This window comes from Alosa pseudoharengus, unplaced genomic scaffold (genome assembly GCF_046254945.1).
Source record: "Alosa pseudoharengus isolate Yale_2024_CS ecotype anadromous, Long Island Sound unplaced genomic scaffold, YU_APseudo_1.1 YU_APseudo_1.1_scf_4, whole genome shotgun sequence".
NCBI classification, from domain to species: Eukaryota; Metazoa; Chordata; class Actinopteri; order Clupeiformes; family Clupeidae; genus Alosa; species Alosa pseudoharengus.
In genome coordinates, this window is record NW_027468774.1 from 41,179,077 (window position 1) to 41,250,675 (window position 71,599).

The window sequence follows — 71,599 nt, forward strand, 5'->3', positions numbered from 1 at the left end:
AAAGTGCTGATGTGAGCTTACAGGCAGTGACAGCACTGCTTCTTCGCGCCCTTGCAGTAATGCACCACACAAAACAAAACGAAACAACAATCACAAACCAATTGGCATTGTATGGGAACGCCCTTCTGGGTCATGTCCTGACCAACAGCGGGGTCATCGGCGGGTCATATTGGAGGGGGGTCATCCAGCGGTCATCCCACGGGTCGTCCTCAGGTCAACTACAGGGTGTCCAGTCGGATGGCGGCTCAACCTCGGCTGGCCGTCGTGCGTCTGGACGCAGCAGCTTGCGTCCATGACGAATGCGGATGGCGGCAAACACTCTTTTTTTATCGTTTGATTGCTCGCAGGTTGCCATGGCGGCCCAATCCATTTGGAAGCCTAATCATTACAGATTGGTATGTGTGTGTGGTGTGTGTGGTGTGTGTGTGTGTGTGTGTGTGTGTGTGTGTGTGTGTGCGTGTGTGGGGGGGTGCAGGGGAAGGGGGTGGGGGGTAAACAGCCATCATTACAGTGGCTTTCTAGTGCACTCACATCCACTTTAAATGGCCATTACCACTGAGGGGCCATCAGTAACCCCTCTCAAGAGGAAGAGGCAAGACAGCAAGAGGGAGAGAGCGAGAGAGAGAGAGAGAGAGAGAGAGAGAGAGAGAGAGAGAGAGAGAGAGAGAGGTTTGAGTCATTTATTCTCACACTTCATGACTTTCATGCAAGCATCATTTTAAGCCATTTTATTAGGCAACGCTATCGCACATTGTCTTGGGGGGTAAGTCTTGATCAAGTTCAGACGAAATGTTTTTAGTTATAGTTCACTGAGAGAGAGGGGGGTTGGGGCGGGGGGGGGTATCGGGAGAGGAATTTTAAAAATGACATGCACTTAATCTGCTTATTATTATGAATGTAATGCAGTAAATCCAGGGTCACATGTACCCTATATGCAAACAGACGTTCTGATCAGATTAACCCATGTTAATGTTTGTGGTTAGAGCTGGTCAGAAATCTATGCTGAAAGCACGCTCAACCAGAGAGGGCTTGACCCCCAGCAAGGTCAAAAGGTTCAAAGAGAGGGTGTGTCCCACTGAGGCTTCTGTCCAGGTTGTAGCTGACCAGGTATTTCCACTTGAAGTCAGTGGTCCAAAGATGTGTATTTGTGTGTGTGTCGCGCCAGGGGGTTATGTGTAGATGGCGAATGCTGAGTTCAACCGCAGGGCAATGACAGACTTCCTATTCTCCATCACATGGCAGCCCCAGGGTAGAACACCACAGGAGAGTTCCATCTCCTAGTGTATATGTCTGTGTGTGTGTGTGTGTGTGTGTGTGCATGTGTGTGTGCGTGCGTGTGTGTGTATGTATACAGCACATGTGCATTTGGGTGTGTCTAAATGGAGATTACAACAAATAGAGACCAAGCAGGAGTATAAGAGAGAGACACACGTACACACACACACACACACACACACACTCTCACACACACACACACACACACACACACACTCACACACACACAACATTCTCTCCACCTTTGCATTGCCCATTGTACCCTTCGTTGGTAAACATGACATCACAGGCACCCTTGTGTGGTGTTGTCATGGTGACTTCTCCCCCTCACCTCCTATCCCAGTAGCCTCCCACACAGCATGCAAGATATCATCTCTATTTCTCTTTTATCCTATCTTTCTTTCTGTCCCTCTCTCTCTCCTCTGCCGTCTGCTCTTCACCTCTCTCTCTCTCTCTCTCTCTCTCTCGTTCCCTCGCCATCTCTTTTTTTTCTGTATTGCTCTCTCCACCTGCTCCTCACTCTCTCAGTAGTGGGGTCATTGAGAGGTCGCGAGGAAAAATGAGACGCCCTCGCAACGCTTAGCCGTGTATAGCACTTTCTTTCTCTCTTTCTCTCTCTCTCTCTCCCTTTCTGTCTCTCCTGCCTTTCACGCTCACTCCATTTGTTCTCCTTCCGTGCTCTTATCTCCTCAGTACATTCTTCCCCCTGGCTCATCGCTCATCCCCCCTTCCTAAAATGGAGCAAAGGGAGAGAGAGAGAGAGAGAGAGAGAGAGAGAGAGAGAGAGATGAGGAGCGGGGAAGAAAGGATGAGCGGAGACGTTCCACATCAGACGGCTGCCGTGTGGTGCCTCCGTGATGGACAGTGATGCGAGGTGATCGGTTTGCAATCTGCCATGATGGATTGAGTCTTATGCACAACTTTAAAGCAATATGTCTCCAGCCGGTGTGGAAAAATATATCCCTTTCACACTATTCCTGCTGTGTGTGTGTGTGTGTGTGTGTGTGTGTGTGTGTGTGTGTGTGTGTGTGTGTGTGTGTGTGTGTGTGTGTGTGTGTGAGAGAGAGAGAATAAGGGAGAGGGAGAGACTCTGAACATCAAATACACTCTTAACATGCAGTATGTTTAGAGTTAAGTACAGTGCGCTGATGTAAGCTTACATTTCAGCTAAACCATTGTTACAAATGAGTGTGTTTGACTATGTGTGCCTTCACGTGTGAGCAGGTCTGTCCGCTATATATTCATGTTTCAAATGTGCGTCACACAGGTAATGGAGTCTGAGGTAGCCAGGATATGTGTTATTCTGCCTCTTCCTCTCCAACCATGCCTTAACCCTGCAGGGAGATTCAAGGGGTCTAACAGAGGTCAAAGGTCAAGCCCAATGGAAAAAAGGAGGCTGAGGGAGGACACACTCCCCTGTAATCAAACAGCCATTTATCTCCCAATCCCTCTGTCCACCCTGCCTCTGTGGTGTGCTAGGACACAGAGTGGCCATGTCTGGGTCAGAGAGACCACATCTATCTATCTATCTATCTATCTATCTATCTATCTATCTATCTGTCTACCTGTCTGTCTTTCTGTCTGTCTGTTTGTCTGTCTATCTATCTATCTAGTATCTATCCATCCATACCCTTCCACACATCCACTCTCCCACCCTTGTGTTTTTTTTGCGTTCTACTGTGGTCTTCCTCTCAACATGTCCTTCTATCCTTCTCTGCCTCCTTTTGTCTGTTTCGCTGTCTCTCTTCATGTCTGTCCATCTCCCGGTCATGTGGAGGGGACCCTCTCCGGCCACTGTGTCATTCTGTGTTCTTTAGAGTCAAGGTAATCAGGCCTATCGATCCTGGACTCCAGAGTCAAAATAAGTTCAATTGAGCGAAGAAGATCAGTGACCAGGCAGGCGGGAGGAAGAGAGGAGTGGGTGGGGGGGGGAGGATTATGGGAGAGGAGAGAGAGAGAGAGAGAGAGAGAGAGAGAGAGAGAGAGAGAGAGAGAGGGGTGTAGAGGGTGAAAGTGAGAGAGGGAGAAAAAAAGAGGAGAGAGGTATAAAGAAGCGAGGGGGTAGGTCGGTTGTCGTTCTCGAACTCTGAGTGAACTCTCTCCTTCCCTCTCCTTCTCCCTCTCCCTTTCGCTCTCACTCCCTCCTCGACGGAAATCCGACGGGGAGAGGAGCGAAGAGGAGAGAAGGAGCATGCATCAGCGTCTCTCTCTGCATGCTATGATGAAGTATTACACTGTGTGTCTGTGTGTGTGTTTGTGTGTATGTGTGCATCCTAAAATATGTGGACCGTTTGTGTGTATGCCTTGCCTATGTGTGTTTGTGTTTGTGTGTGTGTGCGTATGAGAGAGAGGAGGGAGAGTGTGTGTGTGTGTGTGTGTGTGTGTGTGTGTGTGTGTGTGTGTGTGTGTGTGTGTGTGTGTGCGTGTGTACAGGCAGACATAAAGTGCCTCTCCAGCAGGGGAATGTTAAAAAGGCGATGCACAGATGGAGCAGAGAGATATTAAAACCTCCTGTCACAGCAGGGAGAGATGGAGGCATGGCAGAACGAGGGAGGGGGAGAGAACGACGCGTCAGACCGAGAACAAAAAAGAATAGACGCATAAGTGATACAGGATGGACTCTATGAGGGAAAGAAAAACAGTGCCATGTACTGTATAGAGAAGGAACTGTGTAAACTATGCATACATACATACACAAGGACCATAAACACAGGGTCTAGTGTGCTGCTGTAGAGTGCTGCTGTAGGCAGTGTACGTGTGTGCGTGTGTGCGTGTGTGTGTGTGTGTGTGTGTGTGAAAGAGAGAGTTTGAATAAGGGCATTTATAGGCTGCATGAGGATTTTCACCCATGGACCAACAAGATCTCTCATTATGTTTGTCTCCTCTCCCTTATTGCTCTGGCTGAGTCCACTGAGCAAGAGAGAAAAAGAGAGACTAGGCTTTATGTCAAGTTGTGGAAAAGTGCGCCCTCTGCTGTTAACCATCAGTACAGCTGACTTTGCTTGTCAATGGTTTCTTGTAGGTCTTAATTCTCATACAACTTGGTTGTTGCCACAAGTCCAATACAACACGAAGTCTGGTGTGATGGCAAAAAAGCTAGTCTCATCTGAAGAAAGTGTTACCCATTTTGAAAGAAAGCTATGTAAAATTGATGTTTTAATGCACGTGATTCAATATTAAATGTTGCATATTTCAACAGCCCTCATTTATTTCAAGTCCATCAACTCTTTTCCTTCACAATGAAATGTTAAATGTAATTAGCTTTTTCAGAGGTTCAGAAAAATACTACATTACTCCTAAGCACCACCTGGCGGAAAAAGAGTGTCTCTTCAAAACTGGTGGCTGGTAAAGAATTCCTGCGCGCCTCATAAAACATGGCTCTCGAGACAGCAGGAGATAGATTCTGCTCCTTGGTATTAACGTATCGACTGATGGAGCCGTTCATGAGTACCGGCTTCACCCGGGATTAGATTCTGTGAATCCGTGCTGATGATGTATCGATTTTTCCCCTCCAACCAAGACCTCGGTGTCAGCAGGGATAGCCTATTGCCAGAGTACAAAGCGGAAAGTACCAAAAATAAGATGGAAATCACCAGAGGTCCCCAGGTCGCGGGGGTTGGGGATAGCAACTGCCTCCTCCACTGTTGCGCTTGTATCCGTTGTTATTTCAACCACATAGGCTAATCCTACCATTATTCATTTCTGGAACCTAGGGCACATAAAAATAACAACTCTGTGCTTAAAATTAACCAAGCATCAACAGAAAATTATTTATATTGGCTGCCTACCCCACAGAGGAAATTGTAGCCTATCTGACTTTTCCCACTGCTCCTCAGATAAATGTTATAGCCTATGTTTTAGTGCTTTTACTTTGTTAGTGATTTTCAGATATCCGTATTTTATGTGGCCAAAAAATTACAATAGGGATCTATCAACGTGAAGTTCTTTGGTGAATTTATAGGCCTAGTCTAGTTGAGTTGATTATGGTCATGAATCATGTAGGCCTAGGCCTATCTGCAATGTGCTTTTCACATTCAAAAGCTAAATAAGTATTGTATTAATAACAAAAGTAACACATACTAAATGTTAGTAACATCAAATTACAGAGGTTGTTATTTATATATACATATATAATATGTATTATATATTTTTAACCAACGAACTGAAGTAGACAATTCGAAGCAGGCTTACATCCATTTTGGTCGCTAGATGGCAGCCTTGACTAATTTTATCTTGATACTTCTCTTGTTGTGGCAATAACGAATATCTGCCAACAGGTGTCTCTTGAGTCAAGGTTTTATTGCCTTAAATGCATTACATGGAAATGCATTTTAGTGCATATAACAGCATTTCAGCTCAAATGCCTCTTCCACATATCCTCCCTGGGGACAATGAGTTCCACGATGAAGGAGTCGTCCGGATTTGGAGTACAGGACCAGATCTGGTCTCTATGTCAACTCTCATTTCTCCCTAGCTTCGTTCAGTGTGCACAAGTCAGAAGATGAGAGATTTTCTCTTTTTCCTGCATGAAAGATGTAAGCATTGGGACTTTTCCTGGGTCTTAAACGGCATGGCGTTGATGATTACCCTCTTGTTTGCTCCTCCTCAGTGGTGTAGTCTAGTTAGCTGTAGTGGGTATACTGTGATGTAGTCTAGTTAGCTGTAGTGGGTATACTGTAATGCAGTCTACTTAGCTGTAGTGGGTATAGTGTGATGTAGTCTAGTCAGCTGTTGTGGGTATGCTGTGATGTAGTCTTTTTAGCTGTAGTGGGTATACTGTGATGTAGTCTAGTTAGCTGTAGCGGGTATACTGTGATGTAGTCTTGTTAGCTGTAGTGGGTATACTGTGATCAAGCCCAAATGGTAATACGTATCCATGTCTATTTAAAGTGAGTATACTGAGATGGTGATGCTTTGTAAGTGGGCATACTGAGATGGTGATGCTTTTTAAGTGAGTATACTGAGATGGTGATGCTTTTTAAGTGGGTATACTGCGTAGTCCTGCGTATCACGTAGACTACACCACTGCTCTTCCTGAGCTCCCAGACACCTCACCACTCGGCCTCACTGAGCCTTATTTAGGTTAGTGGGAGAGGGCAGGCCGTCATAAGTGACTCTGGTGATCATGTCAGTCTATGCACTCCATTCCACATAGTTCATTCCATGTGGTACTCATTGTCTCGGTGGTGTCCTCCTGCCTTGTCCAGCAACTTGGGGGTAGCAACTTGAGCAACCGCACCGGGCCCGGTCTGGAGAGGGGCCCAGGAAAATAAATAAATAAATAAATGCTTTCTGCATTAAGTGCATTCATTGACTTCACTAATTGTGTCTCATGATGCTCCCCAGCCCAGAATAACATAGGACCGGCCCTTGTCCTTGTCGCCTGCTTCTTTCTGGCAGTGCATATCCTTCACCACTAGGTGCTGCCGTTCAGGTGGAGTCTTATCAATGCTGCAGCTGATGGGGTCCATTATTTCCCTGTGACTAGGGTTTAAGTCCCAAGAATCTATGAGGTGCCATCTCCTGCTTTGGTCTGGCACACTTTTCAACAACAATACTAGAGATGGGCATTATTGGGGCTCTATTCCCATACAGCCCTATGCTGCTGACATCTCAGGAGGCCAAGTCACCTCCTCACATGAACGTTCATTAGTCTCTCCAGTCTCTCTTGGCTTGAGAGAGACTCACTGGATGATCATTGACTACATGAGTTGGGGCAGTAGGCCAAACCTATAAGCGTCAGAGCTTGTCCTGGAGAGCTATGCTGTTGATAAGATTGAGCTTGCTGATTGTACCCTGCTGAGCTGTACCTGCTCGATGTCTTAGATCTCTATGGTGTCTGCTCGATGTCTTTGAGCTCTATGGTGTACCTGCTCGATGTCTTAGATCTCTATGTTGTACCTGCTCGATGTCTTTGAGCGCTACCTTGTACCTGCTCGATGTCTTAGATCTCTATGGTGTACCTGCTCAATGTCTTAGATCTCTATGGTGTACCTGCTCGATGTCTTTGAGCGCTACCTTGTACCTGCTCGATGTCTTCGATCTCTATGTTGTACCTGCTCGATGGCAGTTGGCCATGCTGGCACATTGGCTACCTCAGCTACCTCTGCCCACACTCTGAATTGGATAGCCAATTTGGTAACTCACCTTTCTTCCCCCTACCTCTATTGGTTGCTTATGCTTTCTCTCTCCAACTTCTTCTCTCACTCATTCGCTACATTTCTCTTTCTCTCCCTCTTCCTCTCTCATTCTCTCTCTCTCCCTCTACGCACACACACACACACACACACACACACACACACACACACACACACACACACACACACACACACACACACAGTGCTGGTGGTTGTGTATGAGTAATGAGGTAATTAGCTCAATCATGCTGCTGAGACAGAAGATACATTTTGTTAGCACACCTCCATTGTTCTCCTAGAGCTTTTCGATCATGCTTCTTTCCTCTACATTACCCCAGTTTCCTCCCTCTCTCTCCTCCGTATCTCTCTATCCCGTTCCGATAACCCCCTAACCTATTTTCAGTCTCTATTTATCATGTCTTTACATCTTCTTTCTTTTGATACACACTAACACAATGCTCTTGGCAATCTTTCTTTTCTTTTTGTCTGCATCTTTTTATTTTTCTCACTTTTTATTCCAGAAGCATCTATATTATCTTTTAGATAGGTTTGTGATAGATGGTTGATTAGCCTTAAATGGACAGTGAACAACAATCTGACCAGGAGACTTTTATTAGAACAAAAGTCCTGACTACTCTGAATAATAAATATTTTTTAAAAATCAAATAATTAAAAAACAAAAATCAAATAATTTGTCTCAATATGATTATTGTTATTGTCCAACTGAATGCTTTAACCTGCAGACTACTTTAGCATAATCCATTGATGAGTTCCCCTTCAAGCATCTTTCAAGAAAGTTCTTTCCAAAGTCACCACCCACCCACTTCTAATTGACTGGAGGTCTGTGGTGAAAAATGGCTTCGCTGTTAACGGGGGCAACAGGTCGCTAATGAAGCTGAACGTGTTGTTTGTGCCACAATGACCCCCTAACCGACCCCCCCCCCCCCCTCCCCACCCACCCACCCTACACACACACACACTACCCTTCATCTGCAACCTCAATGCAACTCACACAGAAACAATCTCTTGGTCATATCCATTCCACAGCCAACCGTCAGCAGCTATCTGTAGTCAACCCTGTGTATATGTGAGAGGGGGGGGGGGGGGTTGGGGGAGACTGACAGGGAACGCATGTATGGGAAAGGTCTGTAAAAACATAAAGCGTGATTTGCATGATAATTCTGAGCTGAAGAGCTTGCACATTCATACTAAAATTGCATAATCCCTTCATAATCCCTTGCAAGGTAGGTCATACATGTTTTCCATGTTACTTCCATAACTGGTACACAACATAAAAGTATTATATAGTCTGGACCTAGTCTTTACATTTTATGTTTATATTTTACCGTTCTTAGCAGCACTTACAATGGCATTAATAAACATTACATTACTATTATCTTTGAAGTAAAGCTATATAGGCTGAATTAAAACAAACGTAATAATATATTATTAATAGACTAAATACAATTTCACCAAATGATAACAATGACAATTAACATATACAAACTGTGACTGTAAGGAGAATTAGATAGATACATGAGTCTTTAAGCACTTTTTGAAGATTAAAAAAAAATCGCTAGAACGAAGAGCATTAGGTAAATCATTGCACCAACGAGGAATCACAGAAGAGCCTTGACTCTGGCCTCTTAGTGTTGATGGAAGACTGACATAGCAGATGCTCATCAGAGGACCGCAGTGGGTGAGAGGGGGCGTAGAGACAGATGTCCAATAGGCCAGAGTAAGGGATTTTACAGTAAGGGTACATGAATTACCATGAATTAATTAATTCATTTATATCTTATGAGTCATCAGGAATTCAGGAGTTCAAAGTTTCTCATTCATGACGTCATGCATGAACAACACATCAACTAAAGCATTGCGGTGGCACGGTACGGTGGGTACATCATTATGATTTATGATTTCTTAAGAATGATTATCATGATTACATGAATTTATGGTTAATACTCATGTGTTCATCATGTTTGTGGCCCTCAACTAAAGTCAGAAAAAGGGCATGTGTTTAGAGAACTGCACAAGTTGTGCTCAAATCAGAATTTGAGTAGTGCTGACCACATTTTTGGCAGAAAAAGAAATTATCATGATCATTCTTAAGAAATCATAAATCATAATGATGTACCCACCATACGTAATGATTAAGTTGATGTGTTGTTCATGCATGAGGTCACGAATGACTATGAGCTCATGTAAATTCCTGATGATTCATGAGATATTAAGTAATGAAGTAATACATAAATCATGAATTAATTCATGCACAAATTCATGCTAATTCATGTACCCTTACTGTAAAGTGTTACCGGGATTTGAATTTTTAATTCTGGTTGCTGTAGGAAGCCAATATTAAAAGACCAATTTACAAAGAAGTTACATGTGGCTTTGGTTGATTAGAGACAAGATGTGTCTGCTTCTTGAATCATCTGTAATAGCCTCACTTCACAGCAGAGGCCAGTTAACAATGCAATGCAACAGTCCAGTTTGGAAAGAACCATAGCCTGCATAAGAAGTTGTGTGGCATATTGTGTTAGATAACGTCTGATCTTCCGAATACTGTACAGGAAAATCCAACATGACTTTGTGAGTGAGGCTCATCAATTGTGACACCCAGTCAGTTACGTGCCGCTTTAGTTGGTGCCAGTGGAGATAAGCCAAGCTGGATGCTAATCTGTTGGGAAATGGCTACATAAAGCTTTTTTTAAAATTAGCAAAAGTTTGATCAACTAGCCAACTAGCCTCGCAGGTAGGAAAATGCATGGGACTCATGAGTTATCCTATCAGATTGAGCACTGAATGGTACAGTAAGTTCCCAGACCCTACATCTTGATGTTGGTCTGGCTCGTCAAGCTAGTGAAATAGTGCTATTTCGATATGTCTGAAAAAACCCCTCATGCGAGCGTAGATGCGAGCGTACCTGGTGTGGTGGTGCTGACACTACACACAAGAGTCTGCCCTGCCCATTTTTCTGCCATGCCCATTTTTTCAGACAAACATGGCCATCCAAAGGCCACCAGCCTTTGAGATGGTTTTCTGCCAGGATGATAGAGAGACCGTGAACAACATCAAAAACCTCCCACATGTAGTGGGTACAATTGGCCGATGCTGCCATTCAGTCATAGTCAAGCCCCAAGTGGACGGCCCTTGCATGGGCATGGGAGAGGCAGTCTGCAACAAGGTTGGTTTTGCCTGCAACATGCTGTATGTCTGTGTCTGTAAGCTGTCGCTGCTGGTGGGCAGAGCACAACACAGCCACCTTGGTCGTGGCAAATGTCAGCGGCGCCGACTTGTAATCGACAAATGCCGTAAACTGTCACCCTTCCGGCAGTGAACAGATGTGTTGAATGGCAAAGTAAAGGCAAACAGCTCCCAGTCCCAGTATTCACTGCAGGCTGAAGACGAGTGACTACCAGGCCCCGCCTACCCACTGCTCATGTAGCGCACCCAAGGCATAGTCTGTGGCATCTGTGGTGACGGCAATCGTAACCCGGGTGATAAGTGACAGAACCAGAGCAGTCTTAGCATCCACTAATGCTGTGTCTCTGTCCATGGACCAATGCACCTAGTGTTGTGTTTGGAGGTTTTGCCCTTCAGGGCCCTACAGGTGGCATGAGTTGAGCAGCTCTGGGAATAAAGTGGTGGTAAAAGTTCACTGTGCCAAGGAACTCCTGCAGGGACTTAACTGTGACCAGTTGTGGGAAGTTTAAGATGGCGTCCACCTTTGACAGGAGCAGCACAGTTGAAGGAATTCAATGTCCAAATGTCCAAGCCTCTCAGCAGAGCAGATCTTCTTCTGTCCCTGGCAGTGGCTGCAGCATACCAGATGAAGATGGAGGAGGAAAGAATGGATTAAATGATAGAGGACTAGAAGTGCACTATCACTGACTTTAGCAGGTTGCATTTCTTCAACTGCCACAAGAAGTACCTCCTCTGGTGCGCTTTTTTGATAAAGGAATTAATGTTATATTCCCACATAAGACATAGTTCCCAGGAAGCGGAGGGACTCCACGGTTTCCACTGGGGAGTCACAAGGTATGATAGGGGTTGGTGGTGCTGGGTTCCTCAACCACAACCCAGTCCACAACCATCTCCAATGTTTTGGCAGCATTAGGCTGTAGAATGTTGTCAATGTACCAGGTTGCCAGATTTTCAATTTCCCTCCTGTAGGCAGACTCATCTCCTCTAGAGATGAGTTCATTGAGGATGGTGTCGTCCACAAACCTGAGGAACTTGACAGACTGGTGACTGGAGGTGCAGTGGTAAGTGTACAGGAAAAAGAGCAGGGGAGAATGAACACAACCTTGCTGGACACCAGTGCTGATGATTTGATGGTCTGAGACATGCCTGCCGCATCCTCACAAGTTGCTTCCTGTCAGTGGCGAGGCGTAATAAAAAGATTTACAGAATGCTTGAAGTAATCTCTATCTCTCTTTCTCTCTCTCTCCCTCTCTCACACACACACTCAAACACATGCGCACACAAGGCCCCAAACTTTGCAATCGGCCTTAATGTAGCCTACAGTAGGCCCATGCTGATATCAATGATAAGAATAGGCTTTTTTTTATTTTTAGCACAATCACCCCATAAATTCGTCACCAGTCAAGTCGTAGCCTACATGGGTGCATTACCCTACCCTTCTCCTGTCTTTCATCCTTGCGAAGTGTTCAATAACAGCATCGTAGAATTTCCGTCTGGCCTGTTCAATGATCCACCTACAGGTGAAATCAGGCACATTCAGCTGTCCTGCAACCTATCATTGTTGTCACCGTTGAACTTTCGAGGGCTGACACCACATAATATCCGCCATGATCTCACAACGCAAACTGCGCCTCTGTCTGGACAAACCAAACAGATTACTCCCAGAACTCTGGCAGCTTCAAAGAAACATTATTTGTTTTGATCAGATTTGTCTTTGTCCAGCAGACAAACGTTGGGGTCACCAATGTGGAAACTGTGATAAGGATTCAAACGTCAATTTCTCACATTTACCACACAACAGCGTGCGTCATTTATTCTTTTAACAGAAAATGTGGTGCTGCCCATGACATAAACAAAGGCGAAGCTCCTTAATAAAAGGACTGCGTCATGCAACACTGACTAATAAATATGCAGCTGTGTGTGCAGAGTGCACATCAAACTCCAGATCATCTTATAACCTAAAGCACACAACACACCAAGGCATATAACTACATAAGAAACACACACTAAGAACATAATATAGTGAATTATGTCTATAGCGTCCACTACATGTATGAAATACAGTGGTGTTGCTGCTTAGCTGTTAAAATTCCCCACATGTCGGAAAAAAAGAGTCAGTCACCTACCTAGTCAACCAGACCCTCGTCCCTGTCATGCAATATTAACCAAAGTGAAACCAAATTCTAAAATCTGCATTTTGAGAGGTGACCCTCTACCTTGGATAAAAACTTGATCGGACCAGTAATTTTTAAGTTATGTGAGCAGACACTCACACTGAAGGACCTGATTTCAATTCCAATTGCAATTGTTGTTCACCGATAAACTACCTGCATTGTAACAGGTGTTACACATGTGCTATTCCTTGCTTGTGAGCTAACTGGAAACATTAATTGGGTCTTAGATTGTATTGGTAGGTATATTGTCCCTGTATAACATGTCAAATCTTTGCTGGCATTACAGTACAAGCAGGGTGAACACATTTGACCCCACTAGTCATATCACAGTATTAATATTGCACTTATTCTAAAAAGAAAATGTAGGCTGAAAAGACTAAGAAAACTAAATAGAATAAAGAGACAGACTTCAACAGCAACATTTTCATCACAAACACATAGCATCAGTCCACCCAAGTAAGACTCCCTCAGTGTATTGGGGAAATATAACTCATACAAATAAAACACCAACAACGACAGCAGAATTTGCTCTAAATCAATACATGATAGGGTAATTCAAGGATTAGTTTAGTGTACACAATATAGGGTCAATTTATGGATGATAACGAGTACAAACTTCCAATACAAACATGCATCACATTCTCATCACACATGCATCTCGCTTCCGGAATAGGAAGGTAGGTAATACACTGACTTAATAAACATCCTAATTATAACCTATCTGTACACTTTCAAAGTTTACTTTGATTTGTCTGTAGGGACCCTTTCTACACTACCAGCGAAGTGTAAGGCTAATGTGAGACTTGTCAGTGGTTTGAAAATAGCGACTGTTTTTTGACATGGCTTGCTGTTACAACCTATAAGCCATTTTGTTGCTAATGCAAGCAACAGTGTATGTCAAAACTCCTCTGATTACATACAGCGGGGGAAATAAATATTGAACGTATCAAAAACAATTTCAGGAAGTATACTTCTAATGACGCTATTCACATGAAATTTACATTAGTATTCGCTCAGGTAATCCACATATTAAAATAATCCAAACATTAAAGTCCATAAATAAAGTTATGTGTAATGAAGTGGAATGACGCAGGAAAAAAGTAGGTAGTAAGTATTGAATGCGCCTACTGAAAATGTTTAAATACTTTGTGGAAAAACCTTTGCTTGTAATGACAGCTTGAAGACATTTCCTGTATGACAAAACTAATCAGTCACAGTATTCAGGTGTGATTTTGACCCATTCTTCTAAACAGATAGTCTTAAATATTGAAGCTTCCAGGAGTCCCTGAATTTTTAGTTCCTTTTAGAAATCTTCAGTTGGATTTAAGTCAGGGCCTTGATTTCCTTTCTCTGAAACCAATTGAGTTTCCTTTTGCTGTATACTTTGGGTCGTTGTCCTGCTGGAAGGTCCACCAATATCTTATCCTCATCATGGCAAGATTCTCCCAGAAGAAAATGGCTCCATTCTTCCCCCTTTAACTGTCTGAAGTCTGCCACCATGGGATGAAAAACAGCCCCACACCATGATGCCTCCACCTCCCAACCTCACTGTTGGCATGGTATTTTTAGGGTGATGTACAGTGCAATTTATCCTCCATACATGATGCGTATTATGACATCCAAAAAGTTAAATTATGCTCTCGTCTGATCAGACTACATTCTCTCATATTACCTAATATTTAGGCTTGTCCAAATGTTGTGTGGCAAACTTAAAACGAGCTTTGACATGTTTTTCCTCAGTAATGAGTTGTGTGGTGTTAGTGTGCATAGAGGCCATGGAGATGGAATGCATTATGATTTTCTCTGTAACAATTCTACCTGCTGCCTCCAAGTCTTTCCGGAGCTTTCTCAGGCTACTCTTCTGACTATCATTCTGACTCCCTGGTCAGAAATCTTGTGAGGAGCTCTTGTGCATGCCAGTGGATGATGCAGTGATGTCCCTTCCACTTAGATAATGGCCCCAATGCTGCTTACAGGAAGTTCCATCAATATGTTTTGCAATAGTAAGGCTGTGAAGGTCTTGTGAGTGCTCTTTGCTTTTACCCATCATGAGATGTTTCTTGTGTGACACCTTGGTGACCAGTTTTGCACTGATGATGGTCTGAATGGGACCGAAAACGTTTTTCACTTTGGTAGCACTTTGCACTTTTCATCACTGGTTTGATTGCTTCAGCAACATTGGTGTGCGAGTTCTTTCTTGACTAAAGGACACAACGGTTGTTTAACACATCTCTGTGTCCACATAGGGACCACACAGTTTGTGTTAAGAGTGTATACCAGTTTATATTAATTTGCACAGATAGAGAAATTACTCTTACAGATTCCAGCTTGTTCCTTGCCTTTCTTTGGTGTACTGTTTTTTTTAGCGTGTTCAATACTTTTTCCCTCTGTCCTTTCACTTTATTAAACATAACTCTACTTATGGACATTTGGATTGTTTTTATATGTGTGGATTACCTGAGTTAATACTAATGTCTGGTGAAAATGTCATGTTAATAGCTTCACTGGAAGTATACTTAATGAAAAAAAATTTGAGGCGTTCAATACTTATTTCCCCCGCTGTAATTTTGCTCCCAATCAAGAGTTATCATGCATAAATAGACCCAGGTTGTGTTTACACCAAACCAATCCTTTAAGGGCCTACATTTCATTAGCCTGGCCCACCCAAAAAATGCAGTTGGAAAAATGCAGATATACAGAGGCAAAGGTAGACCCACATACATTGCTTCCTGACTGTTGATGCTGTTTATTGTCAGTTTATAAAGTTTAGGCGAAGTAGGAAGTAACAGGAATCTCTAATCAATGTGTTTGGTAAGGCTGGACCAATGATTTCAAAGTTAGTGCCCGTTGTGATGGAAGTGTTGGAAGTGTTGGAAACGAATCACAATTGAGTCACCAGCCTCTATTCACTTTGTAAATGAGTCTGGATTTTTCTAGGCCAACATTTCATTTAAAAATGACAAAATATTATAACATATTTGATGTGATCCAGAAGTATTTTTATGACCCAGTGTCCCACAATGGGTTGAGATCAGAATCTTTGGGGGAATCCTTGCATTGCTAGAACATTGATCTTCCTGAGGTTATCACCAGAAAATCTCACCACCATCATCAGGAGCATGGAAAGAACCTGCTAGCTGCAGTTTATGGATTGCAGCCAAACCTCCAACAGTGGCTCGGGAAATTTTTCACAGTTCCCTCGCCTTGTAGACTAGTCATTGGTACGGCCATATTGTGTTGTAAGTGAACAGTGGGCTGTGTGTTGCCAGGGTAGTCAGTGAAGGGCGCTATTTGGACACTAAGGATTGGCACATACACTATTCATAGCGAGCACTGTAAATGTTTGGTCAGATCAGATATTATATTACTGCTCCTTAATCGTGATGGGGGAGGGAGCATCTCTTGGAAAGAGGTATAATACCTGAATGTGAAAAGGAAAATGTTTTTTTTGTCTTTTGCATATTCATTCAGATTTTTTTTTTACAATCTACATACAGATGAATTCAGACTGATTAAAGTCAAATATGCCATTGACTTCAGACCATGACACTTCCATCCAATAAATAATGTGATTGCAACCCTCAGGACTACCAACTTTTCTAATTTTGTGATTAGCCAATATTTAGTCATTAATGCATTAGGCTACTTTATATTATTGACGGGGCTTTAAACCAAAATAAGTGTATTGTCCTTAACTAGACACACAGATGTGCTGAAAAATCCTTTTTGAGAGTGCAGTGCAGCCACTCGAAAGCAGTGGGCTATAAGGTGCCTGAGGTCTGGAAAGGTTTTTTTAGTAGCCTAATCATCATCATGTTTAGCAGGCAGTGAAAAGATAATCACGTTTTCAGTTTGTGTAGGCTACATTAATGTAAAAAGCATAAAGTGGTAGGCTTAGGCTATACTAACTAAAATACTTTTCCATTGTTGACACTCAATCTCCCATGATGCCATTGTCGCGATCGTAAATTGACGCATGCTCAAGCAGAGTTGGCGGGTGGCTGGCTGGGGTAGTCGAAGTCTTTTGTCTGCAAGCAGAAGGGACGGGGTTGTAAAGTAACACAACGTTCTACTGTATTTTCCCCACATAACAACTGTAAGCTTGTGCAAAATAAGTACCAGTCACGCTGTTTCCAAGTCAGAGCAAAAGGCTTTTCACTTCTGTGTGTCCGTTGTCATTTCTGTGCAAAGGTAAGTTCCATTTTAGTCCATCCCAGTAGCCTTGCAGAACGTTGAGGTTTGCTTGGCTTGCAGCTGTAGAATCATCGTGCAAAAAAGCGAACCACGTGATTTAAATGCTTGCTCATTCATTTTTGTTGTCTTAATTTCACTGTGATCAGTTGCTTGTATCAGCATGTTGACCAAACCTCCTCGTGCAGCATTTCCCAGCTCCATGAGACGCGTTTGTAGCGTTGATTCAGGTCAACATGGAGGAGGAGGAGGCGGGAAGCCATGACTGAGACGAGCAATGCTTGCAAATAGAGATGTACTGTTGGGCACCGTTTCCCACAGACATTGATTCAGCGTTACAGGTGCCGGAATTGCAGTAATTGGCTAATTGTTTTAAACGAAAACGTCTTGATAATGTTGACTAGATAGGCCTATGTATTATAGCACAGGTAGCCCGAAGCATTCGTTAGTTTTACAACAGATGCCTAGCTAAAAATAATGTGCAGTGTCTCCGCTGCTGTTTTGTAACGGGGGGTGGGCCTCATCGTTCTGCCTATGTAGCCACATTTGTGTGTATAACAGTTAGTAGGCCTACAATTTCCTGTGCCATTAGATTTAATGAAGCACTACATTAGTTAGCGGAGTCAACGTAGTTTTTGCGTTAAATTACCTTTGACGTTATCGAAGGGCAGGAAACGTGTAGTCGGCATTGGCCTCAGTTTCAGATAGAAAGCGACTTTAGTAGCTGCTATTTGTATGTTTAGTATTTTGTACAGACAGTGTTTATTGTATGCAAAGTTAATTTTAGTTTGGGAGATAATCTACCCGTGTTCTGAAATAGTTTGCACGTTAGTTGATCTGTAGACTGTAGACCTCATGAGGTTCAGAACCACGTGCACGGACTTGGCATGTAAATAAATGAATACATAATTTTGCGGCGGGGGGTTAACAATAACACAAGCAACATTTCGGCTTTTTGTATCCTAAAACGCCCATTTACAGTTTTTGCTTAACTGAGCTGTATTTCATTCAAAGGCAGGTCACGCCTTCGTCCCACAATGATTGTATATTTTTCTAATAATTTGACTAACTGACCTCAGACTTTGTGCAGGATGTGATGACTTGTTGATTTCGAATGGTGTGTGGTGAGGGAGGGCAAAAGTATGTGTGTATTATTCACCCAATGGTAAAGAATGGGAAGTTGGTGGTGGTGGAGGGTGTGTTTAAGTAAAAGCCCTGCCCCCCATACATGAACAGGAGGTTCACAGTTGAAGCACATAGGCCACAGACCCCCTCCCCATCACATTCCTTTAACTTTCACCTGGATGTGCTTCCTCTCTTCTTCTCTCCCTCTCTCGCTTGGTCTGGGCTTCTAAACCAATGCCTGTGTTCAAAGTTAGCAGCATGTAGCATCTTTTATGCTCCAGTAATCTATCTCACAGCAGCATTCTCTGACCCACTGCCTCACAACTCCCATCCTACCCTACTCCTGAGCTTTTCTCTGACAGAGGCTTGTGCTAGCAGACCTTGGGGGGTGGAGGGGTGGAGAGCAAGTCATTTCCAATGGATTGAATGGAAGAGAATATAAAGCTAGTTTTGTGTCCTGCCTGACCGTTAAATTTGAGGCCCCTGCGTTTGATTCTCATACCATAACAACTTAATTCTGAACTTCATTTGAGGCCACTTTGAATTTTTGTCAATTTAACTGACATTTAATTTTCCAGTCTGTTATTTTCAGGCAGTTTAGATCGCTAGTGTGGCTCAACCGTTTTACACCTGTGAAGATCTAAAAGGTTGTGAACCCCCCCCCCCCCTTCCCTATCCTATTCTATTGAACGCAAGGTCAGCCCCAAGGTCCTGCATATGAAAACACATTGTTTTTGTCTGAGCTGTAGAGACCTGATTACAGTAGCATCAATGTTGCTTTTGCTTCTGGCAATAGAGGAGAGGATTGTCAAAGGTGGTTGTGACCCAGGAAGTCATTCCTCTTTTTCTATCTTGGGGTATAATTGTGTATTGTTAAAGTTGAATCTTTGTTAATTAATAATATACATTCAAGTGTTTGTACAGGATTTATTAATGTGTGCCTGTGTTATTCCTCCATAGCACTGAATCATTCTGATTCAAAAGAAATGTAAGATGTTTATTTTTGTTAAAACCCTTGCGCTGCTTTCATTATACACTCTCTGATGTGAATACACAAATATTTTCCTGATTTATTTAAGCCCGTAATAATAGAAAAGTTTTTTGAAATGGCTGCATTAGTATCAGCCTGATGGAATCCTGCGTTATTTAGTCTGTAGAGTTTCCTGTGTTGGTGTTTCCTGTGACGAATCTGACCTTGCCGACTGTATTGGAGTATGTTGTTGTGTTTTATCAATGCCATTCTCTGCTGCCTTGTGTGAATTTTCCTTTTCCTTCCCCCAAATGCCACATGATTCATGAAACCCATCCCCTTATCCCCTCTCCCCTTCCAACCTCCCCCGCCGTCCTAATCCCCTTCTCGCTCTGTTGTATAGCTCTGTTGACGTTGAGAAGGAACCGGAAGGTTCCAGTGATCCTTCAAGCCGAGCATGAGCCAGACTGCAGACACATCTAATGATGCTCCCAGTGCAGGTGTCCCACAACTTTCTTCTATGCAAACTTTTGTTTATTTAATTTTTATTCCAATCCAATCTTTTTTTGTCTCTTAGTCTTTTCTGTGTTCAGTAGACAGGGCTGGACAATGGAGTGTACTCAATTGTTCCAGCTTCAGGGTTTGGGGTGGTTAGCTTACAAATGGTGCTTTGAACCGCCCATGGTGGGGAGGGACTAGGAAAAAATGTGCTATGTTTAACTATGTTTAACTGTCTGTTCTTGAATGGGTATTAGAGGAGTTGATTTTTTTTTTTCTTCACATTTTACATTCAGTTCGTTTACCATCTTCATTTCATTGCATCAGCACACAAGGGCTTCTGGATTGGCAAAAGTGATGTGGACTTTGGTTGACTGAGTTCTAGAATGTTGTCACACTTGGAGAGGAAGTACAAACCTTGCAACAAGAATGTGCCAAAGAAACTTTTTCACAATGCTTACAGCCCCTTTTGATTCTGTTTTCAAATTAATGTAGTTCTAGAATGTAGCCTAGCTGAAGTTAAAATTCACTGTTAAGATACCTGCTTCTTTATTCAAATTGGCGAGCAGCTGCTATGTGCTATATATTGCGAGTCAACTGTTAACATGTGTTGTCTCACTCTTTTGTGGGTAACTAGGCTGTATATGGGTAAGCAGGGCAGTGTTTTTGTTTACCAATCTTTTCATCTGCTAATCAGTGAAATAAACGTTCAGGCTCTAATCTAGCCTTTTCTTTTGTTTGTCAAGATACAAATTTCACACAATCCTATAACAACACAGCCGTGTCAGTTTTGACAGTAGAGTGAAACGTAATTTTTGTCGGAATTTTACTTCCCCAAAAAAAAAAGAAAGCGGCTTGTTCAGTTTAACGGTTGTTCATCTACCCACCTGTTCAAGGTCCCTGGAGTCCTTTGATAAAGATAATGCAAATGACGTCAGTTTTCTGAAAGGGTTTAGTTGCCATTCGCTATTGTGGTCTGACCACTTATCTAAACAAGATGGCTTTTGAGAGGACAAGAAGTCGTTAATGACCTCTGCCCAGGTGTCTGAGCATCCCCTGGCAGAGTAGCCTTTTCACCTGTGTCTTTCAGAGCTCCGCTTTCAGCAGTTCCCAAGGCTGCACCATTGTCACCCTCCCCCTTTAAAAAAAAAAAAAATCACAAATAGACTAGACACTTACCCCCCCCCCCCCCCACCGGAACTCTTTTGCCCTTCGCTTTTACAGAAGTGCCCGCACCAGCGGCCCCAGCAGCAGCAGCAAAGCTGGCGACCACCGCAGGAAAGAAGCAGAACAAGAAGAAGGTGGAGGAAGTGGTAGAGGAGGAGGAGGAGGAATATGTGGTGGAGAAGGTCCTGGACCGGCGTGTGGTGAAGGGACGCGTGGAGTACTTGCTCAAGTGGAAGGGCTTCTCGGAGTAAGTCTGTTGCATTCTTGGACGTTGTGCTTAAAGTATAGATGTACAGTAGAACCACCATGTTCATGTGTTATCAGATGGAAGAGCAAGGATGTTGTAGGCTAACAAAGAAGGATGGCAGACAGAAAAGAAGAGAAATTAATTGACTGACAAAGAAATTGACATTTCGCACTCTTTGTTTCTTTCAAAACACTGGACGACAGTGAAATGTAGAGGTCTTCCCGCTCATGCAATAATGTGTCCATTTTAGTTCCACTCCAGTCCCCATCTGTAACATTATGTCCTGCTCCCGCCTGCTAAAGCCTGCAGGATATGTAGGAGGCCTGTTCAGTTTTGCCTTTTGTCTCATGAATGGAGCACTTGACACTAGGCTTGCAAAGGGGCTGAACATTTCCGGAAACCTACCGGAAACTTTCCATGGGAAGTTAAGCTGGGGAATTTTGGAAATATTCCGAATTGGAAACTTTCATGGAATTATGGGAATTTATGGGAATTAACTGGGACTTTTTGGTAATTCCTACTGTTTCATATACAGACATTAACATTTTGTTTCGTAATAAGCAATATGATTTATTTCGTATTTTCGCTTAGCTTAGCATACAAAGCTAGCTACCATGCTAGCGGGAATCCCAATCTCCGCCTATGGTTTACTAGCGTGCTAAGATAGCAACACAGAAACCACTGAACTGCCCAAGATACACCATGCCACTCAACAACAAAATCCAATTGGTTGGAACATTGACTGAGTATCAGTTTGTTCAGTTAGAATCCCAGAAAATTGTAAAACAAATAAAAATACAATGACACAACACACCACCCCAACCAAACCTTATAGATTATGTAAGTTATATATAAGTTGTCAAACTTAATCAGACAGATTAATCGTTCCATTACAGTTTATGCAAAATGACGTACAACCATTTGAATGAGGACAAAAGTGACGACAAGCCCATAACTGGGCAACTCTGTTTGCAAACTTCCCCCAGTTTCACACCAATTTGTGGGAATACATGAGATGACATTTTCACTGGGGATTGATTTTCCCCATGCACATGAACGCACCGTAGATTTCCTTTATGTCTAGTAGCCTATGCTGATTGCTGTGTGCATGGCATTGACGTATGTGCAGGGTAGTAATTGCATTAAATCAGGTTGTTTTAACTAATATTATGCTGCAAGATGGGGTTTTGTCCGCTACATTTAAGTTCCCTGTTATAGACTAACTTGCCATATCAAAAATTCCCAGTTTATTCCCATTAATTCCCGTTTATTCCCGTTAATTTCCGTATATTCCCGTTAATTCCCATGGAAAGTTTCCAACTTTGAAAATTCATGGAATTTTGCAACCCTACTTGACACACACAACTGAAAAAGACTGCCAGATGTCTAGTCTTAAGTTTCTTGGTTCTGAATGTAGACTACCTTTAGAAAGGCACTAACATCTGAAGTAGCCTTGTGGTGTCCTCTTTCTTTGTCATGCTTTTGATTTCGAGTTTTGACAACAGTGCAGCAAGAAAGAATTGAACCAATGTAAACGACTATCAGTCAGTTAGGCTGCTTAAACATAGCCCAACATAACATCCAGCTCAACTATAATTATACACACTACTTTAATCATTTCTATATGTTATTTTGATGCACATATTTAATTTGCGGGAGTGCAGTATATCATCTGTTTCAACCGCACCCGCAGACACACCTCATCCTGCCGGCTCTCGCATTGAGCTTTCAAAACCCTGTCCCGTGCTGCACTCTTTAGCGTCGCAACCCGCCGCCCTCCCGTGGGAGTGCAGACCTCTAACTGAATTTACAGTGTGCTCGTTTCACACCTAAGTAAATCTACTGGTATTGTTGAATAACACTTAAATGAGTGCTGACCGCAAAATTAACTTGGTGGATGATTAACTTTGCCTGGACCTGCTCATTGAGGCACACTGGACCTAGGGCCTCATGTACAAAGACTTAAGTGGAATTCATACTAAAACCAGGGTTCTCACGGGTCATGGAATTTTGGGAATATCATGGAATTTTGATAGTCTATTCCAGACATGGAAAGTCAGGGTATTTTATCATATTTGGGTCCAAGTCATGGAATATCAGAGAATTTTGTTGTAGCAGTTTGCAGGTTTCTTGTCCTGAGTGTTTTTGAATGTCCCTTTAGTGAGGACAACACATGGGAGCCTGAGGACAACCTGGATTGCCCAGACCTCATCGCCGAGTTCCTGCAGTCCCAGAAGTCTGCGCACGAGGAGAAGAAGGAGGGTGGTAAGAGGAAAACGGGCGAGTCCGACAGCGACGTGGGTGGAGAGGAGAGCAGGCCCAAGAAGAGGAAAGATGAGGTGAGACCCCTTTCTGCACGCTAGGGGTTCGCTTCCTGTAAACCTGTTGCGCTGCAACCGCTGTGCCACTGCAGAGACAGCGTTTTCAGACATTGTCTCTAATCTCTGTAGCGCTGGCTCTTAGTAGCTCATATGCGGATGGCAATGGTGTAGTCTACGTGATACGCAGGACTGAGCAGTATACCCACTTAAAATCATCATATAATTCATCATACATATTAACATTTTGGGTTGTTCACAGTATACCCTCTACAGCAGTGGTCTCCAACACGGTGCCCGCGGGACGGCTATGAGGCGCCCCCAGCGCACCTTCTAAAAATAGCCAACAGGTCGCCTGCAGATCACGCTCTAAAAACACGCTCTATTGTGAAGTTTTCAATCGATATTTAAGTCTAGACCAGAACCATTTTAAGAATGTATGTAGCCATACATCTGTAACATTACATTGATATTGGAGATATCTTACAAATTGTAGCTGCGTTAAATTTTAGCCTTTGGCTCCAAATCCGTTTCCCATTCAGTCTTTAAACAACAACAGAAGCGGAGCGCATACACGCTGCTCGCACGCATAGACAGTAAAGGGGGAAAAACTAGCTTGTCTGGTGTAGCCAATGGAAGCATATCTTTGCAAAAGTTCTATGTTCTATTCCATGTTCGCCAAATACGGTTCTTGCATGATTGTTTAAGAACTGAAAAACAATTGCTTTAGCTCACAGGCCTTTTCTCCTCCGTAGGCTACTGCCATATAATAGCGCTGAAAATGTTGTGGCATGCATGACTGAGCAGGACTGTGCATTACCTTTTTTGTCAGATCATGGAGAGATTTCAGGTGTGCAATAACTTTAAAAGGAGTTTTCATATGTTAGGGTGGTGTTGGCGATTACTATTGAAATGTTAAAACTGAATTGTCCACTGAAATCAGAACTTAAACAACCCCTAAATTCACAATGGTGGGTGGGTATAAATTGGGTACAAATTTTAACCCAAATTATTAATTGCACAAAACGATTGTTTTTTTTTTGTTAAAAAAATAGATTAGATTCCCCATGCAAACTTTGAAATGAACAAACTGAACAAAACTGTTGGTAGTGTTGCATACAATATTGATAATTTAAAAGTACAAATCTCATAGGCCTATTATTTAGGAGGACTACCCTCGCAAAAAAGGGGTGACTGTATGTTTGTTTCAAATGAGTAGCCCTCCATATGATTTCGGGTATTCAGGTAGCCCTCATTCCCAAAAAGGTTGGAGACCCCTGCTCTACAGCTAACTAGACTACATCACAGTATACCCACTACAGCTAACTAGACTACATCACAGTATACCCACTACAGCTAACTAGACTACATCACAGTATACCCACTACAGCTGACTAGAATACACCACTGGCTGATGGGAAGCATATGCCAGTACATGAATTGATCCATTGATCCGTCTTTTAAGGCTTGCAGTTGACTTATGAAGGAACATTTTTCTCAACCACACATGACCTTTACATGTATGAAGGTCAATGCTGTCACAGATGAGACACCAAAGCTGTTAGTTTTCCAGATTGGTAGCTTTACCTGCTTACAGGCAGACAGACAAACAAATTGCACCAGAAATGCAATCTCTTTGGTGGAGGTAATGGTTATGCCAGCCAAATAATCATGATGAGGGGAGCAGATCAGGGCACCCCCAGCTGGAAAAAAAAAATTGACATGCATTCTGCACTGTAGGCCATCGGGAGCTGAAATTTGTTGTACTCAGTCGGGGAATGTGCGAAACTTTGGGTATCAAACTCCAATAAATCAAAGCAAACTGAGAGCATGTGTGTGGACCTTCTTTTTTACATTAAGTTGCACTGAAAAACTTTCAGGGTTGGCAGGTCTATAACCGAGTAATATTCTACTTCTTGGCAAGATGACACCATTTTTTTTAAATCATCTTATCTAAGTAGATTTGTGTGCATTTTTCAATAAGTCTGTCTGTGTGTTGTGCTATTTTAGGCAGAGAAGCCCAGAGGTTTTGCCAGAGGACTGGACCCTGAGCGCATCATTGGTGCCACAGACTCCAGTGGAGAGCTCATGTTCCTCATGAAATGGTTGGTACCCTGCTCACACTTGTCATATCCCTCCACACCTTTTTATTAAAAACAGTAGCCTTAAAACACTGTACTGTAGGTTGATTTGTAACTATGAAAAAAGGTTAACGTAGTCACTGTGTTCATCTATTGTTACAACTTGGAACATAAACACCAAGCACAATCTGTTGCTGTCATACCATTACCATAAGCAACAAATAAAAAATGCATCCCTTAGAAAGAACTACATGCTGGTATTATCTCCTGGACTTCAGCCTAGACTGTTACTGATGAAACAATAAATGAGGCATGGGAAGTGTACTTGCATATACTGTTCTAAATGTAATAGTCCTTCCTTTGGATGTTGTTTCCCCCTTAGGAAAAACTCAGACGAGGCAGACCTGGTACCAGCGAAGGAGGCGAATGTCAAGTGTCCGCAGGTGGTCATATCCTTTTACGAGGAGCGACTGACATGGCATTCCTACCCCACTGAAGAGGAGGAGAAGAAGGACGACAAAAACTGAAGGGTAGCGGAAGGGGTTTGGGGCGGCGGTGGGGGGTGTTGCTTGGTTCCGACAGGTGAGGCCTGAAGATTGGCCGTTTTTAGATTATTTTCTTCTAAGTTCTCCTTATTTTGCTGCTGAAAGATCCTGGACTTTTTGGAAGCTGGTGTGGTTGAGTGAGCAAACTGATCTGGGGTGAGCGGTTTTGAGAATGGATTCGTGACAGATGAGGAGGGATGTGACCAAGAGGCTTCTCAGCAGTTCCTTCATTTCTGCTTTGGATTATGGGAAATGTAGTTTTCACTCACAGGGGCTGCATTGTCTCTCTGAATGTCAGTGGATGGTGTAATCAACAGACTGGTTTATGGAGAAAAAAAATATTGTGTGAGTATACAACTTCATAAACTATTTCAGACAAATCCTCTATTTATTCAATAGAGGTTGGGACTGCAAGACTGTTAGTCATGTCCAGTAGTCTCAGTGTTGGTAAGTTGGTCATTTTAGTGCTTCAATTGATCTTGTCCTTGTTTCCCTTAATGTGGCTGTCTCTCCATATTATCATGTGATATGTAAATGCATGTGTTTTTACCAGGGCTAATGGAGCCTCTTGAGAGTTGTAAGCAAAATGAACAATATCTACCCCTCTTCTTTCCATTTTTAATATCCATTTTAATGCAGTGCATTGGTACACAATGAATACAAATTAAACCCAGTGATCTTTGAGTTATCTTGTAGCTACTGACTAAACTTTAAATGATCAGCCTTTGGAGGAGAGAACTACATTTCCCATAGTCCCCTAGAAACTCCTTAACAGTTAGTGTTTATTGTAACATATTCTTTTTGAAATGGTTAGGGGAGGGTCAAGAATGGTGAAGTAGGCCTACATGTTTGTAGCGATAATTGAAGAGATTCATTAGAGATCATTGGGTGGGTTTTGAGTGGGGGGGGGAGAAAGAAAGTATATATTCTAAATCGACAACAGAAGGACACTGCCATAGTTTAGTGTAACCTAATGCACATCCTTGTATCAGTGTCCGGCAGGTGTTCTTTGCTGTCAAGGCCAATCAGATTGAAGTGGCCTTTGCCTCTCATTCTGTTCATCATGTTTCAAGTTAGCCAATGTTACAACGTTGAATGTAGAGTGATGTGATGTGAACTGCAGGACACACAAATGCAAAAAAAAAAAAAAATGACCAGTGACCCTGGGTACCCACACTGTCCGGGTTGAGAGGTTCGGTCCAATCAGCGCTTAAAGCTTAAACGGTCGTCATCATGGTTTTATTGTACAGTTTAATGTGCCTCATGTTGAAACGATCAGTAAATGGCACAGACATTCGCTGTGGATGGTATTCAGTGACATTCCGAACTATGGCAAGTGCAAACCCTTTGGACATGTGAGTGGGGGAATTGACTTTGAGGAGATTGTAAACACCCATTCCAGCAAGCAGGCCACAGAGATGCTCTTGTGAAGTCTTTTCTGTTTTGCTACAAGCTTTCTTCCAGTGCTTTAGTACTGCTTTATTGTAAATCCTTTTGTTTTTCTGTTATAAAAAAAACATGCATGTTACTACTCTTCATTGTCACTTTGTAGGGGTTATTGTATTTTGTTTTGTGTTTTGCAAAATAAACCCTAATTTTTAAGAAACAAACTGTGATCCTCCTTTCTATACTGCTTTGTAGTGTAGGTCAATTTGGCCAGAAAGGCACTTCCTGAAGCAGGCCTTATTGCATGTCTTTAAGTAGTTGAACCCTTTGAACATGGGGCCTCATAAACATGACCTGTAGCTGCCTGGTGGCTCTAGCTGTTGGCTCTACCTAGGTAAAACAGATTGTTTTTTTTTTAGTTTTTGTACAGTACTAGGTGACGTCAAGAAATGGAGATCTAGGTGGAAAATCGCTGGAATTCTCCTTTAACCCGTTTAATTGACTCAATTTTATTTCCAATATTTCAAGATTTTATTCTATTCTAAAGTATACCTAGAACTTGGATCTGTGATTTCATTTTGGGATATAATGTACTTTCCCTTGCACTGGGCATAAACAAAAATTCTATAAATGCTTCTGATTGGCTGGAGCTCTGTTCTGCCGATTTAACAATATTTTTGATGAGAATCTCAAGTAAAGTTACACAAATACAAACAAATATAATTTATTAACCCAGAAAAAATACCAAAACATTTACAAAAAGTGTATGCAATTCACACATTAGAAAATGCTGATACTGCACAGAAAATATATACATAAAAAAACATGGCTGATGAAAGTAGTTTTTCCTGAGAGCTGCCATGTATACAGACAAAGCCAATGTAGGAGTAGAGAAATTGTAAAAGACATGTAGGCTATTGCAACACAATTGAACACTCTTGAACGACTCACAAATACTACACAATATTTGCCATGTCAGTGTTTTTGTTCTTTTGTTTTGACATTAAAGTCTAAATTAACTTTGAGCTGTTGGGCACTAGTATTACTCCTTGTAGAACTACTTATCTTGTATTTTAGCTTTTGAATTATAAGACAGCATACATGTATGTTCAGAACCATTACTTTTAGATAAGCACACAGGTCAGTTTTCCAGACAAAAAATGCTTTGCCTATGAAGAACATCCATCATTTGCCCCACCCTATAGGTCTATAGTTTCTGCTGTCCGACCTTATCCCATCATGATCCTGATAAAAGGTAGAGAGCACTAAAACATTGGTCAAATAATAATGAGATGTATGTGTATGTGTATATGTATGTATGTATGTATGTATGTATGTATGTATGTATGTATGTATGTATGTATGTATGTATGTATGTATGTATGTATGTATGTATGTATGTGTGTATGTGTGTATGTGTGTATATATATATATATACATACATGTATATATGTATGTGTGTATATATATATATACATACATGTATATATACATACATGTATATATATATATATAATATATATATATACATATATATACATATATATACACACGTATATATGTATATATGTATATATATATATATATATATATATATATATATATATATATATATATATATATATATATATATATATATATATATACATATACATATGTGTATATATGTGTATATATATGTGTATATGTGTAATACACACACATATACATATACACACACAGAGAAACTCAGGGCCATGTGTGGGCAAATGCAATGAAACGGTCTGCAAGAAAGATGTACTGAGGCACGCAATGCACATGGATACTTTGCAATATTGTCCTTTTTACCATACCTTTAGAACCGTGTAATTATTGTAGGTCTCAAAAGACTACACCCGCCCCCCCCCCCCTCTCTTTCTGATGGCAAAATCAAGCTGCTGCATTTAAAATTAAATATCCAATCAATAAATAAGAAGTGCTTGCTTACTCTCTTCAGCTTGGTGTTTTCAATCACGGACCACAGGGATTTCCCCCATGACATGATTTACCCAAACCATGAAGCCGAAGTGACTATTAATGTCTCAGTAGATACACAGGAGGAGGAGGGGAAGGGGGAGGTGGGCACACAAAATAAAGTTGAAGACATTGAGAAAAAGAAAATCTACGCTTGGTTGTCACACTCAGTGGAAATCAAGTCTTTCTGAATAAGGCACACTTATCACTAGACTGCAAGACAAGCTACTACTCATTGATACTGCATTTAAATGCTCATCTTAAAGGGTTTCAAACAGCCTCCTAACTTTCACCGTTGTGAGTTTGTTATAAAAGTAAAAACACACAAGCAACAAAACATGTCAAGTATTTCATTGGGTATCATGGAGATCATTTTGGTGGATTTCACCACTCCTGAATGCCCACTGCGGTGATCTCATTGCAAAGTATATTTTTTTTCTGATAGTTCTCAATTCAACTGTCTTTGGTGTCCGGTCAGCATAGACATAACAATGTTTTCTTTCACTCAGAGGTCTGTGTTGTTTGTTTGAAAGCACACCCATGTGCCACTGTCCTATTTCTGCAGTGTTTCAGGGTTTTTTTGTCAGCAGCTTTGCTCTAATGATGATGATTGACATCAGAGTTCTGCACTCTCTCATTTGTCCTATTGTTCCCATCCTGTTCAAATGAATGCAGTCTGTTACTTACAATGTAATTTTCTGACCTTCATCTCTAAGAACAGTTTTCAATGGGAAGAACCACCTCCACGGAGATGTAGGAGGAATTTCTCGCTCCAGTACCTGAGTCCTGAGAACAATCTTTTTACATCGATTTCACTTCAGCCACTCACTTCCTCTTGTCCTTCTGTTTCTTGCCGGGCTTGCATCTTGACTGTGATCTCGTGGTGTTGGGGGACAGAACGACACGGCCGTCTGTGTTGAACTGAAGCGAATATTCCTGTCTGGAGTAAGGCCGGTCTTCTTCATCCCTCAGTCTGGAGAAAACCTCCTGATAGAGACTGCTGAGGCGCTGCTTCATCTCCTGGACCGAACGGTTAATCTCAGCTTTTTCTCGGAGCAAACGGGCCCGATGCCGCCGAAGGCCCTCTACGCTGTGCTCCAGTCCAACGACGACGTCCAGCTTTCTCCTGCGGCAGTTCTGTGCCGCCATCTTGTTTTTGCCTCTCCGACGGATGTCTCGGACCAGTGTGAGCTGGGCCTCACTCAGCTTGTGCCTGGCGAGGAGCTGGTTGAACTCATCTACAGGGAGGTTGATAATATGATTGGTTGAGAAGGGGATCCTCATCGAACGGGCTCTGCGCTCGTCACGACTCGTAGACTTATCCTGGACCACAAATTCGTGCGGCTCCTCAAAACAGCCTTTTTGGGATTTTTCTGCATTTCGCCGCGAGGACAGCGGCTGGTTGTAAGTGTGATCATGGCTGACGTTGTCTAGCCACGGGAGGTGTTCAAAGCGGCTGGGCTCTATGTAGCTTGCCCGACACACTTTGCTGGTCTCTGTTGTGTGTCCTTCAAATGCGCCCTCCTCAGAGTCTTCCATGCCCTCATACCCGGGATCATACCCAACAGCCCCCTCTTCGGAAAAGGACCCTGCAGATGACAGCGAGGAGGAAGAAGAGGAGTCTGAAGACGAGGAAGAACAGGAAGCCTCGGATCCACTCGGGGAGGCAGGGCTGTGGCTGAAATTTAAGGAGAGCCCTGAGTCGGAGTCCTCGAGGTGCTCGGCCAGCTGGCTCATCTGAGAGGGATTGAAGCCTTCCTCCAGGGCCAGATCCATTAAACTAATCTCGTCCAACAGGGACTCCTCTAGCAGGGGTCTGAGAGGACTGGCCAAAGCTGGCTCCTCTAGAAGGTTCATCAGCAGAGCAGGATCGACCAAATCGGAATCGTTCCTGGCAGTGCCATTCAGCACAGGGGGCAACAAGAGATCTGCTATTTGAGGAGGCCCAAAACCAAAGGTGCTGTCGGAAGAGTTGCTCGAGTAGTGGTGTTGTGTTGAAGGTGTCTGGACAGCATCCAAATGGGACAATCCCGCCATGGCATCCTCGAGCACTCTGGGCACAGAGGCTTGGTGCAGGCTTACATCTTGATGAAGCAACGTATCCAATGACCCAGTGGCTGATGCATGAACGTCATTGCTGGCCGGAGAATTCAGCGGCGGCTCATCCAACTCCATATCCTACAAAAAACATGACATAATGGAAAATAGGTTTTCAAGGGTGAACTGGCATCTAAAACTCCTTTGCAACGACATACTACAGAAAGATTTCAAGTTATTTTACAAAACAGGAACCAGATTCCCTAACACCTGGGTGGTTCTCTGGGAGAATAACTGCAAATGTCCCCAAATGTTTCGTCAGTCACAATTATGGACTAGGATGTGGATTGGGCTAATGGTTTAGACAGACAGGTGTAGAGTGGGATTTACCTGGGGTTCCATGATGGCCAGAAGATCGTGCCACTGCTGCTCCAGTTCCATCGATGAGTCCCCTGGGATGAGGGGAGACAGGAGGGGCCTCTGGGCAGAGAATGAGACATTTTCATCCAGTCCCATCAGCTCTGGGTCAGGAAGCTGACAAGAAAAAAAACACACACATTGAAGTACACATAATTAACAACAAAAACAGCATGTTGCATTTATATAGCACTTTTCAAGGCACCCAAAGTGCTTCTCATTGAAGGGGGGGGGGGGGTCGTCACTAACCACCACCAATTTGTAGCACCCAATTAATAAATGAATAACCTAATCCCATGCATGCCTATGCACTGACAGTGATTGCTGAAGACAAAGGCATAAAGGACCTGTGGGCCATGTGGTATTTTCTTTTCATAGTATGGTAATTTACAATTTACAATGGAGATGGCAGTCAGCAATCAGAGGCTAGTGTTCACTGTTAACTGAACGGAGTCCACCAAAGAGCTGAATCTATGCTTTAACTAGGGCTTTCCACATGGTTGTGCAAGAGAACTACACTTAATGCGTCACAACCATAATTACATTTTATTACCTCTATCCAAAGTAATACCTACTGACAAACTGAACGTCAGAAGAGATTGTTTAAATAACAATCTTCCATCAACCATCCAAACCAACACACAAATTGCCCCATAAATGGATATTCTTTAGTAGTGAACATCATTGATGTTCCTCACATATTATCAAACTAGCCTGGGTTTTCCCATGCTGCCTTACGAGTGCAATTTTATTCACGCTGCTAGGCAGCCTGGATTCTATGGACTTCGTTTTCACCTCAACGAAGAAACCAATCACAGAACGGAGGGAGGGCAGCAAGACGATGACAACACACTGAAGCCGTTATGAGCTATGTACAGACGCATTTGATAGACATTCGGAGCGCCCAATAAACGGCTCTGGGCATTCGTAAACCACGTTTCAAATACGAGAAAATGAATGTCTAGTTCCCAGACCCCATCTCAATGAGATGTGGTCTGACATTAGCCAGGCTATTATCAAACACCCACACACAAAAAATTTAAACCAACCAAACACCAAATTGTTCCCTCAGACCATTTACCTCTGCCTCCTGCCCTAAAGTAGAGGTGTCCTCCAGTAGCTGTAAGCACTCCTGTAGGGACAGTGAAGTGTCCACTTCTGGGCCCATCAACTAAAGGAGGGGAGAAAAGAGGCCTTAAAAAAACCAACCTCTTTTCACCTTTTCCTACACGTGCAATGACACGACTTGCTCATCCCAAGGCAAGACTTAGTGGGACAATGTCAAGCTTTGGAGATGTCTATGTGTAGCGTATGTATATATGTGTATTGGGGCGGTGGTAGCGCAGTGGTTAAGGAGTGGGGCTAGCATGCAGTAGCTTGAAAAGTTGTCGATTCAAGTCCCGCCTACCACCATTGTGCCCTTGAGGAAAGCACTTTAACCCCTTGTATGACATATGCAAGTCACTTTGGATAAAAAGTGTCTGCTAAATGAATGAATGTAAATGTGTAGCACAGATATCAGCTTCGTCCCAAGGCAGCTATTGAGCTGGGGCTTAGAAGAGGTGGAATCCACCACAAAAATAACTGACATGCAAAAATGAAGATTTATGTTCAGCTGTTCCCAGAAATTGATGCCAAATATTTTAAAAATGAAAAATGGTGCATCCATATCAATTACTACTGAAACATGCCATGGCTTGTCAATAGAAACCAGTCTGGGCACCTGCACCGTACGCCGGTGACCCGGGTTCGATTCCCGCCCCGTGGTCCTTTCCGGATCCCACCCCGACTCTCTCCCACTCGCTTCCTGTCATTCTGAACTATCATATCACATTAAAAGGCATAACAAGCCTTTTAAATATACTTTTAAAAAAAGAAACCAGTCTGCACTTATCCACTTATCACTGTTTTTTAAAAATGGTCTATCCCAGACGTAGAGTCAGGAGGGTTTAGTAGTCATTTAGGCCAAGTCATAGAATCAGGGAATGTTGTTTGTAGCATGACTTAATTTGAGTCATTATTTATCAAAAGTAATATTTTCCATTCAGATTTTTTTCTTCCTTGGGTTACTTCATGTTTTCCATAATACAGTGTTTTTGTCTGTTCAGCACAAAGGCAGTCCGATTTTCTATTCATTATAGCTCATGGACATTCAGCTTTACTCCTATACAATCACTATCTGGTAAACTTTCAGAGAAGGAGCAGTGTACTTACAGGTAAGGCTATTTGCTACCCGTCACAGGCAGGGTATTTGCAAGGACTGTACTTCCCTGTCAGATAAAACCAACCAGACCGGGACAGCACAAAAGCTTGAAGAACTTTGAGTTGGTATTTAGGTCAGAGATCTGTCTGTCTGTGTGTGTGTGTGTGTGTGTGTGTGTGTGTCCTCCTTGAGACTGTTCTAGACAAAATCTCCAACAGAAACATGACTCATGCCTCGACATTGTGGTAACTAATGCAGCAAAAATAAATAAAAAAAAAAAAAAAAAAATTCACCACAGATTGGTACATTATGCCAAAATGTCTCTGAATACACTTACATAATTGGCTTTACCTATCAACCTTTCATGCTGGTACAAATACCAATCTTAACTGCCATAACGGTCATAAAACAAGCCATGAGTTGAAGAGAAACGGTCCTCATTTCATACAGGTAGACACCCTCTGGCTTTAAATACATGTAAATATAAAACTGGTTTAAATACATGTTATGTAATCTTACAGGCATGCTCAAGTCTACTGTAGGTTCAATAGTCCCAAGTATCTGTTGCACCATAATTCTGCTTCTTTTAAACGACTATGAATGATGCCTATATTTGTCACTTTTTATGACCTAGTAGATGCTGTGGCTAATACAGAGGTGTGAGATGGCAAACATCTTTTGTCTTTCTGTCATGGTATCCAGTGAATATTAAGATATGAGAGCACCATAAAATTATCCGCGCCAGTTGTTGGAAGATCTGGCTCACATTCTTCTTCATGTTGTTCATTTATGTGGATCACTTCATCATAAAGTACTGCAACTTTTTTGTGGATAAATATTTAATTGGCTTCTCTTTTTGATCACATCTTGTACATATTTTCTGAAAGTTCTCAGGTCTTTACAAACTTATTGTGTAAATAATACTGAGAAGTAGAGTTCTCAACGGGTCGGCCCGACAGAAAAATATAAGCAAATGACTCGGGTCATCGAGGGTATTGCAAAAAGTATCGATAAGATAACCACATCCAAAGTTGACATGGTTTTTCAGTCACGATACGCAGAAGAGGAGAAAATCACAGTTTTAAGTAAATTTTCACGCTAATGTGTTGAAACTTCACCTAAATAACGTCAGGGTTTAACAGTCAAAACGTATGTTTTACGTCGGGCCGCGGGCTGGGTTCGGGCAGATAATTCATGTTGATGTGTCTGGTTACATCGGGTCCGGGCTTTAAAAGCCATGGGCCGGGTCGGGTTGTAATTTTCAGGCCCGTTAAGAACTCTAGTGAGAAGGTGTTGGTTGCTTTGAACAGGATCCAGTATTGTTTGCGTTGTGGCTACAGAACTGTTTAAAAGGCTGTGATGTAGGTGAAATGCAAAGGTTAACAGGTAGGCAGCTTTCTGGGTGTGTTGAGTGGAAATCCTATAAAATGGCTGACATTTACTGGTTTTGTGCAGGCTCTTACCTCTTGTACATTTGCCCCAAACGGAAGGTCCCCATAAGTGTGATGCTGCCCTCCAGTTGTCCAAATGTCAGCACGGAACTCATCCTCGTCCTCATCAAAAGAACTCAGAAGAGGTTCTGACGGTGGCCGGTGGTGTCCGTAACCAGGGCTGTCAGATTGCTGACCTGGATCTGCTTCCTGAGGCCACAGGAAGTTCAAAAGATCACCCTCCTGCAAAAATAAAAAAGGAGTCAAAGTTAATAGGTAGTCTCTGACTGTACTTTGAATGTAGACCAAACAGACTTCACAATGTCATATGCAAACATAAATACAGTTAACATATCAAATGTCTCTGTTCAAGGGCTGGCTTTCTATTTAAAAAAAAAAAAGCTTGTTCATTTTCTGTGGTGTCCCATAAAGCCCTCCTGATGATATATTTATTTTGAACAAAGTGTCTGGTATGACCCCCCCCCCCCCCCCCAACAAATCAGTTTATGTATCTACTACAGACACCCAACACAAAGAGTAGAGACAGCTAGAAATAGATTTAACCTTTGCATGCTCCTAAACCAGAGCTCAGTTAATCCCACTGCTTCGGTTGGTCCTACGTCCCCGACTCCCAGTATGCACTAAATTTAGAGTGGCTTCCTAGCCCGGCGATTGATCCCAAATGTAATGAAGAAACACCTCAGCTGTTGAGGAACAATGGCCTTAAATCCTGAAGTGGTTTGGTGATGGAGCATCGTTCATGACCTTGACTGGCTTGGTGTATGTGTTGGTGTAATACATCTGAGCTGAGGGACTGACAGAACTATTAAATCATCGATAGAGGTCATTGCTGACCCAAGTCAGTGACCTGAGACTAAATGGAGAGAGATCCATATCTTGTCTCTTCAGCACCAAGAATTACATGGGACTAAAAACTGAGATTATGAGCTTTCTTTACCCCCCCCCCCCCCCATTTCATACATTTTATAAACTATAACTAATAATACATTCAGTGAATACTGTAGTTGTCCCACACTGATTGTTCTTACCTTGGTGCTAGGTTTATAGAATCCCTATATTCCACTATACGCCTCAACTCTCCTTTGCTCTTCCCTCTATAATTGCCTTACTGACCTATTGAAAATACCAAGTACAGTGTACTTTTCATGTTGCTCTTGTCTTGTGTGGCCTGTCCTTTTAACAGGGTTCTTGCAGGTTTCAGTGAGTCAAATGTAAGACCTTTTTAAGACATTTAAGGCCTTAAATTTAAAGTTCAGAATTTTAGACTTTTTAAGACCCCACGGGAACCCCGTTTCAATTTTATGTTTCTGAATGATGAACACATGTTATTTTCTGTGCTAAATGATAAAAACCGTGGCCACCGTGGATTTACAGTGCTGTTTAGTTCTGTTTACCATCACTGTTTTCCTCACTCACGTGGATACTAGTCGTCCACATATGATAACATGAGCATAAAAAAACAGATCTGTTGTCCACTGAATCCAAACACAGGTCATTGAAGGCTAAAGGGGGGGGCACAAATGTACACTCAAGATGTCCAGTGAAAAGATGAGCTGGAGGGACTCCATGTACTCGATCACCTGACCAGTAAACAGGCGTTGCGAAAGCGAATGTGTTTGTGAACCCCCCCCCTCCTCATATTTCAAAACAACCACCCTCAGAGAAGCCAAGCCCAAAACTCTCAGCTCAAGCGTCTTGACGACGCCAAAAGAGACCACAAACCTGCCCAGTCAAGTGCTGTTCCTTTTATTGGGGACATGGTTATGCTGGACAAAGTGTAACTGAGAATCCTCCGTGTCCATGAATACATTTTTCAGAGTTCTGCTTATTCCAGGGAAAGTAAAATAGAAGACACCTCCCCTTAATCTTTCATCAACCCCTGTCTGCGTCTCGATCCCATTGACTGAACTGACGAAAGTGCTCAAGTCCAGGAACAGTAAATCAATCAGCAGCTGATGTGGACGCCTCACAGGCAGCAACAACCGTATGTCTGACGCTTTGATCCAATTTCCCTGACACTGGATCCCAATCCGTGAATTAGTGAAACACACTCAGCACACAGTGAACACACAGTGACGTGAAGCACACACTAATCCCGGCGCAGTGAGCTGCCTGCTACAACAGCGGCGCTCGGGGAGCAGTGAGGGGTTAGGTGCCTTGCTCAAGGGCACTTCAGCCGTTCCTACTGGTCGGGGTTCGAACTGGCAACCCTCCGGTTACAAGTCTGAACGGGCTAACCAGTAGGCCACGGCTACCCCCCATGGTGAGAGCAGGGGTTTTCAACTAGTGGTCCGCGGCCCACTTGTGGTCCGTGAGGACATTGCTGGTGGTCCCTGACCATGTATTCAGTATTGTAGTTTCAATGTGGGAATCAGTATTTTTATTCAGTGGTGGTCCTGGGGTTGCATAATTAGTCAGAATGGTGGTCCCTGGTTCACAATCAGCTGAAAAGCCCTGATTTAGAACAATGGAAACAAAATAATGGTTTACATGTTCAGAAAGTAATATTTTGTTAAACCATCAGAAGGAGGAGTGTTGAATATTTAAATGCCCGAGGCATACCAGACTTGTGCAGACTGAGACAAATGCTAATGAGTACCAGTGCAGGGGTGAAGGACAAATGTTGGGTCTTTTGCTCATGTCAGACTAACAAACACATGCCCTGGGTCCAGAAATAGACAAGTTGGTCACGCGCAGGCAAAAAAATTTGAGCTGTCCTTGCCAACACTTAACAGCACTGGAGTGAACAGTATAGGGTCGGGTCGGCTGGGGCCGGTTCATTCAGGGGAAAGAGAGTGTCTTCACCTCAGATGGGGCAACAGGTTGAAGTCAAAACAGCTCATCAATCTAACAGAGCATGTGTGCCACTGCCAAGGCACAGTGTTGACTAATGAAAGTGAAAAAGACAAAAAAACATTTTTTAAATCCCTATAGTGTCCAGAACCTATGCCAGGAGAGAGAGAGAGTGATTGAGTGAGAGAGAAAGAGAGAAAGAGAGAGGGAGATAGAGAGAGAGAGTGTGATTGAGTGAGAAAGAAAGAGAGAAAGAGTGGTAGAGTCCCCAGGCGGAATCCACAACCATTCTGGTAGATGGGCACAGTGCCAAGGCTAGTCGCATTCTCAGACTGAAACAGTAAGTGCAAGCCAGGCAACCTTGGACTTGCCAGTTTAGCAAGCAGTTATGGTCTTTTGTTCGTCCAATAAATGTGCCAGAATAATGTCAACAGAAGTTCTTCTAATATGTATCCACAAAAAATGAAAGTACATTAATATGAAGAAACTTTAAACGCAAAAGTGGATTTTCCCATTCAGCCCGTATAACGGTCTAACTTCACTGACAAAATTCATTTTTAACCAAGAATGAGGTGCTTTAAAACCCACATGGTAAAAGCATCTGTCTGAACATATTTTTGTGAGCTGACACACAATAACCAATCACTTACACATCTCCTGAATTATTCTGAAGCTACCAGTAGGGGCTGATGTGTCAGACAACACATTGTAAGTCACATGCTGTCAAAAACGATCCTGTCTCTTTCGGTCACTAGGACACCACAACATGCGGCGTGCAGCTGTTAAGTAACAAGGGACCTGTCGGGCCTTGCTTCCCGCATACTGACACACGATGCCTGGCACAGCCACCAACTCATACCCTGTAACAACATAAAGTACTGGCAACAGCGGGGAAAGTACCCAATGTCTGTAGCTGCATAGATGTCAACAAGTATATCCTGAGGATTTGGTACCATATCAAAGGCTTGGAAACTATTCAGAGTGTTGTTCCTTAATTTAAACAGGCCTTACTTCCCATTAATCTCCTGATCATTATACCCAGGTTTTGTCCAGTAGCTGGCCATGTGCCTTTAAAGGATACATCTCTTGTAATGCCTGATTTCTACTGTCACTCTATACATGAACATGTCTTCATTAGTTGGAGCCTTTGCAATTGATCACACATAAATAACCCTGCTTTGTTGTAAAACAAAGGCTTATATCATCAGCAGGATCTACTTCCTGGAAGTTTCAAAGTCCTTAGTACAGCTGGCTTTGTTTGGGCCTCATCCAGTTTTGACAGCATTTGTTAGCTAAATTATTGCCATTATGGCACAGTGCACTTGTTTGCTGGGATTTCTTTCCACAAAGTAGTATCACACCAGGCCCTAGGCTCACAGGTATGGCAGCCAGGTATGTGATGTGAGATGTGAGATGTGTGAGTGTCAACAGCAGCTCTGAGACGCTAGTTCATAGCGTCAGTGGAATCTACCTCTTTGATGATGTCACTGCCGTCCTGTTGTCCACTTCTCGGGAGTGGAGCTACAGCGCCTGGGGCGGTGTCGTTGTCGACAGCAATTTGTCCATAACCCAGCTCTCCAATTCCTCCACCACCACCTCCTCCTCCACTTCCTCCTATTCTCAGGCCCAGGTCTGGCAGATCTCCAGAGCCGTCCAACCCGGTGGTGCCCTCCAGCTGTCCAGCCTGCCCAGACACAGGTGCCAGAGGCTCAGGCTCCCGGTGAACCAGCCAGGCCTCCAGCTCTGTGGTGGGCAGCTGCAGGCGATCCAGGGAGCGCACCCAGCCGAGAAGCCTGCGGGCAGTGAAGAAGCCATCGAGGTCCACACTCTTGGGGTGGAGGTCCTGGCCCTCCAGAGAGTTGCGGAGGTTGTGGAACTGCGTCTGCGTCAGGGCAGAGCTCTGCCCAAGGATGATCTCCCGCAGAGGGGGCAGGTATGGATCCACATCCACACGCATCCCACATAAGCTAAGCAGGATGGCCACCTGAATTAGGCCCTCGGTCAGGTATTTTTTTAAGTACATTCCCATTGACAGCTGGGGAAAGGCCCCAACATACACCACAACCACAAATCTGATTATTTACTTTAGTTTTGGTTTGTAAAAATAGGTATTAGACCTAAATTTAGCCTGTGTCCTGTGAGCAAGGCTTTTATGATGAAATTACAACAGGGTTGTAGGGTTGTTTGGCTAGGGACACTTATTTAGAAATAAAGAAAAAATATCTTCCTGTTATCTCTCTCCAGTGTGACTGCGGACATCCTGAAAACAAAAACAAGCATGTTTCAGTTCACACAGCGCTTTACACATGGACTGCTTCCTGTGCAGACGAAAACTGGTAACCCTACAAAAGAGAACGATCAAATAGTTATTGCCATGCTTCGGTCACAAACATTACTATAATACATATATTACCGTAATGCATTAGGATTGTCGTAGAAGCATGTTACAGAAGAATAAGCTTACATTCGGTTTGGACTTTGTCTTTGTTCGTTAGCTTATCTACGTAGCACACTCACCTACTTCTCAAACTTGTTAGTGAATTATCAGGGTGGTTCGGTTTTGGTCACACGACAACGGTTACATGATGTAATCTTAACATGGCCAGGAAGGCTGCGCACTACAATAGCGTTGAAAGGATAGATTCGCAACTGTGTTACGAATAGCCCAACTTGTAGAACCAAAAGCAAAAGATGGAACTATGTTTCATTCGAAATGTGAATACCCTCCCTTTTTATCAACCACTGCACAGCATTTGTTTCAGGCGTTACGCAGTTCAGTTCAATGTAGCCGGGTAATCTATTCTGGCATGGCGAGCTTGACTTGTGAAATTGGGGAAACACAAAGAAACGCCAGCAGCAGGTGCTGAAGTTTAACCGTCAAGTAATGGCTGGTTTGTGAGATGGGGTAGCCTAATCGGGTTCATATCGAACTGAACTTCTCAGAACTTTTGGAGAGCAATTAATACGCGTGTTTACTAATACGTTCTCTTCAAAACCATGCAAGATTCCGACAGTTGGAAAGGGCCATAAAAAGCCGAGTATCTACGTTAACTGTTATGACCCATTTCACGAGTTCGCCTAAGCAAGGGCTAACACCGCTAAACAAAGGAATTATACAATAGAATAGGCTATAACGCAAAGCTGTAACGTATATGAATACAAAAAAGACAAACAGGAAACTAAGATAGGCTACTATATAGACTTACCCATCAGGGATGTGCTGCCTATAAACAAAGGTCTCAGAATAGGCTGACTCGTTGTCTTTGTGTGGGTTAACGGCAGAACTGCACTGACTGCACCCTGTTGCGTTTATAAACCCCAGAGCTGCCGGTGAATCATCACTATCTCCTCCCAATGTGACGCGGCGAGTTATACTTTTTTACACACACGGCAACACGCAACAGCAGTCTTCACAGGCACCAAACTAGTTTGTTGCACAAGACTAACCTACTTCGGATGTAGTCGCTTATTGTTCGCTCGTGCTTGCTGCCATGCGGAGTTGCCTACGCCGGTAGCGCTCTGCTATTGGTCAGTATGATTGCTTGAGCCCAGCAACTGGTCAACAGGTGGAAGACAAAGTGCAATGGCAGTAGGTTGTTCAGAAACTGTGGATAGCATATCACTGTTCAAAAGTTCAGATACACCAAGGTTTCTCTTTTAGTTTCCACATTGCATAATTGCGAGCTGTCTAGAGAGTGAATTCGTGGTTTAAGAGGTCAAAAATAAAGTGGTTAAAAATGATGTATAAACGTCAGTCATCATGGCCTGTCTGTCATGGCTTCCACCACACTGACACACAAAAGGCTTTAGCATAGATAGCCGAGGCTACTCTTTGTCCCCACTTTTCTAGGGAAGGCCAGGGAAACATACCATCGAGCTAAGCACCCCTAGTGGCAAAATGTTGAAATCAGCCCAATAACCTATCAAGTGCACTGTAAAGTAAACCTTTGGCTTTACTAGAACTAGATGTGCCGCGAAGCGGTAGGAAATACGACCGCAGCTCAGTCCTGTACATTCTCTCCGTAAAAATAAATCACGCTTCTCAATTTGTCTCCATCTCCTACTCCATCCCTACTGTTGCAACTTTTGTTTATGTAAATGATGGTGCATTTGCTTTTGTGTATATTGTGCTTCTCTCTGTGTGTGTGTGTTTTCGCTTGTGAGTGTGTGTGTGGGGGATAATGGTGTGTGTGTGTGTGTGTGTGTGTGTGTGTGTGTGTGTGTGTGTCTGCTTGCCTGCATGTGTGTGTGTGTTTTATGTGTCTGTGCGTGCGTGTGTGTGTTCGCTTGTGAGTGGGGGTAATGGGGTGTGTATGTGTGCTTGCGTGTGTTTGTGTGTCCATATGGGTGTGTTTGTGCATGTGTGCATGTACATGTATGCGTTTATGTGTGTGCGTGCGTGCCTGTGTGTGTACATGTGCGTACGTATGCCTACATGCCTACATGTCTACTGTGAGTGTGTGTGTGTGTGTGTGTGTGTGTTTATGCGTGTGTGTGTTTATGTGTGTGTGTTCATGCGTGTGTGTGTGTGTGTGAGTGTGTGTGTGTGTGTCTGTGTTTGTGTGTGTGTCTGTCATGATAAACACACACAAGCAGCTTTTTACAGGCCTTTCTAAAAAGACTATCAAACAGCTTCAGATGATACAAAATGCAGCGGCCGGGTTCTCACAAAAACGAAAATAATTGACCACATTACTCCAATACAATGCATAGTCTCTGCATTGGCTTCCAGTAAGTTACATAATTGACTTTAAAGCGCTTTTACTTGTTTATAAATCACTAAATGGAACGGGAACAAATTACCTAGCAGACATGCTTCAGCCAGTACACGCCTTCCAGACCTCTCAGGTCTCAGGAGAAATACTTGTTAGTAAAACCTACTGTTAAAACTAAACATGGTGAAGCAGTGTTTAGTTGCTATGCAGTTCAGCTCTGGAACCAACTTTCAGATGAGATCAAAGTTGCCCCAACTGTAGCCAGTTTCAAATCTAGACTTAAGACCAAACTTTTCTCAGATGCTTTCTGCTAACTGATCAAATGTTCATTGCACAGTTCACAGAGCACCTTTCAGGTGAGTAGGCTACTATTGTTCTTTGTAGCACTATTGCTGTCCTTAGTTGGGCAAAGGGGGAATTCTGTCAGGTAGTTGTGTTGTCATTGTAACAGAATAGACAGATTGGGCAAAGTCAGAGTGTTCTTTGTGGTTTGAGAGTTACAGCTCTACCGTGTTTCTCTGAAACTGAGTGTTAACTATTTGGGTGTTAATACTCCATGAGGGGGACTATTGAGCCCTGTGGTCGTCCATTTTGGTCCTGAAAGGAAATATGGGTGCGCGCACAGTTTGGAACTACTTCAAGAATCTCCATAGAGTGCTGCTGCACACTGGGTGCTAGTATAATCATTCTATGTTGTTTTTTTATGTTTTAATTATTACTTTTTAAACACTTCTAAACTATTGCCCTTTTTATGCTTTTATGTACTTTGTGTGTTTTATGTTTTCTTATTTTCTTTTTTCATTCTTCACTTTTTAAACTATTCTTTGACTTTTGCCCTTCTATGCTTTTATCAGCTATTCCTGTTTGCTTTTGTTTATGTAAAGCACATTGAATGACCTCTGTGTATGAAATGTGCTATATAAATAAACTTGACTTGACTGTGTGTGTTTATGTGTGTGTGTGTGTGTGTGTGTGTGTGTGTGTGTGTGTGTGTGTGTGTGCCTGCATGTGTGTGGGTGTATCTTTATGTGTGTGTTCATGAGTGTGTGTGTATGTACATGTGTAGTGTACAGTCACTAAATGTCTACATATATTAATTTATTGTATGGTGACCCATAAACGAAACTTGGCATGGATTCACAGGGTATCATAATGATCCTACACTTCAAATTCTGTGCAGTTTTGAACCTGTCAGCCAAAGATACCTGTGATTACAATGCCTCATTTTTGCTTTTTCATTTTTAACTAGGTGGCTCTATACATCAAATGAGTGGATGGGTTGACATGGCCCCTGGAGGCCAACATACATAAAGTGCAATGTCAGCACAATCTCACATAATGTCTCTTCTTCGCCATTGTCTAGATTAGATTACTTGCCATGTGCCTTAGTGCAGGTCTTAAAACGATAATAATGACAATAATGACAAACAATATGTGCACCTAAACATACACAAAAATGTGGCATGGACAGTTATCATATATTTTATACAAAATTTGAATGGTAAAATGTGTGCTGTGGTATAGTTTATTTGTCATTAAAGTGCTTGTGCATAGAGTTAAACAATCGTATGGCCTCAGTAAGTAACTGTTCCTAAGTGGAGATGACCTGGAGATGTCCTGCATCATAAACTCATCTAAAAAGAGTCGGAATGTGGAGATCAGGTGCATAAATATAAACTCATCAATCAGGCTTATAATCACTGTAAAAGGCAACAAGTGAGTATCTGTTTCCAACAGATAGGGAAGGTAATGTTAATGGAAGGGGAAGAGATCTAGGTACCAGGTATAGGGAGGCGTAGGCTATGTAAACAAAGAAGACAATAACCAAAATGTATAAGTATAAGTATATAGTCTTTTGATCCCGTGAGGGAAATTTGGTCTCTGCATTTATCCCAATCCGTGAATTAGTGAAACACACACTAATCCCAGCGCAGTGAGCTGCCTGCAACAACAGCGGCGCTCAGGGAGCAGTGAGGGGTTAGGTGCCTTGCTCAAGGGCACTTCAGCCGTGGCCTACTGGTCAGGGTTCGAACCGGCAACCCTCCGGTTACAAGTCCGAAGCGCTAACCAGTATAGGCCACGGCTGCCCTCATGTATGTATCAGATGAGATATTACATTGGTAAAGAATGGGTTGAGCCATGTCACCAAATGTATGCAGGATCTATGAAAGAATACTTTTTTTACTTTAAAAAAAATGACATTATATGTTCTCTGATTGTCAGTGCAAAATGCAGCATTTAAACATGCAGTAACTCAATGCAACTCACATACCCACAACTCAATGTACTTAGGCTCATAGACATGGTCAAGATGATCTACTGGGGCTGGGAAGAAAGGTGATTTAAATTACTTTGAATGTGGCATTATTGTCAGTGCCAGATGGGCTTGTCTGAGTAATTCAGAAACTGCTGATCTACTGGGATTTTCACGTACATCAATCTCTCGGGTTTACAGAGAATGGTCCGAAAACAAAAAAATATCCAGTGATTGACAGATGAAAATGCCTTGGTGATACCAGGAGTCAAACCAGATTGATTTGAGCAGAAAGAACTCAAATAACCACTTGTTACAACCAAGGTAGCCTATGCAGAAGAGCATCTCTGAACACACAACACAGTGGAACCTTGAAGCAAACCACAATGGTTAACACTATGGTCAGCTAATAACAGGAAACAGGCTACAATTTGCACAGGCTCACCAAAATTGGACAGTAGATTGAAAAAAAGGTCACTTATGGATCTATCCTGCCTTGTATCAATAGTCCAGGCTGGTGGTAGTGATGTAATAGTGTTTCTTGGCAGACTTTGGTCTACTTAGTACCAATTGAGCATCATTTAGATAGATAGATAGATAGATAGATAGATAGATAGATAGATAGATAGATACTTTATTGATCCCCAAGGGGAAATTCAAGGTCTCAGTAGCATAGATCACACACACATTCACTAACAGCAGAAAAAAGTAATTAAAAGTATATAATATAAAAACACAACTAAGCAATAAGGACAGTAGAAGATAAAGAATATACTAAATATACTAAAATACAAATTATACTAAAATTATACTACTATATTATTTATTTGTCACCTGCGTATTGTTGCTGACCATGTCCATCCCTTTATGACCACAGAGTATGGATCTTCTGATGGTTACTAGCAGCAGGATAATATGCCATGCCACAAAGCTTGAAACATCTCTAACTGATGTCTTGAACATGACAATGAATTCACTGTACTCAAATGGCCTCCACAGTCACCAGATCTCACTCCAATAGAGCACCGTTGGGATGTCGCGTAACAGGAGGCTGCAACTCACAGAATCTGCAGCAACTGTGTGACGCTATCAAGTAAGTATAAGTATAAATATATATACTCTTTTGATCCCGAGGGAAATTTGGTCTCTGCATTTATCCCAATCCGTGAATTAAACACACTCAGCACACAGTGAACACACAGTGAGGTGAAGCACACACTAATCCCGGCGCAGTGAGCTGCCTGCAACAACAGCGGCGCTCGGTGAGCAGTGAGGGGTTAGGTGCCTTGCTCAAGGGCACTTCAGCTGTGCCTACTGGTCGGGGTTCGAACCGGCAACCCTCCGGTTACAAGTCCGAAGTGCTAAACGTGCCAATCATGTCAAAATGCACCAAAATCTCTGAGGAATGTTTGCTGCACCTTGTTGAATCTATGCCACAATGAATTACGGCAGTTCTGAAGGTAAAAGCCAGTACTAGCAAGGTATACCAAATGTGTGTATGTGTATGTATGTATGTCAGTGTACAGGACTGGTCTTGTGTGTTGTGTTTTGTCAAAATATGCATGTACTTTACTTCTATAGTATCCCTGAAATGAACAAATTCAGGCTATATCATTAGAAAAGTGTACATTTAAAAAGTGTTCTGAAGTAACTGTTTCAAACAAAATCAGATTGACCAATGTGTGAATGATACGGTAACATAACCAAGTTTTTTATAAATTATTATATAATTTTGGCAAAAGTTTTCAATTTTACAAAAGGCGCGAAGAGTTCTGCTAACTGTGAGTGTGGTTGTGTGTGTGATATTTTGATGAGTCCTATTTTTCAAAATTGTACTGAAGCAAGTAAAAGGTTGACGTTTGACTGGTCCATTGCAGTGTCAACACACTTTTAGAATTGGCGTTCTATTCAGTGTGACCATAGACTATGAGTGTGACTGACTCTATTAGGCTACCGAAGCCAGAACTGTAATCCATACAATGAGCACAAAATATCCCAGGGATGCAAGGATGCAATGATGTGCACGTGTATTACAAAGATCAGGATCCCCAGACACAGAGACTATCTGATTTATGGTTCCCGGTGTTGGGGACTGTCAACGAGGCCGAGGCCTATAATCTGAGTTTAATTTCAGATGACTGTCAACTAGGCCCAACCTGCAGGATTTTGTTTGCAGTATAGCATTTTAACATGTAAGCAAATAAAGTTACACAGCAAGAATTGAATTAAGCAATAGAACAATCAGATGTTTAGTGACTGACTTTGAATAATTCATTTTCTGTAATAGGTGTAAAAAGCACCACAAGAAACCAACACTCGTGTTGGATGGTAGCCTAAGCTATAAGCTGTTGGTCAACAGGCCCCTCCAGAAGGCGGTCACTGACCTACCTACAATGCCAGACGTTATGCAAAAGTCAATAGCAGGCGAGATTACGGATCTTTAATCACTGTAAATGATTTATAATGGCAACACCAACATGGCAACCTCCATATATAACTTTTCTTTGACTGCATCGTTGCTGTAGGTTTTTAAACCATCGAACACTTAAATGAAGAAAACCCTGTTGCATGGATTAAAATAGGCTATGTCTAACATTAGTTTGTCGGAAAACGCCATTTTGGTTCTTATACTGTATGACAAGAGTGCCAGCTGGCACCTCCGCAGAGCCCAAATGGTGTCCTCAGTGGTTCAGTTTCAGTAAATCTAGCAGCCTATCCACAGTTAGATCCGCCCACTCGTGAGTCAGAGGATTCTACGAGGTCTGCTGTAATGACAGCTCAAACCTGTCCACGTCAACACAGGAACAACACCATGGACTCTGTGGCTCTGGTCAGTAATTTGCAAATATTTAATGTTATCCATAAAATATTCAAACTTGATTGCATCATATCCTTTAACAAACACGGCGTTCAAAATATAGGTTTAAAATGCGCTCTCGGACGTTATGTGGAACATTGAACCTCGTTGAGTTAAGCTAAAAGGCTGTAAAACCAGATGGATAGCCTACCTCTTCTACTTTTGAAATGCTTGACCATTTTAAATGAACGACATTGTTGCATTGCTTGCCATTGTGTATTGTTAACAATGTTGCAGCAAATGTTGCACTTTTCATTTCCTGACGAGGAATAGCTTAATCTAGTGTCGCATAGCCTAACTCTCGAACAGTTGCCAGTCAGTTCACTGAATAGGCTGCAGGCTCAAAGTAAAACCCTAGCCTACACCAAAATTATCATAACTATTCTAATGAAATGTGGAACGTTGTTACGATCTCTTTCATGATGGATCAAGTATTTCTTAGAACACACTTGCAATACTTTGTCCTACAACAGCACAAACTTATTAAACCGAGCGCAGCAGACCAATCCGAGGCTGTACCGAGTGGGACGTGGATGCCACGTCTTCGGTATGTCGTTTCACTCAGTTTGCAAAACGTGTGCTGCCGCGGCTCTCTTTCGGTTGTGGTGCAGTTTTTTCAATCCACAGGTGTCTCAAATGTCGTGTCACCCTTAAACGTGACACTTTCATTGATATTTTTTGTCTATTTCAACTAGTGCCCTTAACCAAACGAAGTAGCCTATAGGTTAAATACTTTTATATGGCTGAGATTTGGAATTCATTGATCACATTTCCAGTATAGTTGCATTCCTTCGCATTTATCTTCCCAACGAAGGTAATCTCTCTTAGACCTCTAGTGTATCTAGTGGAAGAGGCCCCCCTGAAGTGGTAATTTTTAATTCAGTAAAAGCCTTCTGCCAAGGCCCTTACCGATATGTGCAACAGAAGGTGGAGTCAATTTCCAGGGAATGGCACATTTTGAAGTTCTACAGTTAAGTTCCTCTCCATATGGCATCACATTGAACCAGGCAGGAGAGAGTCACCGTCATGCTAACATCTCTGAGGTTAATATTTACCAGCCCCCTCTCTGTTCTCTTGGCCGAAGTTCTGTGATACACTAAGACTCTAAGTCAGTTGTAGTCAGTGCATAACAGAACTTTGGCTCGGAACAACTCGGCAGCAATGGATGAAGACAAATCACTAAACCATATGTCTCTGATTCCTTGAATGTTGACAGATTCCTGTGTTCTTTGTTGATTTGATCCTGCCTTCTGTGATTTTGAAATGTTACCAGGCTTTGATATATTTTTAAATTGTTTTCAGGAACCTTCACTATACACAGTGAAGGCTGTATTTATTTTGGACAATGATGGGAACAGACTTCTGTCGAAGGTAAAATTGCATTACATTACATTCATCTAATTTCACACTGCCAATCAAACATTATCTATGCAAGCTTTTGAGCCTATAGGACTGAACATCTTGTATATCTTGTTTCCAAACACTATCAGTCTTTCCTCAAAGAAAAACGTGCACTCAGACATGCATTATATATTTCCTATCTGATTCACCTCTTTCTAGTACTACGATCCTGACCTTTACCCATCTATGAAGGAACAGAGAAGTTTTGAGAAGAATGTCTTCAACAAGACCCACAAAGCTGACAGTAAGTGCCTCAGTTTTTGCCGGTGATTAGAAGGACAGCTGGAGAAGGCCCTCGTATACACCTCAATGATGGGCATGTGGAGCATTGATGGGGTGCAGAGATAATGCTTTCTCAAGCGGTCCAAACGTCTTTGCTAAAACTCTCAAGACAATGTCAGCTGGCTCCTCTATCAAAATTGGAAGCCATAGAACATAGAATTTGTGGGCATATACATTCAACAAATGCCCTGGTTTTATTTCAGAGAGCTGTTCTCAATCGTCGCCAGTGGCCCACAAGCTATTCCGATGAATGAAGGTGGTAGTGTCAGCTGTGATCCCATTGGTCAACTTTGTTAATATGAGACTTCTCCCGTGTGCTGATTTGCCAGGTCTACTTTTTGTTGTGTGACTGTAAAGCCATGTCTCGATCCTCAAGGGGTTCGGGAGCTTGGATTACGGCTGACAAAAGAGTAGAGAACCTGTTCCTGTCTGACAGCTTTTTTCGTTGTGGCATCATGGTCAAAGAAATCGAAGGCTCCACCTGGCCTTCAGGTGTGGCCAGCATGATCACCTTTCACCCCCCTCTTATCTATACCTCACAAACCTACAAACTTAAATCAGCACTGCTCCTTCATGTCCAGCCATTCCCTGTTCTCATTGTGTTTTCTTCGCCGCTTGGAGCCATTTTCTCATTCTGCTTCTTCCATCTGTCTTATCTCCATACTCTCCTTCCTCTCTCTGTCTCTCTCTCTCACTCTCTCTCTTTCTGACTCTCTGTCTCTGAGCAGATGAGATTGCCTTCTTGGAAGGGATGACAATTGTCTACAAGGGCAGCATTGATCTGTTCTTCTACGTGGTCGGCAGTGCCCAGGAGAACGAGGTATGCAGTGCATGGCAGCGCAACGCAGCGCCCTGTTACTAGGCCACTAAGGCGGCATTCTTTGTCCACATTATCACTGCAAAGTCGTATCGTTTTGTTTGAGGAGAGCCAGATCTGTGAGAATAACATGGACACACCTCTTCCTCTTCCCCACTCCCACTCTCTTTTTAGTCCTGATATCTGTTCCATTTCCTTTTTTAATACAGTTTACGTCTATTCCCACTCTTTATGCACATCCCTCAATGTCTGGATTTGTCCAGTTAATCGTGTATTGTGTTTGGTCTCTCTATCTTTCTCTTGACTTTTGTAGCTTATGCTGATGGCTGTCCTGAATTGCCTGTTTGAATCACTTAGTCAAATCTTAAGGTAAGTTCTACACACATTCATAAGCTACCGAACGTCATTATCAAATCATTATCGTCATTATCAAATAATTTTTCATCATCAAATAACGGCAATCAATGTGTTGCCACTCCCTTAACACAGATATAATATGCTAATAATACAGGATGACAGTGTGTCACTGAAACACTAATAACATAGAAATAAGATGATTTATTATAATGGCTGGAAGACAATGTTGTTTTCAGAGATGTTGTCCAAATCCAAGCTCATCAAGCCCATTTCTAAATCCATCCGCCACCCAGTGTTTTCTGTATTAGTACCTGATGATGTACATCATCAGTGTGTTTCCTTCTTCAATTTTGGTCCCATAATCACTAAACTACAGCTGCTTGGCAAAGGCTGGTACCGTAACCATAGAAACGAATGCAGTAACCCCCCCCGTACTCTCTCAATATTTCTCTCTCTCCCTCTCTGTCACTCTCTCTTTCTCTCTCTCACTCTCACTCTCTCTCTCTCTGTGTGTGTGTGTGTGAGATTGTGGCGAAACAGAGAACTAAACAGCACACTTCCATTAGGCTTTGAAAAAGCGCCGAGCAGCTCTAAATCTGACACACCCTGAAGTGGGGAAAGACATTAGTCATGTTTGCATGGGCAGGGCTCACACCAAAATAGTAATGGCCTGTTGATTGCCACATTGTTTGCCTTTCCATACGTGTGTGTGTGTGTGTGTGTGGGGGGGGGGGATTGGTGAGGGGGGGGGGGGGGAGGGCTGATGAATAAATGCTATGAAAACAGAACAAGATTATAACAAACATACAAAAATGAACTGATTAGTCTTGGCCCATACACAGTAACTTGTGTGTTAGTGTGGTCTGTAAAACAATCACGAAGGATACGAGGATACAGATATGGGCTGAAGCATGATGCTGCGTGGACTCATTGTGTGTGTGTGTGTGTGTGTGTGGGGGGGGGGGGGGGGGGGGGGGGGGGGGATTGGGGGGGGGGGGGGGGGGGCTGATGAATAAATGCTATGAAAACAGAACAAGATTATAACAAACATACAAAAATGAACTGATTAGTCTTGGCCCATACACAGTAACTTGTGTGTTAGTGTGGTCTGTAAAACAATCACGAAGGATACGAGGATACAGATATGGGCTGAAGCATGATGCTGCGTGGACTCATTGTGTGTGTGTGTGTGTGTGTGTGTGTGGGGGGGGGGGGTTGTGGTGCGCAGCAGCATCATCAGTGATGCACACAGTGAGTAGTGAACCCATGAGTGGTCATGCCTAAGAGGCATGGCCAGTTAGAGAGGACTAACTGTCGCTGGTGTATAGATAGATAGATAGATAGACACTTTATTGATCCCCAGGGGAAATTCAAGGTCTCCGTAGCATACAGACAACACACACATTCACTAACAGCAGAAAAAGTAATTAAAAGTATATAATATTAGGGCTGTCAATCGATAAAAAAAAAAATCTAATTAATTACATACTCTAACATACTCTTTACATTAATCTAAATTAATCACATATATAATTTTTGCTGTGAAAGTAAGTAATAAGTAAGCAATAAGGACAGTAGAAGATAAAGAATATACTAAATATATACTGTAACAGTGTATGCCTTAGTGAGTGTGTGTGTGTGTGATGGTCTGAAAGCTTTTAGTCTGAGTCTTACATTGTATGTCTGATAAACTGATCAGAGGGGGGACCTGCATGCACAAAATTATTCAAAACACAAGGTGAAAACACAACAAAAACCTTCATAATAAATACTAAACAAAAGTACTCTCCTGCTCCTTTCCTTTCACACATCTAGTGTTATTCTGCCTCCAACCTGCACCTTTCACGGGCATTAATGTCTAATAAGGAATTGAGTATGGTTGCACAAATGACTATTTTGTATATAATAACATGGGTTGCACTTACCCTCCGCAGATCTCCTTAACCTATTATGACTTGGTTTGGTTTGTGTCTCATGTGTGAGTGACATGACGGGGCCTGCCTCATTAATAAATGCATTAACACACTAAACCTCCCCTGTTCAACAGTCTGTGTCTCCTCCTCACAGGAAGAACGTGGAGAGGAGGTGTCTGCTGGATAACATGGATGGAGTCTTCCTGGTGGTGGATGAGATCATCGATGGCGGGTGAGAGTGGTTGTCGAATTTCACCACAGAAGTCTGGAAAGCTGGAAAATAGTTGGGTGGTAGGAGAAAAGAGATGGGTGTGGAGAGCATGTAATATGGGCTAAGTAAACCTGCAGGGCCGACTTTGAGACACCTGCAGTATGCAGTTTCACAACAGGTGTAACACCGTTCAAAACAATCAGGGAAATTCCTATTCTGGGAGGACAGCCTTTTGGGTAAAAATAATTAACTGCCAGTATCTTGGTCACTGACACTGGGAAGTCATCTGTGGACAATATGGATCTCGTGCAGTGATGTTGAAGAAAAAATGACCTCTCTCTAAACAATAAATCAAACTGGTGTAAAGGGCCGGTCATACCAGGAACAATAACTAACTATAACCATAACGAAAGCATCCACACTGACCAACGATAACAAAAAGTATCTCTTTGTGTTGATGAATGTGATGGTTACAATTTGATGGTTTCTGATTGGCTGTCAGCTTTTTATCGTTCTGAAAATTGATCTGAAAGTGATCCCCCAACGATATCATTCTTCATGTCGTTATAGTTAATGTTGTCATTCGTATTAGCTAGAACAATATTTTTTTGCCATTATAGTTATCGTTCTTGCTGTAAACGGCCCTTGATACAGTATATTTATTTATTTAGTTCAGTTACTTTAAATTAATAGATAGATCGATATTCAGAATGGCTATATTAATAAATTTTGACTTATTTACCGGTATGTCCTATTTTAAACTTTGTTCACAGCCTGATGTTGTTTGTTTGACGGGTCTCTTGTTGATCTTGTTGTCAGGGTAATTTTGGAGAGTGACCCACAGCAGGTGGTGGAGAAAGTCAACTACAGGGTAAGACCCGTGGCCAGAACTTTTGATACTTCTGAGACCTCTCCCATTTTCTACATTTTCCTACACCAATTCATTACTCACAAAATAAAACAAACAGACAAAAAAACACATCTTCATTTGCCTTGCCCTGATAGGCTGGCTCTGAACAGGCGTTTGGCTTTGTCCTGTTTGACTACATCACCGGTAATGTGGAGGCGCAGTCCTCCAGCAGCCAGTATGCTTAGTCCCACCGCCTCCCCTACAGGGAGGGAGGGGACGGCAAGCCAGAGGAGACAGAAAGGGTGAGGGGGGCAGGGCAAAGAGGTTTCTAAACCAAGAGAGTGGGTGGGAAGCCCAGAGAAGGTACCTGCATGGAGTGAGCGCATGGCCTTGCAGTGAGATGCACACTTCCATGGGTGGGTTTCCACATAACCAACACTGGCCTCAACAAGAGAGGGATGTTTACGTTTGTTCAGCCTCTCAGTAAATATACACGGTTCAGTGGTAACTTTTGTTGCTATTTCTGCCAACTGGTAACTACATGTTTTGCTGTTACAAATCAGTAAAAGAGCTGAAATCGAAATGTGTTGGAAATCCACCCAAGATCACAAAAGTACACGTCTGTAGTTTCTCACAAATAGTGGGTTGATGGAGCATGTGGATGTTTTTCAATGTGTTATATCCATAAACGACAGGTTAGACTTCAGAATGAATTTGGAATAAGGGTAATTATGTATACAGTAGAAGTGCAAAACAGACGTGTGTATTAGTATTCGGTTGTTAAGTTCATATCGTTTCCGGGCCCAACATATCTTTCGTCCAAAAAAGTTTATTAGTGCAACCAGCCTGTTTTCACAACCTGTGAACCTTTTCACCATCACCTCTGTTTTTGTGAGGGTAAAAAACAATCACTTGACTCTAACAGAGTAATTAGTAAAGCTTTGAAGCTTTGAAGCTTTGAAGGCAGATTAGGAGTGAGTAGTAGAATAACCATTTGCTTGTATGCTTCTTTCAATAGTGGGGGAAGTTTATTTTGCTATCTTTGGAAAAAACGGGCCACTCTGGGCCCAGTAGGACCCAGAAACAGATTTTTTGGTGCATTATCACAGCATGACTTAACAACTGGATAGCAATAGCATAGAATAAACACAGAAATGTTTGTAAATAAATTGTGTTTATTATTATTGTAGTAGGAGCTACAGAACAAACTTGCACTAAGTGGTGTGTGCGTTCACATTGCAATCCTATTATGTTATTTCGATAACCAACAATTAGGTTCACCAGCTGTTAGTTTTCATCCAGTGAAGTTTCAAGTCCTGGGAATACTCGAGTTTGCAAAGCACAGCTGGTCCTACAAAGCCATTTATAAGCATAGAACGTAATGGGGATGCTACATAACCTTCTAGTCTTCCCTTTAATCTACATGTAGCATTTACCATTTGTACAGATAGAATATTTCTATCAGTGTGTGTTCCCTGGATATTTAGCACATGAGGAAGGGATAACAGCCGCCGAGGTGTCCCACATTATTAATGGACGACACGGACGTAAAGAGTTTCCTTTGCCAAGTTCATTCATTCCATAGCCTAAATCTGGACACCTAGAGGGTCGATATCCCACTTATCCTCCTGTTGTTATCCTCCTGCATGTTTCAGTTTATAAAGAATCTGACTTGTAATTAATTAATTAAAAATTAATTGTTGTACTGCTTTATTTGCTTACTCACAGTGATAACAGTGGGTAGTTAACATACATCAAATTGTGTTTTCACATTGTTTTAACAATGAAAAATGCAGGATTGCCTATGCAGTTAAAATGAGAGAGCGACATCTAATGGGGAATGCTGGTAATGATTAGATTAACTTTTAAATTTAAAATGCAACAGGTAGGCTTGTTAAACTAAATGAGGAAATGAGCCTAGAAGACAAAATGCATATTGGCCCTAAAGTTTGATCCATCCACACTGATATCAAATCAGTGGTCTTGATATTTTGAATCCTGGTGAAGACCCAAGCAGAACGTGCACAGCACAAGTAATGAGAAAAGCAACAAAAGCCTTTCTCTGTTTGTCACTTGCTAGAGACCAGTAGTACGGACACCGCTGAAGTCTCAATCTTTTCTTAGCATCCTGTGGGAGGACTTGAATGCTCGTGAAATATGAGGGAGCTTTTGTATGCTCAAGGTTTTAGCATCCACTGGTTATGTCTGAATGGCATGTGGGTGTTTTGGTGGAGAAGGTGCAGTCTTTCATAATGTAGCCTCACAGGCGTGTCTGAGTTGGTTTCTCTTTTTCTCTCTTTCTCTTTCTGGCAGGCGGACGACAACCCTCTGTCAGAGCAGAGTGTGGCACAGGTGAGACGGACACACTGATGCACAGCCCAAGACATGCAAGCACTTACAAACACGCACACGCACGCACGCACGCACACACTGATGCACAGCCCAAGACATGCAAGCACTTACAAACACGCACACGCACGCACGCACGCACGCACACACTGATGCACAGCTCAAGACATGCAATCACTTACAAACACGCACACACACACACGCACGCACACACTGATGCAACACAAAATATGCAACACAGACATGTGCACACAGTACATACTTTTGTTTTTTGACAAATAACATAAGATAAGATAATACTTTAATCTCTGTTTACATAGAAATGTATCTTGCATTACAGCTCAGCAATCAGCATAGAAAGACATTAAAAATAACATTCAAGATCATAACATTCATTCAAAATACTGATTCAAATACTAACTTAACCCAAAAAAACACTTGTAAGTATACTTCTATACATTTCATGCCTTTTGTATTCCTCAGTTTAATCAACAAAATGCAATGCCTCAGAATAGTTTTCCTTTTGGTATAATCCTCCCTTCTAGTTTGGTAGACTACAGAGATGTGTGTAAGCCATGATTCATGAAACCCTGGAGCAGATTTGGCTCGCTCTCCTCAGTGCCGGGCCGGGCTCGGGCCATATCAGAGCCTAACCTGGGCCAGACCCGCTCCATTGTTTTTCTTCTGTCTTTGTTATTGATTTTGATTTGCTCATCTACTGCCTCCTCATCACACTGACTGACCTCTTTACCTCCCCTGTGCAGCACCTAACAGAAAAACTGGCTCTCACTACCACTGTAAGTCTGCTTGTACTCACTCCCCGCCCCATTCCATCTCTTGAAATCAGCTCATCTCTCTCTTTCTCTCACTCACTCACTCACTCACTCACTCTCTCTCCCTTTCTCTCCCTTCTCTCTCTCTTTCTCTTTGGCTCTCCATTCACCTGTCCTTGTTTCTCTCTCTGTATTGCTGGCATATTAACCAAGCAGCCTTCTGGTTATGAATGGTTTTGCCTGTTTTCTGATTCTCAAAATCAGAAGTTACATCACAGCTTAGTGGTACAGAAACAACAGCAACACCTTGGCTTGTAAAGCGCTTTTGTTCTTTCCGGGCCCCTTTGAAAGATGACATAGAAGGGAAAACCATTTTTACCTTGGCAGTGTTGAATAAGGAGAGTTCGGTCACAGGGTCACAAAGCTACCGTGAACTGCAAACACGGTTATTTCCTCCTTCATATGTAAATCCTGTACTTTGAGATGACCACTAAAAAACGGGTCTCGGGACTCTTAACAAAGACAGACTATGACACAAATACAGACTGTGATGCAAAGTACTTGTCTGATTACCGGCCGCTTCTACCCATGGAGATTCAGGAAGAAGTTGCTGGAGCCTGTGGGGGTGACCATGCGGGGGCGCTACATACTGTACCTGCTAAAATTGGATGTTTTACTCCCCAGCCCTAATAATAGGGTTGTAAAATAGCTTCTGAGCATGTTTTGACAGACCAAAGTTGCATACCTTCTATGTTAATATCGGAGACCAAGATCAAATACTCCCTTTATCTAATCTATGTCATCTTTCGTTGTTAATTGCCACACCCCTAGGCGCATTGCTCCTAAAAAGAGATGTGCAAGATAAACAATGAATATACATTGCACTGGGATAATAATCCGCTTTCCGCCATGCGCCATGTAGGAAAATAGGGCCCTTGGTGTATCCAAACCAGTTGCAATATTTGCAATCTAACAGATGTAAGCTAATATTGCTTGTGTAGCAACCATCTTAACCATTACCATATTTTTTGCCAACATTTAATTTAATACTATATAGGGTAAAGAGCAAAACACAAACATTGTAAGTCCCGGCATAAAATAATGGCGTGGCCTCCTGAAAGATGACAAGAAAATGAGACATTTATGGGTTTCATGCGCCACCTGGTGGTTGAATGTACTCTCACGATAACCTTAAAAACAATTTTAACTGCCGTGTGCGTGCGGGTGTTTGCTTTTTGCCGAGCTGTTGTCCATCTGTCCAGAATATCTGCGCTGTAGTTTTCCAAATTATTTATAACATTTAACTTTAAATCAGAAGTAAGTAGGGCCTACTGGGTGGTGCACGCAGTGAGTGAAGAAAATAAAGACTGCAGGGCCTCATGCGCTGGTGAGCCCGTTGAACATGCAAAGAATAGCGCTTAGCCTCGTCAGTTTCCCCTTTTTTCATGAATGCATTTGCTTGTTTGCCTTTCAGGTATTACAGTCAGCAAAGGATCAAATCAAGTGGTCAATACTCAAGTGAGCAGTGGACGCTATGAGGGGCATGCACCCTTGCACAAGGATCGGGACATAGAAGTCTAGAGATTCGCGCTATGCAGCTATAATCTTCATGTTTTGTCGGGTGACATTTGTGTAAATACTTTGTTTTTGTCGATAAGGGTAAAATTCTATGTACATAATATATAATATTTATTAGTCTAAACATGTTTCAGACTCGAATTATCAATTGGTCAAGAGCACAGTAGGCTACAGGCCTGCTTTGGTCCGAGTAGCCTATAGGTCATTTTTTTTAAAGGCTTACCTTACCTTTTAGGAGCACCTTAAAATTGTTGAAATTATTATTTTTTCTATGAAGTTAGTCTTTAGTGTAAAATATCAAGACTATGGGTCCCAACGTCCTTTGTCATTTGAAAGTCATTTGTTCTTTTGCTGTCACATCCCAAACCAAGGCCGGGCGGGTGCGGTAGTTCCAATCAGATCAGGATGAACTCACACACCAAATACGGCTGATTTAATTAAGTAAACTTGTTTGATATGAAAGAAAGTATTGAAAAATGCTACCCAACGTCCTTCAATTAAGGGAAAACTTTTGATGAGACGGGAGACTATATTATAGTTTAGGCCTAGGCTATGCCTGTAGTTATTTTGCCAGAATAATCAAATATTTGTAGGGTTTGATGACGAGATGACAGAAGTCTAATATAGTTCACTTAAAGACAGAAGACAGAAGGCACTTGTATCGTAAGCCATTGTGTTAGAGTATAGGCATAGCCTATTTGAAATGTAGTGTTTCATGATGTCGACAATTATTTCCCTGCAGTGATCGCTTTTTAATTTTTATTGCACACCAAAGAGAGAAACACTAGGCTATTCTATCTGTTGTTTTGAACTGAAATAACACCGCAATATTTATATACATTTTTTTTTGTTAAATATGGACTTTTTGATTTCACTGCCAACCACAGTTTTATTGACAGTCTGACTACTTTTTTTATTTGACGGCTAATAGGCCTATGTGTAGGGGTAGGGTACGAAAATAATTTCATCTTTGTCGTAATATGAACAAGATTAATAGACTATTTAGAAGGTAAAATGTTATAGTTAATGTTACTGAGGTAGCCTATGGATTGTGTGTTTTGTACATCACTAATAATACTCATTATTAAAACTGTGTGTGCACACTCATTGGTGCGTCGTCAGTGATCTTCCTGGACTGTGTTGTTGGACGACCTATTTTCCATAATAATAGGGGTGGAGAAGCGGAACCGGTTCTCATTGGAGGCGCAGATTCTCCGTCAGTCATTCAAGCCGAAATGCCCCGCCTTCCCTTTCATATCCAATTAAAACTCCCAGTTCTCAAACTCTAACTCTGATTGGCTGGTCTCCATGTGGGTGGGTTTAGGGATTTGTAGGCCTATCCCAATGCAGACTTCATTGCTATGGCATTGGCCTATCTCCTGTCAAGCCCTCTCTAAAAAATCCTGAAGAACAGATTAGGCTACCCTTTTTGAAAAGATAAATATACATGCATGTTTTTATGCTAATGTTTGGTATTAATAAAATAGAAATCGAAGTAATAAATTTTATTTGTCAATGTCAGCTTGTTCAACTTATTTGATTGTGTTGTAGGTCACCTGATAGGCTAGGGGAAAATAAATAGCCTATGCAATAGTTATTTCTCTCGTGGCAATGGCACAAATATTTTTTACATTTAAACGTTTTTATTTAGGGTACATCAAATAAAATCGTCCCACTGAAAATCAGTTTTAGGCCTAGCCTATGTAAAAGCTCTGTAATACGCAGGCAGGTTAAGCTTTGAACAATTTGATTTGTAGGCTATTGAAAAGAATAAATACCACCAACAGAAATACACTGACGAGTGAACACAAGATTCACAAGAGTGAACACACGATAGAAAATATGTTTAATATGTCTTACTTAAGATTAGGCTTAATTAAATAATTACATAAACAATGGCTTAGGCTTGTAATCAGCTGAAAAACATCATGTGTGTTGTATGTATGTAGGCCTATTCACTGATCGCTGATTCACAATATTTTTTCGCACATTTATTTATATAGTTTGGCCCCTGAGAAGGTCTCCTAAATTCTGAAGACATCCGCGGGGAGAGTAAAGGCCGCTAAGACAACAGGCCCCCGAATTTTTTTTTTCTGCAAACCAAATCTACATGATTCTTACAAGAAATGGTTGCAGATTTTGAAATACACGTTTTTGGAAAATCAGTTTTACACTTTAGGATACAGTTTTTCTCAGATAGATAGATAGATAGATAGATACTTTATTGATCCCCAAGGGGAAATTCAAGATTCTCATTCGCTTTGGTCCATTTCTTAGATCAGAATTGAAATTCTCAAAACTGTTTGTTCAAACTCCATATCGTATCACTTGTGCAAATGCTTTAGTATACATGCAACGGATTGTGCACCAATGTCTGCTGCTTTTTACACTTTTCAATACCAATGTCATGTTCGTCAAAATGCACTATAGTTCCATGCTGAATAGTCCCAAAACAAATAGGCATTTCATCGTTTGAGTCATTACATGCAAACGTGTTGAACTGGTTGTCATAACTAGTTGTCATAATCTGACAAACATATGTGGTCTGCCAGAGAACGTCAGGATGTATAGAAAGATTTTTCCACACAATACATCTGGTGCACAGCTTTGCCCAAGGGGTGCTTCCTATATGTTTCCTAACTTTTTCCATTGCACAATGCTGTACATTTATACTGTAACAATGTCTGTCAACAAATTGAAGTGCAAACAGTAGGCCTACAGTACAGTATAACTGTACCCCTCCCCCCCACACACACATTCTATAATTGATATGCCCCATAGACAATAGTGCTGCCTTGTACATTATTCCAATGCTTGCCATACTGACATGACATGCAATTGACATGACAGTTTGACTCTTGTTCATAAACAAAGAATGGCGTAAGGACTTGTCATTCTGGTTGCACCGACATATTCATTGACACAAATACTTGCTTTTGAGTTACGCATTTTCGCTAATCCACTATGTGGTAGGCTACAGTTTCCTAATTGTTACTGTATTATTGTAACAATTACCACTAATTGTTGCGAGACTGAGAAAAACTGTATTCGGTTTCTTCCTTATACTACCATCTTGTGGCCGTCGTTGGTGCTAGCATGCTGCAGCATCCAGCCATGCAAACTCCCCATTTTTTTTAAGAAGGCAGCGGGGCCAAAATTAGCCTAGTCTGTATTTTTACCCTATTATGGAACGTATCCATGCATGGTGGAACAGGCCTACATCAATGACTAAACGGCTATATCCCAATTCTTAGTTAAATGGATTTGAGTGTACCCCTCATCATAACCTGCTCAGAGAGATAACTGAACACACGGAATCCACCCATACACCTCACAATGGCACAGTCACAGTCCGACTGAGGATGTTTGAGTTCCGGTTTTTTAAATTGCGTGCGACGGCGACATTTCCTCATCTAAGGATGTCAGATCGGGAGCGGCTTTCCTCTGCTTGGTCACTCCTCAAAGGCTTCCATCATCAGGAGAACAGCGAACTCATGCGACACACATGTATGTGTTTCCTCAGGAAGCGCATGCTCAACACTCGTTTGGAGGTTTCAAAGAGACACGCAAGTGTTAGGAGACCTCAGATCACACACAGAGATGACAGGCGCCCATCTGTAACACATGTGCGCAATCGAATCAAAAACAACCGAGTTAAAATTTCCGCAGCAGGGTATCCCCTTGGTCACTCGTGAGGACGGTGAACCAGAGTCGGTGACGTAGTCAGCGCACGCACGCGCTGTGGCAAGCTGTGTGCCTGGTGGTTTCTGATGGCACCATGCTGTTGTTTTTTGGTAAAAGTCAAGAAATGTTAAGCAATTTCACTTTATCATCTTTTTCTTTATTTCACGGGCGGTATTCTTCCCAATCAATATTTAATTACAAAGAAAGTTACGAGGACAATTCTACACAATGACAAGTTGGACCACTATAATAATAAGTTGGATAGGTTTTTGTTCCTTGTGTCAGGATGTCAGCTAGATAGCAGGAAGGCAACATCAAAGAGACACATCTGGTTCCAGAGTGTACCTTGTCTTAGGTTGTGTGTTGTAGGGGCAGAGCTGGAAACACATGGTAGTTAAGAAACATGATCGTTTTCCAAAGTACACGCATTCAGGGAAAATTAATAAATGAGGCTTATGCGAACTGCGTTGTTTGTTGCGTTGTACATTTCTAGGAATATTAAAGGATTTGACTGGTCGTTATGAGCATAGGCTACACTCGCATCAGTCACATAGCAGTAGCAGCAGAGCCTGGAGCAGAGCCAGTCCTGATGCTAATCTATTCCAGTGATAATGTCAGAGTGCACGTAGCCCTTGGAGTGTTTGCCTGTAAAGGCAAAATAAAAGGAATAAGCCTGTTCAGATGTTCAGATGTAGTTGATAGGGTGTATGCGAATGCTTGGGTGCATCTTCACAACAGCAGTAGCCTTGGAAGGTAGACTGACATACTTTCAGTATGCATACCTGACAATAAGTAGTTTGTGAAAAAATGTTTACAGATGAACCCTCTCATTAACATAACAGTTGCTCTTCAATGTATGAGTCCTAATTCCTGAGCTCAACCAGAAACGCATGCCATTCCATTCCCTTCGCCTTCTCCCCTTGATTTACTTCCAGTCATACCTGACGGAATGTATATGTCCTACGCTTTTATACGATATTCGACACACAGCTCACCTGTCATTGGTTAAGGCCTATTCCACAAAGTCACAGTGATTGGTTGAGTTGCAGACATTGATTGATTGGGTATGCTCTGATTGGCCAATGTGTTTATGGCGTCACATCAAACTGGGTTGGGCCAAGAATAATCGGGGCGGGTGGGGTTAATGAAGCTGTCAATCTTCCGAAGCTGCTGGACAAAGAACGACATTTGGTAACTTCAACAGCATTTTATTTGTTACCAAGGATAAGTTCAATTCCCCAAATGTCACTCTTAACCATGAATATTGAATACAACACAGTGTAGCATTCAATACCAGGTTTAACTCTAATCAAAGAGGTTATAAATAGGCTATCTTATGTATTAAGTGAAATAGAAATGTAAGCTAGCCAATTTATTTTTATGGAAATTCTGTTCCAAACGCGTTGGCGTTACTCTTGTTTATTCTGGAAATCAAAAGGGCAGGATGATATATACCTAAGGGGCAGGCAAATGTTGATATATGTATTTTCTCTTAAATTACACCTATTTTCAGTAGGCCTACTTAAAAAAATGGCCTATATATCCCATGTCATCTGGACTATATATCCTATTAAATTAACTGTATGATTGACCTCGGTGTTTTAAATTATTCCGTGAAACCAGACGCACAGTCCAGGGACTCCCGGGGCCTGTCTCCGTGTGTCAGCTGAAACACGGGGCAGCGCCAGAGAGCAGGCCTTTGCGGCAGCACACCACCGCTGTCTCCTGCTTCTCGTCAAGACCTTCGGCCGCCTGCCAAACTCGCGTCTCTCAATCAGTACCGAGAGAAACACATGGTCCTCGGGGCTTTTCAAACCCCCTTGCGTGCCACACGCCCCATTTCAAATAAACACGCCACCCCGTTTGGCGCACTAGGGTCCGCCATCTGCCCAAACAGAGACTGTGCGAAATAAATGATGCCCCTTGCCTAAACAAATAAACTTTGCCAATGCGATGTTAACCCATGATACATACACAATGCCCTTTAAATTAAGAGTAGGGAGGAACAACATCAGTATACGAAAAGGGCAAAATTGCGATGTGTCTAAAAAAAAAAAGACGGTGTATGGGGAGATGTTTAGCTAGAATGGAGTATCATCAAGAAATCCAAGCAGAGCCTGGAGCTCTTAGGCTTGATTTCATATGGAAAGTCCACAAATAAATGATGTTGGGGCCTTCGCGTATAGACCCCAGCACATAATGGCTTTGGTTGAGCACTCTTTGTTTTATGGGACTTGGGCTACTCCTATCTATTATCTACTATCTATTTCATATGTATCTGTGATAGCCTTATAGTGTAGCCTATGTGTTATCTCACAATACCTCCAACCATGTTAAGATACGATGAGGCCCATCCCTTCGAATTTATTCTGGTAAGAAGAACCACTTTGTGAATCTTGGATTAACCTAGATTAATTTACATGGATTCATTTAGGCTGGCATTTCAAAAATAATTAAGACAATTCAACGCGCGTCTAAAATAGACAAGCACATTATTCTAAGATATTTAATTTCAGCTATTTGGTGTTGTTTGGTTGATGTTTCTGAATAGCGAAATAAACGGAATGTTATCACGCATAAAATATTATGATGATAACCTCTCACTTATGAGAGATGTCAACCATAGAGTCGAGCAATTCAATATATTTTTTAATCTGGATAAAGATTATTTTTTGAGGTAACGTTTTTAAAAATATAGCCTATAGCGCTGAAACGGTTGTGGGGTACTGTTAATGTAGGCCCACACAATGGGGAAGCGCATGGTCTGCTGTATGCCTCTAGGTGGCAGTAGAGTATAAAGTGGGAACACTTATTAAAACAAGTGAAAATTGTTCGCTAGGGTAAACGCTATCTGAAGACAAGAGCTGACATAAATTAAAAAATGAAACATTTTAAATATGGAATCCTCAGTTTGGACTCAAGTTGAACAAAACAAAACGAAAAGAAAACAAAAGTCAGATGGACACCATACTTTTAGACTCTCTCAAATTATGCCACTCACTGTTGGCATATTAATTATACAAAATTGTTCAAAGGTTCTGCATTTTAAAGTTAAACAGTGTAGGGACTACCTTTAATGGGATACTTACAAGGAATTTGCAAGGAATTTAATTTTGAGTGTGAATGGGTTGTAAAAACGTTGCCAGGTGGTTTTAGAAATGTCTGGTTTGTTTCAGACTTTTCTTTGAGAGGAAAGATGTTTGGATTTCATGTTAGCAAACACTAGGTGGAGCCACTGCTTATTTTCACTCAATAGGCTGATTGACAGCAAGTCGTAGCTCCTCCTATATGCACCAGGGGCGTTGACTAGCACATTCTGTCTATCCATTGGTGTGACGTGTCTTTAAAGGGTGGAGCCAGATATTTCCCAGGTCAGATTGTCTAGATTAGGTTATGGGGAAAAAAGACCTGACACATCTGACACTTGAAAGACAGGTCTATTCCACAGAAACCGAACTGCGGTCCCCATTCACTCGTAAAGGAACGTTTATGGGCCTGTCCTTGTCTCCCAGTGAGCCAGTAATCGGTGAATGTGATTTAGATCCTGTGTTTGCGTTTCGCACCTGATGAGTCGTGATGCCATCCTTGACAGATGTCCAACATAGATGTAGACAAGGCCACACATTCACACAGATATTGTATTACAAACACTTAATTATTATGTTGCCGTGCAACATATAACAGCAAAGTACAATTACAACTTGCAAAGCTTGTGTGTGGGCCTCATGTTTACTCTTTCCCTCATTCACAGTTGTATTCCTATTGCAATGTGGCATTCCCACTCTGTGACATTGAAGCCATTCACTAAATGCCACGTTTGTCAGCATGAGTGGTAACGCTAGGCTACCATATCAAAAACAATTTTCATCAAACTTCTCCTGCCTTAGGAAAAACAACAAGCACGTACACACATTCGTGCGCGCGCGCGCACACACACACACACACACACACACACACACACACACACATATAATGATTACACTATGACCATGCCTCTCTGTGTTTATGTGAAGTCAGTTTCAAACTGATTTGTGCACTTCAGGATGACATTTAATTATTTCAATTCAGTTTTAGTCACTTGGATTAATTTATCCACATTTATCCAATAACAAGTGTCTTTGCCTGAAGGGGATTTACTTAGGTGACTCAAATGGAAGACATTTTTGTCCAAAAAAAGGACAAAAGGGCAAAAGTGAGACACATGAGAAGCTTTCACAAAATGACTATCCTTACATACAGTTTAGTAGAGTTTTGGGTATGTTAGTGTCTCCTGCTATGTTAGTGAATGTGTGTGTATGTATGTGCATACGACGAGTGTGTTTAGCGAAAGAGAGAGAGAGAGAGAGAGAGAGAAAGAGAGAGAGTGAAAGAGAAAGAGGAGAGAGAGAGAGAAAGAGAGTGAAAGTGCGTACGCACGTATGCACTCTCACACACAAACATCGGTGGGACATTTGATGTACTGTTTCTTTCTTTTATAATCATAATTTGAAGTCCTTGTATGATGAGAAATGCCCTGGTAGCCTACAAGGCAGGTCGTGTCATGCCAATAAATCTCATTTGAATAAATGGTTTAGAGAGAGAGATAGAGAGAGAGAGAAAGTTTGTGGATAGAGAAGTACATCTATGTCAATGAAACAGAACTTGAATGCATAATAAATCCTAACTGTGTTTAGTGAAGAAATTGTGTTCTGAACATCACTGAGGATTAAACCCCTCTTTGTTGTGATCATTTTCACAACATGAGCTTAATGGTAAATGTGCCTTTTGATAACACTACAAACCACTTTGCATGACTTGATTGTATGGAAAAGAATATGTTAATTGAAGTGGGTAGAGGTTGCTCTTGTTTGTAGTAACAACAGCAGCTGTCAACAGTTGGACAATCAGGTGTATTGTATTTTGTGTATTAGTTTAAGGTCATATGACTTTCATCAGCTGTAGCAGTGAAGCATTAGTGGAAAATGCTGATGTACTGTAGGGTGTGTAAGCTATATTGCAGATTTCAGGTTAAAGCCCTTAAGGTTGGTGCATTTATTGTTTGGAGAAGATGGCAGATAATAAAAGCCATGTGACATTACTTAATTTATTTGACTATTGTGAGCAGAGTAATGCTTTGTGTCATACTCATGCAGTCCTACTACAATATTTCCCATCATATTTTAATAGACTAGTGGTGAAAACGTTTTCAGATGGTTGAGGACAGAATGATACCCTGTAGAGTCAGAGTGAATGTAACATTTAGGAGTAGCCTTGGGGAAAGTCATAGCTGATGGAAAATCCAGCTACTCAGCACTCTTTATCAAAGGGCATAGCCCACCATTAACCAAGAGAACCAACTGTCTTTATGCCATCTATTGCCAATAGGCAATACTGCCAACCTGCCCTGCTTCTTACTAGGGTTTTTACTCATATACTGTACACACTGTATTGGCTCAAAGCTGGACACAGGGGTGAGAGGGCGATGCATGTTCAAAATCCAAAGATCTCAGGGCAGAAAAGGAAGAGAGGACGACCAAGGCGAAACATGACAAGCCAGTAATACCTGGGTTTCAACAAAAGCTGGAGGAGCAGCACTTAATAGACGGTGGCTGTCATGCACTGCGGATCACTTAATAAGGCACATAATCATACGGCAGGGCGAGTCCTGTGATGACATTAAATCAATCCGACCCTGCCACTCCCTCCCGAGGTGGCTGGCTCCGGTAGCCTGAGTTATGGCTGATGGAGTGCCCCAGGGTCCAGCTCTCGGGCCCTTCACCTTCTCCTCCCCGCCTAAACTTTATCCTCTCAGATTGAATTCCCTTCCCTCCCCTCCCCTCCAGCCCTGTCGTCCACCCGATGGATTCGACAAGGCTTGTTACGTTGTGATTCTTTATGATCAAAGGGGTGGAGGAGAGGTGATTAAACGGGAGAAGAGCGAAGATGGAGAGCGATCAATGAGATGCGTGTTAGGATGGCAAAGGACTGGCTGCAGACTAATGGCTACTTGTCTGTGAAGCAGCTTTGATCACATTGCTTTTTATCACCTTGTGCTATGGGGCTATAGCAGGGGGAACTGTAAACTGTGTCTGCTTGATTGTAAATGCTTTTGGTGGTTTTCATTGTTTATCTGTTTTCACTGTGTTTCCATTTTATATGCTAGTGTGTAGTGTTGAGAAAATCTCATAAAAGTATACACTGCCAGTACTGATCTGAAACCATTCTTGTCTTAACTGTGATCAATCTAAAGTATTTATTCAATCGCGTGAATGTTCAGACCGGTCGGCTCTGAGGCTGATACAGATTCTGCTTTAGCTCTTACAGCCTGACAGTGACTAAGCTGTTTACGTCACCAGTATGCCAATCAGTCTCTGTTTGGTCCTGACTGCGAAAGAAGACAATATTCTGTGCATCATTTAGGCTGATCACAACAACTTGAAAAAATACAGTCGAAATCCACAGTCTTAATTGAAGTTTCTCTCTCTCTCTCTCTTTCCTCACTTTCGTAATGTCAGGCTGTTCTGTGTTGGAGCTAATCAGGGTCTTGCCACGCGATTACAATAAATCTCCAACTCTGACATGTCTGCGTAAATAAAAGAACCAGGCCTCAGGATTCCGGGTTTCCAGCCGACAGTCTCAGCTCGGGAGGTGGGCATGAGAGCAGCCCTGTCATTCATCAAGCCGGACCTGCCGGGCCTCTCAATCTCTCTCACACTCGCTCGCTGGACTGCTCCAGAAACACGGCTGCCACTGATTGCCTTTAATGTCAAACACATGGGCCGGCAGGACTTTCCCACCAACGGGCGGCAGGCGCCGGGCGCGATCATGAGAGGAAGGGACAAAAAGAGAGGGAGAGAAAGAAAGAAAGAGAGAGTGAGTGAGAGAAACAGAGAGAGAGAGAGAGAGAGAGAGAGAGATGAAATGGAAAAAAGAGTGGAAAAGAATGTTCTGATAAATCAAAAACTGAGTGCAGAATGGATTTTCAGTTTCTGTTTGAATTGGATGTTTATTTTTTTCTCTCTCGATGTCTCTTGTGTACTTCTGTTGTGAGAATGAGGGAGAAAAATAACAAATTGAAGGGAATTTGGTTTGATGGAGTTGAAATATGTGTGGGTGTGTGTCTTTGTGTCTATAGTGTGTGTGTGGTTGTGTGTGTGTGAGTGTGTGTGTATGTGTGTGAGAGAGTGTCTTTGTGCCTATAGTGTGTGTGTGTGTGTGTGTGTGTGTGTGTGTGTGTGTGTGTGTGTGTGTGTGTGTGTGTGTGTGTGTGTGTGTGTGTGTGAGAATGTGTCTTTTTGCCTATAGAGAGTGTGTGTGTGTGTGTGTGTGAGAATGTGTCTTTTTGCCTATAGAGAGTGTGTGTGTGTGTGTGTGTGTGTGTGTCTTTGTGCCCATAGTGTGTGTGGGCGATAGTGGCTTTTCACATTTCTCTATGCGAAGTCCTGACTCAGGAATACTCTTTATTCCTCTTTTCCCGATCTCGCTCCTTTCTACTCTCTCTCTCTCTCTCTCTCTCTCATCCATTCAGCAGTCCTGTGGAAGGCCCTTTCGCTGGATGCCCCAGGTCACATTTAACCTGGAAGTGGTCTGATTGGACTCAGGGTCACTTTGTTAGGCCCCTAAACCCCCTGAACCAATCCGTCACTGTCACACCATTATTAGTGCTATTATCATCAAAGTCAGCACGTGAATTATAGTGCATGCAAAAAGCTGCACTGCACCGATTTAATGGTGACCTGTGCCAGATGACAGGGAATAAGGTCCGAGACCTTGCCGATGACATCACCGCTAGCCCTTAAAGGAGAAGATGGCCGACGCAGGCTAGTAGGCCACCGTGGTTGTGGGAGAAGTGTTGACAACATACCATTGCCATGGTATCTCCATAAAAGATGTAATCCGGTTAATCCGGTTTATAATGACAAAGGTTGCATGGGAGAACATGCCAGTATGACATACCCACGGTAGTGTAAAAGAACATATGATGTTGCAATTATATGATGAAATGCATAAGAGTGACTATTCTGAATGTGAGTGACTAATGATCCAGTATTAGGCCTTGATCCTGAATGAAACTCATGCACAAAAAGCATTCAAACCAAAACTTAGTCCCCAGTGTCCCAGCTCCATGATATCCTACCAATGAGGGTAATAGGTTTACTATCTGGTAGGGTGTGTGTAGGATGATATGACATACATAAGTTAGTATTTTGAAACAGTGAGGAAATGTGATAAGGCAACAAAGGATGAGTGGTAAGAACACATCAGTATGGTCCCTTATTGTGAAAGCAAGGTGTGATGTAGATGTCCTGTAGTCTTTTACATCCAATTCTGTAGTCTTTCACCCCTGCAATTGAGTTAAGATGTTATACATATTTGTTTTAACTAATGGGGAATAGTCTCCATATTTCACCACTCTGGATTAGGCTATGTGCCCTATAACAAAGTGCAATGCTAACCAGGCGTCTATGAAAGAAATTTAAGAAAATTACTGTCATTATCAAGCATTTCAGTGATTATTTAAACACCCTAACAAGCATAATTAATTCAACAGAACCTTTAAGGTCTCAAGAACGGAAACAGGTTCTAATTAAAGGCATTTATGATTATTAGATGTGAACATTTGTATTATTTCAGAGGATTTTGTTCCCACTCTGTGGCTCACTGACTGCTGCTTGTCTACTAGTGTTTACGTCTCTTGGTGGCCATGTCTCCATGCGTCTAAAGAGTGTTTCCCCCGGCTGTCTACTAGAAAGAGGCTTCTGCAGCTGCCGCCGCCACTGCCTGAGACGTCGTCGAGTGTGGCGCATTGTGTCACGCTTCACTGTCAGTTTTCTTTCACGCTGAGAGACGTGAATCCACAGAAATTACTGCTGTTCCTTTTGACAGGCATCTCTTGCATATTCATGAGTGCAGCGAAGAGGGAAAAAAAGTGCACCACTGTGGAGAAGATGGAAAGAGAGAGAGAGAGCGGGAGAGAGTGCATGAGAGGGAGAAAGAAATACAGAGGAGAGAGAGAGAGAGGTTGAGAGACACAACAGGAGGGCAATCTGAAAGACAGACCATGGAACACATGAAAACATGAGCCTTCAATCTGTCCATCAGCAGTGTGTGTGTGTGTGTGTGTATGTGTTTGTGTGAGTGTGTATGTGTGTGTGAGAGAGAGAGAGAGAGAGAGAGGGAGAGAGAGAGTGTGGCGCAGCAGGTAGAAAAACAACTCTTGTATGCATGGCCGCACATTCCATATAACAACACAGACAATCAAAAGTGCACACACACACACACACACACACACACACACACACACACACACACTCCTGCACAACACAGACAAACTCTCACATCCTTACAAAGACTTCTGCCAGCTC

At 42.3% G+C, this 71,599-nt stretch overlaps 3 protein-coding genes across 6 annotated transcripts; 2 read left to right on the forward strand and 1 right to left on the reverse strand.

Moving 5' to 3' along the window:
• The first annotated feature begins 16,792 nt into the window (after positions 1 to 16,792).
• cbx1a (chromobox homolog 1a (HP1 beta homolog Drosophila)) lies at positions 16,793 to 27,545 on the forward strand. Of its 2 annotated transcripts, XM_076266318.1 has the most exons (7): positions 16,793 to 16,984; positions 19,070 to 19,097; positions 19,483 to 19,579; positions 20,802 to 20,991; positions 23,153 to 23,330; positions 25,320 to 25,414; positions 25,773 to 27,545. In XM_076266318.1, exons 3-7 carry the CDS (start codon positions 19,537 to 19,539, stop codon positions 25,915 to 25,917), a joined length of 651 nt encoding a protein of 216 aa, XP_076122433.1. In that variant the 5' UTR covers positions 16,793 to 16,984; positions 19,070 to 19,097; positions 19,483 to 19,536; the 3' UTR covers positions 25,918 to 27,545. The 2 variants fall into 2 exon arrangements, with proteins under 2 accessions (XP_076122433.1, XP_076122432.1); XM_076266317.1 differs by lacking the exon at positions 19,070 to 19,097.
• A 1,469-nt stretch (positions 27,546 to 29,014) lies between these two features.
• On the reverse strand, positions 29,015 to 41,686 carry LOC143102605 (endoplasmic reticulum membrane sensor NFE2L1-like). 2 transcript variants are annotated; one of them, XM_076266319.1, is made up of 6 exons: positions 41,421 to 41,686; positions 39,686 to 40,474; positions 35,434 to 35,643; positions 32,849 to 32,938; positions 31,741 to 31,884; positions 29,015 to 31,491 (listed from the first exon to the last, which is right to left on the reverse strand). In XM_076266319.1, exons 2-6 carry the CDS (start codon positions 40,241 to 40,243, stop codon positions 30,139 to 30,141), a joined length of 2,355 nt encoding a protein of 784 aa, XP_076122434.1. In that variant the 5' UTR covers positions 40,244 to 40,474; positions 41,421 to 41,686; the 3' UTR covers positions 29,015 to 30,138. The 2 variants fall into 2 exon arrangements, with proteins under 2 accessions (XP_076122434.1, XP_076122435.1); XM_076266320.1 differs by lacking the exon at positions 32,849 to 32,938 and having other exon boundaries at positions 41,421 to 41,684.
• A 6,258-nt stretch (positions 41,687 to 47,944) lies between these two features.
• Positions 47,945 to 59,678, forward strand: copz2 (COPI coat complex subunit zeta 2). Of its 2 annotated transcripts, XM_076266321.1 has the most exons (10): positions 47,945 to 48,013; positions 49,343 to 49,411; positions 49,601 to 49,685; positions 50,452 to 50,543; positions 50,854 to 50,909; positions 52,965 to 53,042; positions 53,841 to 53,892; positions 56,185 to 56,223; positions 56,985 to 57,017; positions 58,468 to 59,678. In XM_076266321.1, exons 1-10 carry the CDS (start codon positions 47,954 to 47,956, stop codon positions 58,513 to 58,515), a joined length of 612 nt encoding a protein of 203 aa, XP_076122436.1. In that variant the 5' UTR covers positions 47,945 to 47,953; the 3' UTR covers positions 58,516 to 59,678. The 2 variants fall into 2 exon arrangements, with proteins under 2 accessions (XP_076122436.1, XP_076122437.1); XM_076266322.1 differs by lacking the exon at positions 56,985 to 57,017.
• Positions 59,679 to 71,599: the final 11,921 nt, after the last annotated feature.

What these genes read in the sequence shown, in the direction of transcription:
- LOC143102605 (XM_076266319.1), bottom strand. Translation starts at nt 40,243, where the DNA reads ATGGGAATGTACTTAAAAAAATACCTGACCGAGGGCCTAATTCAGGTG. An exon ending in CTTTAGGGCAGGAGGCAGAG is followed by an intron (nt 31,885 to 32,848) that starts GTAAATGGTCTG and finishes TTTTCTTGTCAG; the next exon opens with CTTCCTGACCCAGAGCTGAT. An exon ending in TGGCCATCATGGAACCCCAG is followed by an intron (nt 31,492 to 31,740) that starts GTAAATCCCACT and finishes TGTTTTTTGTAG; the next exon opens with GATATGGAGTTGGATGAGCC.
- copz2 (XM_076266321.1), top strand. Translation starts at nt 47,954, where the DNA reads ATGACAGCTCAAACCTGTCCACGTCAACACAGGAACAACACCATGGAC. An exon ending in GCAGTGCCCAGGAGAACGAG is followed by an intron (nt 50,544 to 50,853) that starts GTATGCAGTGCA and finishes TGACTTTTGTAG; the next exon opens with CTTATGCTGATGGCTGTCCT. An exon ending in TGGAGAAAGTCAACTACAGG is followed by an intron (nt 53,893 to 56,184) that starts GTAAGACCCGTG and finishes TCTTTCTGGCAG; the next exon opens with GCGGACGACAACCCTCTGTC.
- cbx1a (XM_076266318.1), top strand. Translation starts at nt 19,537, where the DNA reads ATGAGCCAGACTGCAGACACATCTAATGATGCTCCCAGTGCAG. An exon ending in CCAAGAAGAGGAAAGATGAG is followed by an intron (nt 23,331 to 25,319) that starts GTGAGACCCCTT and finishes GTGCTATTTTAG; the next exon opens with GCAGAGAAGCCCAGAGGTTT. An exon ending in CTCATGTTCCTCATGAAATG is followed by an intron (nt 25,415 to 25,772) that starts GTTGGTACCCTG and finishes TTTCCCCCTTAG; the next exon opens with GAAAAACTCAGACGAGGCAG.